Raw genomic sequence first — 71,867 nt, 5'->3', positions numbered from 1 at the left:
AGCCTTATCATCATGATTTGAGGATATGCTATCCTGGGATATTCGGGCTTTCAGGAGGCTTCCTGGCTCCTGGCAGCTTGCCTTGACCACAGTCTCTCATGGCCCCACCTTGACAGTCCACTTGCCACCTGCCAGATGTGCTCGGCCCCTGTCCTGTGCCCTTGCTCACCATACCACCCCTTCCGATGTGCCCTCTTCATGACTAAATGATCACACCAGGTACTGAAGCCTCCAGAAGATTTCCTGGACCAGCCGGAAGCATCACAGTCTTCTCTTGCTATAGGATTGTCTATAGTCCTAGCTACTGCTTCCATCCATTCATCAGTACTTTTGCTTCTGGCCTTGTAGACTTGCTGCACTTTCTGTGTAATAAATGTTGCTGTATGCATTTAGCCTGTTTTTTTAAAAGCAGAATTTCTGGACTCTTCATAAAACAGCTACAACAGACTTCTGCTCCTCAGGTGAAACTGTAAAACTAATCCAGCACACATCAGTAATGGACAGCTATCCAAGAATGCACGAGCTCACTGTTATAAACTGAAGCTGCAAAGATCACTGTTTCCAACGTTCATCAAACTGATGAGCATTCTGTTCCCTACAACTTCTACATTCTAAGATTTGCTTAGACAAGGCTTTGAAGTGCACCATCGCATAGGATGGGGAAGGGGTGTCTGCTCTTTTTTACTCGCAAAAATAGGGGTGTCTGTCCTCTTTTTTACTTCACTCTTGTAAGTGGCTTAATTTGTTGCCCTTTTTTTTCAGGTTTAATTCCAACAGGTGAATTGATGTTCTCTATAGAAAGCAGGTTGAAAAGGGGGAGTGGATAAAATGCATGAACTTCCATTGAAACCCAGTAGACAAGATTGTTAAATTTGAGGATTTTCTTTCAGTTATTTGCCTGCTCTGAAGGAAAGCTGTGTTGGACCATTGCCAGGAAACAGTGGGAAAGACCCAGGCTCATTCTTCTTGGGGACAGGCTGGAAAGCATTTCTATCATTGCATGTATGTATGGGAAAACAAATCATCACTCTTGCCTCACACTATATCCAAAAATTAACTGGAAATAGATTGTAGACTTAAATGTAAAGGCTAAAACCATAAAACTTTCAAAAGAAAATGCAGGGGGAAATCTTCATATTCTTGGGGTAAGCATGGCTGGATCGGGCCAGGTACACTATTCCCTGGGCACCATTTTTCAATTCAGGGCACAGGAAAATTCAAGACTATTTTGGTCTTGAATCTAAACCATGCTGACTCATCTATCACTCAATACCTATCACATTTGATTGAACTTGGTTCTTATCTGTTGTCAGTCTAGATTAGAACCCAGAAGGATGATTCATTGACACCTTCCCTCATCTCTAAGAGCACAGACTCTAATATTCTTCAGTTTTCCCAGACTTGGGAAGAAGTGCCTTGCGGGGACATTGCAAAAAGGTGGATGAGAGGTTGTCTACAAAACACCCAGGTCTCTAGGAGGAAGATACCTCAGATTCACAAGGGTCCACTAGCATAACCCTTTTTCCCAAGAATATGTTCTGACCTGTTTCCAAGAACCTGTCTTTGATCTGTCTCAGGATGTCTGTGTTTAAACGCACAGAGTTAATGATTGGGTTGGTGGTTGACATGAGGGGATGCTCACTGAACAAAGGCACCCCACCTATCCTCTGCTCTCTTACTTCTTCCATCTTCTCCAGGTCCCCTATAGCATGTGACAAGCAGAATTCGCTCACATAAAGCTATCAAAGAATTATCTCATTAACTTAGATCCCAGGTGTCAAAAGAAACAGCTTAAGTCCCTGAAAACATGAAATGAAGATGTGTCCCCACCTTAACGATGTAACACCCCCCTTCCCTCACATGCTGCTGCCACACCATTAGGGATCTAGTTGCTGAACATATATCCAAGGAATAGAACATAAGTGAAGAAAGATAATTATGTTTAACAAATGAATTAAAACAATTATACAACCACCCACTGAGTACAGAGAGCTTTGAGCTCTGCTTCAAATAGGATATGAAAAGAATCAGCTGAGAAATCATGTTGCAATCAAAACTGGTCAGCACTTTCAGAGAACTTTTTTCTGCAGGATTAGAATGCAGACATTATTGGTTAGAGAAATCTAAAAGGTGCTCTCTTATCAGATATCTTGGGAACCTACAGTAAATGATTCCCAGTAACATTAAAACCCAATAATAACTGTTTCAAGACATTAAAACCCCACTTCTGATGGTCAGTGGTATTGTTTGTCATGTTTGTTGTAATTTGCAACAGTCAGCATGCTTTGGACACTCTTCCTACCTCTGAGGAATTTTCCCATGTTGACTTTCTACCTGAAGAGAAGCCAGAAATTACTTTGCAAATGATACAAGGTCTGCCCATCAAATGCAGCCACATGAGTCTCTGATGGGAGAAGAAGAAGCAAGCACCAAGAAGGTAGGATCTGTTTCTAAGGATGGATGCAAAAGACTGGAGTTCTCTGAGCAGCCATGCCCATGGTTCCATCCAGGGACAACTGTTGGGGTATCACTGCACTATCTCTCCTGGGCAGTCCTGCGGTGGTACAGCCCCAGAACCTGGCATTGACCCTCCGGGCATACTTCAAGGTTCTTGATAATGTTCAATAAAGTTCTTTTCTGTTCAAACTAATTACATCATTGACTGATACACATTTTGCTTTTCAGAAGTAAAGAATAGGGGAAGAACTCATAAGTGCTTTGAAAACTGTAAAAGACTGTACCGATCTACGGTAGCAACTACAGTGCTTGGCTTTTAAAGGCAAGAAGCAGCAACCTAAGCTTGCAAATAAATAGACCACTCACAAGCTTGTTGAATGTTTAGAATTCTACAAAGTAAAACATGGGTCATGGGATTAATGTTGTAGATGTCCCCTCATAGCCAGATGGATGATGAGTTGGGTTTTCAGAAGTTTCCAAAGCTACTCTTAGTGTAGGAACTAACTGAGGCTATTTCTGTCCCCATGCTCTGACCCTGGACACTTGTCCTTTGGGGGGCAGATAGGAGGAAACCCCAAGTTGGTGGGACGATGCAGGTTTTCAGTCTGGGCCTGGCTTAGGCCCCAGCCAAGAGCCAGCATGGCCCACCAGGGACATCACCCACACTCCTTCCTTTGTTAAGATGAATAATCTTCTATTGTAATTTATTTATTTATTGCATTGCAATTTTATTTATTTATTTATTGCATTTCATTTTGATATAATAATATAACATTGTGATAATATTTCATATATTATATGTAGTATATCATATCATTGGCTCTCCTCCTGTCTCTTCCCATAAGGGCACTAATCTCATTGTTAGGGCCCTACCTCCATGACCTAATAGTCTCCTAAAGGCCTTATCTGTAAATGTCATTACACTTGGATTAGGGTTCCAACATATGACTTTTTTTTAAGATTTTATTTATTTATTTGACAGACAGAGATCACAAGTAGGCAGAGAGGCAGGCAGAGAAAGGGAGGGAAGCAGACTCCCTACTGAGCAAAAAGCCCAATGCAGAGCTCGATCCCAGGACCCTGGGATCATGACCTGAGCCAAAGCCAGAGGCTTAGCCCACTGAGCCACCCAGGCGTCCCTCCAACATATGACTTTTGAGAGGGACAAAAATATTCGGACTATAGAAGAGCTATATTTTTTTAAATTATTTTTTAAGAAACAGGAAAAATTAACTAAAAACCATTAATGTAAAAAAAATGATAAAAGTACATTGTATTACTGTAGATTTATTTTGTAACTGCTAATATTCACTTAATATAATCAATCACCTGGGATGATTAAAAAATGTGGACTCAACAGCCCTGGCTGACAATTTGAGTCGGCATCTAAACTGTATCTGTGTTTTATTTTGTGTGTACGTATATGTTGTGTCTTGAGAAAAATCTGTTTACAGAGATAAGTAACTGTAGATAAAGGCTGACTCGTGACAATTTGCCTTAAAATCTCGGAGCACCTCTTAATTTAACCCAGAGTCTTGAAGAAAAGATGAAAAAAAAGTCTTTGCTAATCAAATAAGTGTTCAGATTCCTAAACAGAAAACATGCACAGGGGCTTGGGTGGCTCACTAAGAAGGTCAAATACGTGTTCAGATTCCTAAACAGAAAACATGCACATTTTATTATGGCAGCAGAAATTTACACAGCGATGGGTTAGTCCCTCACTTGCTATTGTATAACACTATCAGGTCCCGGAGGAAATCCCAGGGAGGAACATGAATCGAGCTACACCCATTGGGGCAATATAGTGCACATTCAGCATCTTCGCCTGACGTTTTAAGGGTTATCAGAAGGAGACACTTTGGGCTAAAAACCAACCTGTGCTTTGCTCCCCAAGCAGTCTCCACAGCACACAGCTGCAACCATGCAAAGGAAGGTGCTTCTTTTCCTAATCCACACCCAGGCACCATACAAAGATAATAAGGCACCATACATTCAGCAGTGGGAGGGGTCCTTGTGTAATCAGGCATATTGTTTTGATTTTTGATGCACGGATATTTACAAGCCTGAATTTCTTAAAAGAGCAGTCAGAGTTTAAATTTTCCTGGTTAATTGTGTATTTTTGAAGGTCGAAGATAGGCACAATAATGCAGAGGAAAAAAAACGTATTCAATAATCAGTATGAGGATGAATGAACAATGATTCTATAAGTGAATGTGATGGTGGAAATTCAGGATATATAGCACACCTCGAGTTTTGTTGTCATCATTTTAATAAAAAAATATGAATAAAAATATTTTTAAGACACGTGAGTAAAGACTAGAAGTGCAGTCTTACAGGCTACCCACATCAAATGAGGTCACACATCCATTACATCGAAATTAAAAAATGGCTTCAAGTTCTCACCCTATTCCGTCAAAGGAATCTGAAGATTGAACATTGCTATGCTGTCACTTGGGATGCCATTGTTGGCGCTGTCATCTTGCAAGGACAGAAAATATGCACTGGTTATTATGGGATCAGAAGGAAGGGTCACAGAAACCTGATTTAGGGGAAGAGGATGAAAAAAAAAATATCGGGGAAGAATAATTGAACTCTGCATTAGAAACTATTGATACACTTTACGTTAACTAATTGAATTTAAATAAAAGAAGTTTAAAAAGAAAAAAAAAGGGGAAGACGAGTAACCGTCCTTTATTTTCCATATTTTGATACTTTGACCATCATGAGTGCTTGCTGAAGCTGGAAGGACTGCCCCTCCAGGATTGGTCAGCTCCTAGAGAGAGTTACCCCTCAGCTGGGAGTGAGGTTTTTAAATGCAAAGCAATGAATCTAGAGTCTCAAATCCTGACCACCTTCTCTGTGGAACTGTTACTCAGCGTCCGAATCACCCCAGGGCCAAGTACCAGACAACCAGGGACAGCCGTTATACCCCAGCTCCTGCTGAAAGTGTCCAAATCAGCCAGTCCCAACCTACCATCCCTACTTCCCCCATTTTTCTTACAGAAACCACAATAAAGGCTCTTATCCTCAGTCCCATCCTGACGGAACTCGGGTGCTCCCCTTTGTCCTCCCCCCCCCCCCTCCCTGGTGGCTCCGCCAGCCCCCTCCTTCTGGGATCTGTGAGTAACCAATTGTCTTTTCAATGGCAGTGATCTCCTGGTCTGTTGGCCTTACTATCCCTAAATGACAATAAAACCCCTAAGTCCAAACAAAGACTTCCTGGAGGAGATGATGTATGAGGTGTACGATGTGTGAAGAATGTCTGGAAGTATTATCTTTGTATAACAAGCCAGAAAATAGGGTTTTAGGCACAGAGAGCAGCAGGTGTGGCCAGATGCAGGTAAGAGAAAGCCAAAGCCATCCACGAATTCACAGGGGGTTCACTGTGGTTCAAGCATAGAACCTGCGGAAGGAGCAGGGCAAAGTGGAATCGAAGAGATCATGTAAATGGTGGAAACTGTGGGCTATGTGTTGTGCCCGACTGCTGTACTTTCTCATCTTCCTCTTTCTGGGTACACAACGCCGTTCACTCTGGATAATTTCCCCTGTGCTTCACAGTATGAAGGTTCCTCAAAGAGGAAAATAGAGTTACCCTAGGACCCAGCAATCCCACTACTGGGTATTTAAACCTAAAGATACAAATGTAGTGATCCAAAGGGGCATGTGAACCTGAATGTTTACAGCAGCAATGTCCACACATAGCCAAACTATGGAAAGAACCTAGATGTTCATCAACAGAGGAATGGATAAAGAATATGTAATAAACACACACACACACACACACACACACACACACACAGGAATACTATGCAGCGATCAAAAATGAAAACTTGCCATTTGTAATGACTTGGATGGAACTAGAGGGTATTATGCTAAGTGAAGTAAGTCAATCAGAGAAAGGCAATTATCATATGATCTCTCTGATATGAGGAATTTGAAAGGCAGGGTAGGGGGTCATGGGGGTCATGGGAGGTAGGGAGGGAAAAAATGAAACAAGATGGGATGGGGAGAGAGAGACAAACCATAACAGACTTAATCTCACAAAACAAACTGAGGTTTGCAGGGATGGAGGGGGTATGGAGAGGGTGGCGGGGTTATGAACATTGGGGAGGGTATGTGATATGGTGAGTTCTGTGAAATGTGTAACACAGATGAATCACAGACCTGCACCCTTGGGGCAAATAATACATTATATGTTAATTTTTAAAAATTTCACCTGTGCTTTATGCAGTCTGGGGGAGGATGGGCACACATATAAACCCATATAGTGATTGGTCCACCTGACACCAATAGGACCAATCAGAGTCTCCCTGGGATTGATATATAAATGACAGAAAGACAAGGTTCTCTCTTTAGGCGAGTGACTGGCCTTGCTGGATGGGATTCAAAAGCTGGCAATGGCCATCTTCCTGGACACTTGAAGAGTCTGACCAGAGAAGAAAGCAGCCATATGGCGACGAGTAAACATGAGACATGGACAAAGAGAAAAGTGTTTTGCCGGTTTCCAGGCCCTAGTTCTTGATTCTGAAATTTTAGTTCTGCAGCTCTTCTTTTGATTTTTTAAAAAGATTTTTTCTTTATTTATCTGACAGAGATCACAAGTAGGCAGAGAGGCAGGCAGAGAGAGAGGAGGAAGCTGGCTCCCTGCAGAGCAGAAAGCCCAATGTGGGGCTCGATCCCAGGACCCTGGGATCATGACCTGAGCTGAAGGCAGAGGCTTAACCCACTGAGCCACCCAAGTGCCCCTTCTTCTTTTGGATTTTGCTAGGCTTTTAGCACACTTACTTTGGGATCCAATCTTCAAAAATATTTAAATATCTCTGGTGGTGACAACACCATCGTCTTTCCAGTGATTAAGAACTCTGAAATCTTAATCTGGCCTGGGCTGTAGAATGTCAGCTGTGGCTTGAACACAACGAAAAGCCGTTGAAGGGTTTTACACTGGTGGGTGGAGGGTGGTCATGGGATTCCTTTTGCATTTTTAAAATGCGATTTTTGGCTGCTGTGTAAAGAATGGATAGAGAAAAGTCAAAAATAGAAACAAATAATTCTCCAATATTTACGGAACATCTACTATGTGTCAGGTACTGTTCTAAACCCTAAAGACAGAATAGTTAACAAGAAACAAAATGAATTTGATGTCCTCCTGGAGTTTTCATTTTAGTTGTTGAGTGAAAAATGAAGCAAATAAATATACATACATATCAGGGGTTGATGTGGGGTAGGAAGGAAACTAAGCTGAGTGAGTGGGCATGGGGTGTGGGGGTTTAGGGGAGCAGGTTGGTATTTTCTATGGGACTGTGTCAGGGAATTCTCCGTCATTTGAGGAAAGACCTGGAGGAAATTAAGGAACGAGCAGTTGTTCTGTATGGAGAAGAGCATCCCACACAAAGCAAACAGTAAGCCCAAGGTGGGAGCACATCTGGTGTGTTAAAAGAATGACACGGCGACCAATAATGCTGGGCAAAAAATGAGCAAGACGGCAAGTGGTAGGAGGTAGGTAAGGAAGGTAGTGGGGTCAGATCACATAAAGTCTTGAAGGCCATTGTAAAGATTTGCCTTTAACTTTGTGCCAGATGAGAAGAGCTTGGATGGTTTTGAAGAGGCTTGACTTGATTTAGATTAGAAAAGGATAAGGGCGCCTGGGTGGCTCAGTGGGTTAAGCCTCTGCCTTCAGCTCAGGTCATGGTCTCGGGGTCCTGGCATCAAGCCCCGCATTGGGCTCTCTGCTCATCAGGGAGCCTGATTCTCCCTTTCCCACTGCCTGCCTCTCTGCCTACATGGATCTCTCTCTCGCTCTGTCAAATAAATAAATAAAATCTTCAAGAGAAAAGAAAAGAATCACTCAGGCTGCTGTGTGCAGAACAGACTTTTGGGGTTGTGGGGTGAGGATGCTACTTGCATTAATGTAGACTGAGATTTCTATACTGCTGGCATTTGGGGCCACATTAATTTTTGCTATGGGGAGCTGTCCTGTGCACTGACCACCAGATCGCAGGAGCGCCCTTTCCCACTCCCAAGTTGTGACAACGAAAAGTGTGTCCAGACCCTGTCAAAATCCCCTGGGGGGGAGCAGGTGCACAAAACTCTCCTGGTTGAGGACCACTGATCTGGGTGAGAGGGGGTATTGGCCCAGACCAGAGCAGTAGATGCAGGGGTAGGGAGAAGGGGGGAGATTCTGGGTGTATATTGAAGACAAAACACGCAGGATTTGTAAATATATTAAGTGTGGAGTGTGCGGAAAAGACAAGAGTTGGGATGATTTTACAATTTTGGGGGCCCGAGGCCCTGGAACAGTGACGTTACCACTTGCTAAGATGGGAAAGACGACGGGAGAAGCAATTTTGATGGGCAACAGGTGTTAGGTTCTGGAGATGGTGGCTGAATCCACATGGGGATGCCCAACCAGCAGCTGAACACACGAGTCTGGCATTCATGGGTGAGGTCCAGGCTGGAGGCACAAATATGAGCACCGTTAGGACATAGGGTTCAAGCTCTGAGAAGAAGTGGGCTTACCTTAGCAGTGAGTATGGACAGAGGTGTGTTTGGCAACCTGATAAGGCAGCTTCATGATATCTGTCCCCTGGTATTTGTCCTGTGAGTATGGATGGGAGTGTGTATGGGACTTAGAACTTGCTTTTAACCAGTAGAATTTGGCAAGGTAAGAAGATGTCACTATTATGATCTCATTATATTAAATCAGACTGTTTTACTGATTGGAGTGAGAGGCTGTCCTGTACTTGAAGAAGCAAAGAGCCAAGTTCAGAATCACCTGTGGAGAGAGTTATATGGCAGGAAACCGCAAGCAGCCTCTGGGGGCTGAGGATGGTTTCCAGTTAACAGCCTGGGGAATCTCCCTGGCCCGCCCCAGCATGGGCTGCCCCCCAAATCACACAGCTACAAGGAAATGAGTTCTGCCAACAACCCGAGTGAGTTTGGAAGCAGAGCCTTCCCTAGTGGAACCTGCAGGTGAGAACACAGCTTGGTGGGCGCCTTCTCTCCTCCTTTGAGTGAGACCCAGAGCCGAGGACCCTGGTTAAGCTGTGTCTGGCCTCCTGACAGCTAGAGATGGTAGGATAGTAAACTGAGCTGTTTAAAGTTACTAAACTTGTTATTATTTGTTATGAAGTAACTATTAAAAACAAAACAAGAGGCCCAAAATGGAGTTGCTTATGCTAAGCCCCATGTCCCCTAAACCAGACTTAATTATGATTTCAGCTGTCCCAGAAATGGAATCTGAGCCCAGGCAAGCAGACACTACCTGATCCCCACTCCCTTGGACCCCTGCCATCCCCAGAAGCCAAGTCACCTGGCCATAACCAACCTGCCTTGTTTGCCTGACATGATTTCCTTGCTCCTCCTCTCTTCTGCCTATAAAAGTCTTTCATTTTGTACTGCTCCTCTGAGCTCCTTTCAGTCTGCAAGCAGGATGTTGCCCATTTCGTGAATCATTGAATAAAACCAATAGGTTCTTTAAAATGTACTCAGCTGAATTTTTTTTTTTAACACAACAGAAAACTCAAGCAGAAGGTCTGAGTCCCAGAGCACAGGACTGATGTCTAAAGGTCAGGAAACTCAAAAAAACCCAGCCAGGAAAGGAGCCATCATCACTGACCAGTGTGGAAGAGGAAGGGAGAGCCAACATCATGATGAAAAAAATAGAATATTTCCAGAGAAGTGAAGGGACTTCTATGTCTATAGGACTGACAGGTTGAGTCATTTGGATCTGAGGGTTAATTATTGGATTTGGCAACTTGGCGGTGATTAGCGATCTTGTAAAATATCTGTGTAGGTGTAGTCATGGGACCAATTACTGTTAACAGTGTCTGAAGTGCAAAAAAATTTTCAGGGTTTGGATTCAAATGGGAGCAGTGGATATAAAGAGCAGTGAGCAAGTCTGACTTCTGTTTTGGAGGTCAAATCAGTTGGTTTTGCTGATGGATTAGATACGAGAAAAGGGAAAGGAGGAATTTATCCCAGGGGCTGAGGCTTTAGGGGAGACTGGGACAGGAGCAGGTTGAGGAGGGAGCAGGATAGAAATCATGGTGAAAATAAGACTCCTGTTACATATTCATGGAGAAATATGCTGCAGGCAGCTGGCCATGTAATTCTCAGCTCCAAGGGCGGGTTAGGATTAAAGACGTTAACTTCAGAGCCTTCAGCTTCTACAAAGAACTTAAATCAATGATGCTGAATGGAATCGGCTAAAGCAGTGGTTTTTAAACTGGGGCTGGGAGGCAAGGAGTTTTGCTCCCAGGGCCGATTGAACAATATCTGGCGACATTTTTGGTGGTCACCACTTGGCGGGGGGTGGGTGCTGCTGGCATCTAGTGGCTAGAGACCAGAGATGCTGCTAACTGTCCTGCAGGGCACAGGACAGCCCCACAGCAGAGAATAACCCACCAGGTATCAATAGTGCTTGGTTGCGAAAGCCTGATCGAGGGAGAGAGAGAGAGTGAGAGAGCGAACACATAGCTACAGAAGACCCAGAATCAAGCTCTTCAAAGGGGCGGAGATGAAATAGAGAAGCAAATTGAGAATACAGGTCCAGGATGGTAGGAAGAGAAACCATGTGATTAAGAGGGCACTAAGGAAGCGGGAACCTAGAGATACCGAGTACATCCACGTTTGCTAGTGATAGGCGTGTATGGTGCATGGTCCGCTTATGAGAATTCACACACCTTGCACATTTTTAAGTGGGCATCTGAAACTTTTTAATCCTAAACTTTTCATCACAATATATGTATATTTTATTAACTAGGTGTTGAAAATATTAAACATTTAAAAAATGAGATAGAGGGCACCTGGGTGGCTCAGTCACTAAGCAGCTGCCTTTGGCTCAGGTCATGATCCCAGGGGCCTGGGATAAAGGCCCACATTCCTGATCAGCAGGAAGCCTGCTTCTCCCTCCCTGGCTCTCCCTACTTGTGTTCTCTCTCTGTGTGTGTGTGTGTGTGTGTGTGTGTGTGTGTCTACCAAATAAATAAATCTTTAAGAAGAAAATGAGGTAGGAAAGGATCAACTTCATTGGAATAATATTTGCCTGCTACAAGTTGATTTTTTTTTTTAAAGCAGAACAGTCTCATTTTCTGTTATTTTATTTCCCAAACCACACTGGAATGGAATGAAACCATTAAAACCCTCACTTGTGCTTTTTCCTATTATGTCCCTAAAAATATGTAGTTTAATTTAAATATGAAGGAATGAGTGTCACTAAGCAAAACTGATTGTTATTCTGATGTCAGAGCCCTTCCAACATCTGCCCAAATCCCCTTTCCAATGTTAACTTTAACCCTAATAAGGAGAGGAAGCCCTAAAGGCGGAGCCCCAGGACTGCCCACAGAAGGGCATTATTTGAAACAAAACTGGTATTTCAACTTTGGTATCAGCCAAAGTCCTACACTCTAATAAGGTCTGAGAGGAGTGTCTTGATCTTCCAGGAAGGAGAGGAGTATCCTGATATCAGACCCAAGAATGGGCATATCACCTATACTACAGAGCACACATGGAGTTTGGATCTGGAAATGGACTCTCTTAAAATGATCTGCACATAAGGATTCTTTATAGAGATTTTTCAACTACCCTTGGGGACATGGTATCCTACACCCACAGGTGTAGACAAATATTTTACAAGCTATGCTGGGAATGAGGTGGGGAGAGAAATATGGAGGTTGTTATAGGAAGATAGAAGGTTAAAGGAAGTCTTTGTTTTGGGTTTTTTTCCTTTTGTTTTTAAGAAAAAGGTCATTTGTCTTCTGACTGGAAGGATCCATTGGAACGAGAACTTGATATTGACCCTGGGAGTGGAGTCCTGGAGAGGGCTGGAGGGAACAAATCCCAGGCACAAGGAAGAACAAAACCCAGCTGGGGATGTCTGCTCTTCTCAATAAACCTGCTCTGTCTTCATACAAATGTAGGTATAGATTTGATTGGGTGGTGGTAAGATAAGGGAATTCCTGCACAAGGGGCTTTTATTTTCTTGAAGTGTGACACTAGTGATGAAGTTTTGGAACAGAGGTGAGGTTTGGTGGGGTGAGGTTCAGAGCCGATGACCAAGAAAGGATTCTTGAGACGTCCGTCTTAGGTGCAAATGGTGGTTTTATTAAAACACAGGGACAGGACCCAGGGGCAGAAAGAGCTGCTCAGACAGAGGCATGGTTGACTGGGAGCTGAGGAAGGTGAGGACAAATGGGGTGTCCAGAAGGACTGTCATATGCTAAAGAAGAATTTCAGGATAAGGGAGACCTGGTTATTGTCAAGTCAAGGCTGTTTTTGCCTCTAATGAGGGAAAGCATGAAGACAGTCGGGAGTTTCCTGGAGATATGTTACATTCCTCCTATCACACATCCTTGTCAGTGGGCTTTGGGCTTAGAAGAAATTCAGTTTTATTACACTTCCCTCCCCCTTAGCCTCCCTCAATTTTATGGAGGGGAGGGTGATGTTAGGGCTTCCGTAAACTGAGGTATGGGTCTTTGGAAGTCAGGCTTCTTCCTTCCTTGTAAGTCGCTAGGACATTTGTAGATGGAGGGAGACTCCTGTCCTGCAGGACTGGGATCTCTATCAGTTAAGCATCGTTTTTCGTTTAGGGCAGCCAGGAGTGCATGAGGAATGTTACACATATGGCATGGGGAGAGGGTGTAGGGTGCCAGTTTCTGCTTTGTCCTCAGCTTGCCTTCTGCTCCCTCATCCCTAGGACAAGAGCTGGGAGTGAGGTGACATAGTTCAGAAGAGGTGGGGGTAGGGATTGTTGAGGCAAGTCTTGAAGGTGTGAAACGGTCATCCATTAGAGGGAAAGCAAACTCACTGGAGAGACAAGGGAGTTTGAAGCCAGGGTTGAGTATCCACTGGAGAATTGTGGTCAGGTGTTTTAAAGTACAGCAGGTTAGCTCAGCTGTATGATTCCTTCCTGGTTTCTGGTGCATGCCGCTGGCATTGGTAGAATCATTTCTAAAGAAACAAAACAAAAGAGGATAAGCCATTCTTTCAGAAAGGATGATGAATCAAGTTTTGAACATGCTGGGTTTTGAGGCACAGGTGGGACATCAGTGAAATAGCATGAGTAGGTAGTCAGTTACACAGGCCTGGTGGGTAGGAAAGAAACAGATGGTCGTGTATCAGTGGCAGAGATGTTGGCTAGGGAATGGGAGCTGAAACCAAGGGCACAGTTGATATCACTACAAGAGAGGGTAGCTTGGAAGAGAAAGGTTAACTGAACCCCTGGGGAAACCCTGATGGGAAAGTCACATGCATTTCTCAGGCATGCCAATGTTGACACAGATTACTGTAACTCCTGGGGGCCAGAAGCCATGTCTTTGAGATTCATTCATTCTCTGCCTCTGGCATAGCGTGGACCACATTGAAGGTAATTCTAAAATTCATTCCGATTTGATTTCATTGCACTTTTCATTTACCAGAATCTTGTCATGGTTTGCTAGTGTATCATTTTCTCGAAAAGATTAAATAAGGACCATTTTACAAATATGAGATGAATGCCTGAAGGGATTTTGTTTAATTCATTCATTAGCTCGGGAACCACTAAGATGTTACCACCACTTCAAGCAAGAATCTCAAGGCAGACACATATACAATCAGTAATACTTAAACGAATTTGCTTTGATAGATGCAAATAGATATGCAAATAGAATGCAAATGGATGCAAAACTGCCTTCTACCAAAGGAAAGGGGGTCAACTGTACTTCCAGTGGACAAGATTCATTTACATATAGCTAGACAAGATCATCTGCATCCACATCAATTATGTACAATCTATAGAGTTGCAAAATAGCTCAAAGACAAGAAAGGCACAGAATATCCCATAGAATTGGTCAGCCCAGAAGGGTACATGAGACAACACCTGTTTTCCCTTGGAAGACACTATAATCTTTTAGGTTCATTTCAATGTCTTTCATGATTTTGCCTATGCTTTAAAAAAAAAAAAGTTACCCTTATCATTCTTATTAGTTTGAAAAAAAAACTAATAAAATACTAGTCTGTTATAAAATACACATGGAAGAATGTTCTGGCACTATCATACCCAATTTGGGGTACTAACTGATTAGGAAGATGAGGCAGAATTTGGGAGCCCCTAGGATGAGTCTGTTTCCGGTTGGAATGGGAAACATTTAAGAATCAAACTAAATGATCTCAAATCCACTCTGGAATGAAACAGGTTATAAGGAAAATACAGAAGATGTTGAAATGGACCTGTTGGCTCATTGTGAGCTTTCCTGGTCGAATGGAGACCTCTACCATGATGCTTGTCCTCCATGTCCCACCCATCCCATACCTGGTATCCTGGCACCAAGGGCCACCAGACTTTAGGCTCAGTCTGTAGTTCCAAATGGAAACCCTCTGTTCCCACAGTAGTGGACAGGATGACTGGTTGCTGGTGGAAGCGTCAGCTGCTTTAGTCCAACAGTTCATGAGAGGATCAGAAGAGCAAAAGGATGATATTGGAAAAAAATGCTCAGACGAATTTCCAGAACACAATATTTCTCTTTGCAATTTTTGAGTGTTCTGTAGCCAACCTGCCCCCAAAATGTGAAAACTATAAATAGAGAGGAGTGGGAAGGAGAAATGAGGACCTGTCACAGTGCCAGCAAAAATAGGGAACTGAGAATTTTCCAGAGTTTCAGAGTCAAAGGGGGTTAATATTTACTTAGAAAAGAAGTAGTGGGCACAAGCTCTAGGATGAAATGAAGGTAAGAGAGGCAAGTTAGGGAATCGAAAGAGAGAGAGAGAGACTTGAAGATAAAAAAAAAAAGTCAACTTAAAGTCTCATTCTTCATTAAGGAAAGTACAGATCAGAGAAGAGGGGAGAGACTGGGATATAGTTGATCGCCGATTGTGTCTGGCTCTGATTAGAAGCTATGTATCCACTTTTTAATTTCATCTTCCAGCCTGTTTCCTGGATTCCAGCTTCTATTTCCTATGATATAGGTACCATCACCAAAGACGAGAGTCAAACATGTAACAGTAGTCAAATCTTTAACAGCGCGGACAACTAACTAACCAAAAGCTGGCCCGGGGACCCCTGCAGAGTCAAGTGTTACATGCCCAGTGCCGGGATCGCGAGGCCATGGTAGGGATCTTGGGAAGGGTTCAGGGTAGGGAGACACACAGCAGGTTCTGGCCAGAGGCTAGTCACCAAACTTTGTGTGGCTGAAGGGGTGTGTACCAGCTGAATGTCAGCTCCCAGATGAAACTGAGGGAAATGTCCTTTGGGAAGTTTTCTGCTGACTCTCTGCCTTTCCTTCGTCCTCCCCAGGGTGTTCCATTAGCATTTGGGCTCTGGGGTCTTGCCTGTTGCTCCTGGCTTTGGTGGGCCATGCCACTGCCACAGCCAGGGCTCCAAGTGGCAGTGCACTGTATGGGGTCTTGACTATTCCCTCCTGACTCTCGGAAGGAGAACAGGCAGTAGGGATTTTCATTCTTTGTTGGCACCTACTCTCTTCAGCAACCCCAAGATCAGTACCCCAGGCTGCACAAGCTCAGGTTCATGTCTTTACCAAAGGCTGGCAATAATTTCAGAAAGGAATGACATGAAGGTAAAAAACAGTTCAACTACTCGCTCATCTGGACTTCTAGGGCAGCTGGGGTTCCCAGACAACTTTGTTCCGTCAGTCTGGCACCCTTGCCTCCCCCTCTCGGTGCCTTGGTGATGAGTGTGGGCCTTGCTGTTTGCGCTGCCTGAATTTGCCCTTGTCGCTTATTAGCACTGTGGCCCTGGGCTAAAAGTCATGCCTCTCAGAGCCAATCGGAATAGCTTATTAGACCTATTGATTCTGGCATAGTTGGCCTGTGCGGAAATCTCTCTTCTTCATCCCTCCTCCTTCTCAGTCTTCCCCTCTTCCACCTCTTCCTCCTCCTTCTTTGATGTGTAAACCAAGGTATTTGGGGAGCAGGGAATGATGTGATGTTTGGGATTTACTTTAAGATATATTCCAGACCTCCCCCCTCCCCAAAAAACAAAAATACAGGCACTTTGGGGGCAGTAGAAGGAGGAGGGCCTATGAAACAGTTGGGGAAGCAGAGTGATAAGTACTCGGAAGGGCCGGGATCCTTCTGCTCTACACACTTTGGTGTATGCTTGAGAATTTTCATAAGAGTAAACAAACAAAGACCAAATAATGAGGCTTTCATTCCCTATATCCAAATGACCACAACAGGGCATAGAATTCACTTTCATAGTTGCTCCCCTGGCAATTTATTCTGATTCTCCAAATAAGATTACAGCTCTCATCCTACCTGTCATGGTCTCTGAATATTGACTGGGAACATTTTCCTCAACAAGGCCTTGCCAGGCCCACTGCTTTCAGATTCTGTACTCACGTTTTAAAGATTTTTTTAAATTCATTTATCAGAGAGGGGGGGGAGAGAGTGAGCACAGGCAGACAGAATGGCAGGCAGAGGCAGAGGGAGAAACAGGCTCCCTGCTGAGCAAGGAGCCCGATGTGGGACTCGATCTGAGGACGTTGGTATCATGACCTGAACCAAAGGCAGCTGCTTAACCAAGTGAGCCACCCAGGCGTCCCTGTACTCACCTTTTTTTTTTTTAAGTGACCAGTTTCCCGTTTGGAGTGACTCGAATGCAACTCACTGTAAGCCATTGTCTTGCTGTGTCCCATCCCTTTCTAAGGACTGTTCCTGCTATCTCTGGGAGATCACAGCATTGTGAGGGGCAGCCCAGGCCTGGGCTATTACAGCAAAGCTGCAGCCTGAAGGGCGCGCGTGAGGTCTGTGGTTTGAGCTGTCAGAGTCTCACGGAGAAAAAAAAGAGAAATGAATCATCATTTGACCATGACATTCCCACTAAAGGGGAGGACAGTGGGAGAAAGAGCAAGGGAAGAGGAAAGAAAAATCTCAAAATAAATGTGGGGTGGATAGCAGGAGGAGGAGGGGGTCTCGGAAATTGGGGGCAGGTGTAGCGATCGAACCAATGCTAGCCACAAACACACAATTCCGCCCATTCTAGAGCTGACTGGACATAAACATGCTCGCACATCTACTTGTCGGCTGGGTTTTGTCGGCCGGCCAGTTGCGAGGTGATTCTTTAAGAACTCTGAGAACCCAAACTTGTGGCCGCCCCGCAGCTGAGCCTAAGTGGAGCTGGGAACTGCCCACACGACCCGAGGCTGCCAGCTGACCACCTTCCTCCCTAAAGATCGCTGGAGCCAAGCTCGGCGGGGGAGAAGCCACGCTCGCGGGTGGGTGCCAGGGCTAAGGGCGGAAGCCGGGTTTCCACAGAGGCCTCCGCGCCCAAGCGGCTGCAGCGGCGGCGCACGGGGACCAGAGGCCTGACACCGGGACGCGCCCCCCACTCTGGACAACCGGCCACAGAAGTAAAGGGCCAGCATCCCGCCACGGCTATGCTTCCCGCGGGACAATCTCGGGAGAATGTCCTGGAAGAGGCTCGCAGGCCGATTTTCCGAGGGAAAGGGCGAGGTGGGGAGGGAGCGCCCCTGACCCTCCCTGCCCTCCCCTTTCCCGCTCACCGGGCATCACCAGCGGAGGGGCTGCCCCGCAGAAACGTAGGCGAGGTTGTAGTGTCGCCCTCCGCGGCAGGGAGGCAGCATCACCTGCTGGCTTCGCGGCAGCAGTCCGCGCGCCTCTCTTGGCCGAGGCAGGCGGAGGCGGGCCTGCGGCGTCCTCTTTCATTGCCAGCGGCGCAGGCGCTGCCATGTTGGGGGAAGCGGTGCCTTCTGTGAGGTGGAAAGGCCATGGCTTCACCCGTAGCGTCGGGGAGCGCAGCCTCCTACCTTTCCTCCTCGCTGGAGTGTCGGTGCTGAGAGGCGGCTGCCGGCGGGATGGAGAGAAGTAGGATGAACCTGCCCAAGGGGCCGGACACGCTCTGCTTCCACAAGGACGAGTTCATGAAGGTGCTCGCCTGGGCTCTGCTCCCCGGAGCCAGGCCGTGGGTGGCCTGCCCTCCTCGGCCCTCCGGGGCCTCTCCTCGGGCTTCTCCTGCGGGCTTCCTGGTCCATCCCCGCCCCAGACGGTTCCTCGGCGGGGACCTCACTGCACTTTGCAGTGAGTCTCTTGGCCTCGGGTGGGCTAGGTGCAGCCTGGAGAAAGCAGTCCTGTGAAATCGTGCACATTGAATGAAAAGGCCTGAAAGTTCAGGGCAAGTGGTTTTGAGCTAAACGTAAAAGCCCCGGACCCATAGGACCCGCCTCTGGTACCATGCGGCACAGTCAGACCGCCACTCCCCTGGCCTGACAGAAGCCTCCCAGTGCCTTGTGCCTAGAAGCTGAGCGACTGTGCGTTGAACACATCTCTGAACGCATGTACTTACCAGGAATCGGGTCATAAAGGCACTTAACCTAACGTTTATGCCTGACTTTCGTCTTAAGCTCCCGGAATGAGAAATCTGAAAGACTGTACTGTCCTTACTGGTTCTGGTCCAGTACTACAAAGCATACGAAGCTCCTTTTCTAAAGTTGGCCTACCTCTCTTGGTGAGGTCAGCCTGAAGCTGGCAGCAGATAACTGTAGGACATAAACTTACAGAATAGAAAATTAAACTGAAAAGACTTTACTGACAGACATAGCCTTGAAAATGTCCCAAGGTTTGAATCAGAGCCAGGAGGAGCTTTATCTGTTTTCTGTATCCCCCTGGGTCTGTACTTAAACTATCAAAACGTATATGTTTAATTTCTAAGGATTGGGATTTAGTAGCTGGTTTCAGTGTTAAAAAGTTTTGGCTCTGTAGGTACCTAAAATTCTGAAAAGAGTTTGAATTTCTTACTTTTTTATGGCTTCAAGTCTAATGTTTTTTTCTTTTTTGGGTTAACCAGCTAGTTTCTCTTTGATACTTGCATTCAGATCACATCTCCCAAACTCTGGCTTTAAAAGTGCTTATGTCTGGATCCTCTGCGGTGGGCCATATCATTTTTAATATGTAGGGATGTCTAGACGAAGGTATATTGTACTCTTGTTCTTGTATGGTGATGTTAAGCCACTGTAATAAAAGGTGTAAATTGAATGGAGTGTCTGAAGGAGAGCACAGAGTGAATTCTCTGATCCAGAAACCTTTTGTTAACGAAGGACACGTGATGAGGAGAGAGGTCATTGGAAGAAGAAAAGGCACACACACAGACTTAAAGAATCTCAAAGCACAGAAGTCTCTTTAGCTTGACTGTCTTTGGACTTCGTCAGGCTTTCTTTGGGCCTAACACTAGCATTTTCTCACACTTCCTCGCCCCGCCATCTTTCTCACTCTGTGCTGACAGAATGCCTTTGGTCAAAGCAGCTTCGGAAAATAGAAATCTCAGAATAGCAGTTTTAAAGTAGGACTTGACTTATAGGTAGGAAGAGAGCAAACTGGGAAAGTGGCTAGAATGCCAGCAATTCCATATTCTTTCAAGGCTCTGAAATTTCTGAATATAATGTACAATTTGTAGTGTTAATGAATGTGACCCCTTCATACATAGAAGGAAAATACATGGAACAGCTGTTCTGTGTAAAGTGGTATTGATCTTCTATGTGGGAGCTGGAGATAAAGGTTATTTGCAATTTGTGTTTCCGTCAGAGAGATGTTTTGTTAAGTTACAGTTCCGAGGCAGAAATGAGTGGAGAGCTTGCTGTCGGGGTTGTATTTCTACATAGGTGTCTTGTTTGGCACATTTTGGAATGAGACTGGGATGATAGAAAGGGAGATGGGGTGGGGCTGCGGGTTGCACCTTGGACACTGCATACATTGAGGGGTCCACATTGATGCAGTTTTCATGGTAGAGCTGCAGTCAGGTTTACAGCAGGAAGTTGCATGGTCATATCTGTTGAGTTCGAGCTGACTGGTGGCAGGAGACTACTTAAAAAGTCATGTTTATGAGATCTAATGAGAAATAGAAGGGGAAAGGTATGCAAAAGAGGTAGGTGATCAAAGTGCAGGAATGGCAGATGGGGAAGGGTCACCTGGGGCACAGGCACTGGCAACATCATACTTTGTCAGCTTAGAAATACGAAAATCCTTTGGGTTGACAGCCAACTAATAGATGAGCAGGACATAAGGTATTGGTAGTAGGGGGAGAGAGTGGCATAACAGATAAATTAGACCATTTACATGGGTGTGCTATTGACATCACATGTAGCCTTCCTCTTCCATCTCAACATATGACTTCATCTCCAGTCGTACAGAAAAATTAGCAGCCATCCCACGGGACCTACTCCATCCTGCTGATCATGATCCCATTCTTGTATTTGTCACCTTCTCCTCCTCGCCTGGTATGGGGAGGGGCTCTCCTTCCTCCTCAGGTTCAGTCTCCACTCTGGCTCGGAGTCTATGCCCTCCCGCCCTTCCAGGAGCCTGTGAGGATCCTCTCCCCTGCACTCCTTCCCATCACACGCTCCTGTTTGATCCTCTCCCACTTGACTGCCCCACCTCTAGGTATTGCCCTGTCACTGTTGCACATCACAGCCAGTGCTCAGGGGTTGACTTGACTTTCCCACCTTCCACCCTTCAGGCCCTGTCATTCCACTAAAGAGTTCTTACCAAACTGTTTCTAAGTCAGCGCACCTGACCTTTGTCTGTCTCCTTACTCGACATCGCAGTAGACCAAATGCTCTGCATTGCTTCCTGTCTTTCTTCTACCTCTCTGATGTGTCTCCTGTGCAAAGTCATGCTCCTGGTAGCCACTGAATGCTGATTATGGGCTCAGCCCCGTGTTCCTTTCTTTCCCTAGATGACGTTTTGTGCAGCTTCATGACCACCTATCAGCCGGTAAGGCAGATTCCTGTCTCTGGCCCACACACCTCCTGAGCACCAGTTCTGTATATCGGGCTTGCTGACCTTTCTTCTCGGATGTGTCTGTGGCCCCTCAGACTCATCAGGTTCAAGACGGAATTCATGAGCACCTCCTCCACTGAAAACTACCTTTCTTATTCTGTTGCCTCTCTCAGTAAACACTTCATCCGTTTAGCCTCGAGTTGGGAAACCAGAAGTCAACTCCTACTCTGTCACCTTTCCAAAATCTAGTCTGTCACACCAAGTCCTGTGGATTTCGCTTCCTAAACCTCTTGAGTCCATTTACTTCTTTCCATCTCTTCTCGTACCTTTGCAGTGCGCCCTTGCCATCACACCGTAGAAGCTTCTCACCCAGTCTCCATGTGCCTTCCTTGTCTTTCTGGCCCCTGTTCTACACTGCAGGCAAGACACTCTTGTCAGAATGCGGACGTGATCTTGTATGTACCAGGTGATTGTTCAGTCCACCAGCTCTTGAAAAACCATTTTCCCATGCACTCGAACGTATTTCAAAGAGAATCAGTCCCGCATGGGGTAGTTTTCCTTGGTAGACAGTTTGTTTCTGCGCTGAGCCATCTGCCTCCTTCGAACTTCTCTGTGTCAGTTCCTCTCTGGAACCTGTGGCTTCGTTGGCACCCCGGGTAGGCACATGATGACCTTTTCCATGAGAAGTGAAGGCAGGAGTCCTCTGGACTGTGAATGTATGTACCCTCATGTTCCATAGGTAAAAGAACCGTGTGTGTGGGTGGGGTGGTAAGTCCTTGAGGCTCCTCCCTGTTCTAATTGGGTGAACTGGGAATTTTGAGACAGGAAGCAGGTCCTGTGTGTCCTTGTTTGCAGGGAGCATGCATTCTGATGGACAAAACAGAAAAGGGGAAGAATGAGCAGCTGCTCAGATCTGCTTGTACTGTGCTGGCTGATTAGCTGTGACCTGCAGATGTGGGTTCCACCCTCGGCTCTGCTCTCTGCCTGCTTATGTCTAACTTGGGGCAAATCACTGGCCTCCGGCCTTCTGTTTGCTTGTTAGTATAAGTATGAGGTGGTGCTTATCTATGTGATCTTTGCCAGCTCCTCTGAAAAGACTCCAGTCCATCCTGGCTTGCAGATAAGGAAACTGAGGCCTGAGGTGTGATGACTTTCTTTAAAGCCACACAGCTAGTTGGGGCCAATCACAGGCCAGATCTCCTGACCCCCCACGCATCAGTCCTTGGAAATCCTACTGTTATATGTTACTTTCCAGAGGCCACAGGTGGGAACTGAGGGAAGTGGGACAATCAGAACATTAAGAATAGCGCAGGAGATGGCACAATGTCCGCATGCCTTGGCACCTGCATTTCACCAATAGGGCCACCTCTTACCTTAGAAGAAGTTCCCACAGGGCTGGTGATCTGGATGCCTGTCCTGGAGCTTAGCTATGGTAAACGGGACCAGAGGGAATTAATGGTTGTTTGAGGTGGATTTTGTTGACGTCGGCTGGAGATAGCAGCTGACAGAGGAGGAAGAGGGAAGAGTGACAGATGGCAGATAGCCGCAGGCCCTCAGGTCAGCCACTGTTGCTCAGGGTCGCCCATCCCCAGGAGCCGTCTTAGTATCACAGGAGCTGAGTGCTTACCCTGTGGGTTCTTAGTTTGATGTCACATCTTGGTGACAAGATTCCATTCTCTTCCGCATCAGTTTGAGACAGACATCGTAATGAAATTCTAATTAGCCAAATATGGAATGTAAGCCTGGAACTCATTTTATAGCGAAATTTTCTCATGTGAACTACTTTCCCTGATGATAGAGGAGTTGTGACGATGTAATATCAGATAAAGTTTATCTGATTGGCACTTGTAAGAAGGGTTCCCGGCAAAAAAGAACTGTTTTGTTGTTGTTGTTGTCCTCCCTTTTGATCTTTCCTTTCCATTCCTTTTTTTTTTTTTTTTTGTCTTGTGAGCGGTCATCTGATTTGCAAAAAGATGCAACAAAAAGTAAAATGGTACAAGATAATCAGTTTCAAAACATAAAAAAGTGAGTATCTTTAGCCATAGCTCAGAACAGAGGAACTGGGTAAGGAGAATTGCTTGTATGGACTGGCAACAGAAAAAGTTGGTAAAGGAGAGCTGAGGAACTCTATTAAGACATAGGAGTGAGGGGCTCTGTCATCATCTGGCATTCGCTCAGTGTCGTCTATATGGTTAGAGATGTCCATGATGGGAACTCCAGCAATCTTCTGGGTCTGGGTCAGCTGATGCCACAGTGTAACATTCTGAATTACTTCCGTACTGAGCAGTCATCTGCATAGTTTGTCTTGTGTGTACGTGGTAATCGTTTGAATCTTGGCTCTTTCGCAATCCTTAGAGCCTCTTGATACTTTCACCCCGGTTTCTCAGTTTCAGCCATTACACAGTCAGTTGTACAACTGGTACACTTGGCACACAGCCCGTCCATCATTGACCGGTCAAGTTTGGCCTAAATAGAAAAGTTGATAAAGTCGGTACCAACCAGGATGTGGTAAGTCGGCCCAGCTGTGTGTTTATATTGGAAAAAGCAGGAGGGATGTTGGGGGACTTCTCTTTCCTTGAGTGCATGGGATCCTTCTTTTCTTTCTTTTTAGGTTTTAATCTGTCCTTCTCTCAGAGAAGGATCACAGAGCTAAGCATTTGCTTCCTGGTGACATACTTGCTTGCTTTCTCTTGCTTCCCCATGTTCACACCATGCCCATTTCTCCTTGCTTTTGATTTTCTAATTCACTCTTTGTAGTACTATAAAACTTATTTAAATAAAATTTTGGCCTACTAAGTTATTGATTATTAGTAAGTTCTTTGTTCAAAATTTGAGAGCAAGAAGTATTATGTAAATATATCTTTTTGTTATTTAACTAGTCTTACAACATTTAGCATCAAATTTCTTGAAACATTTAAACAAATTAATCACAAACTGGGGCTTGGGCTCTTTCTTTTTTTTTTTTTTTAAAGTAATCTCTATACCCAACATGTGACTTGAACTCACAACCCTGAGATCAAGACCTGCACGCTCCAGTGACTGAACGAGCCAGGTGCCCTTTGGGCTTTTTGTTTTTAAGTTCCTCAGGTGAGGGGGTGCCTTAGTGGCTCAGAGGGTTAAGCTTCTGCCTTCAGCTCAGGTCATGGTCTCAGGTTCCTGGGATCGAGCCCTGCATGGGACACTCTGCTCAGCATGGAGCATGATTCCCTCCCTCTCTGGTACTTGTGATCTCTCTCTCTGTGTCAAATAAATAAATAAAATCTTTTTAAAAAAAAAGTTCCTTAAGTGATTCTAATGTGTGACCAGTGTTGAGAACTCTAGCACTGGATAATTCCTTTAAATAGCTCAAGAAATTAATTTTGAAAAGCAAACTAAAAGCCTACATAGATTATGATTGGTGATAAATTGAGGGGAAAAAAGAGATAAAGAGAAGTCAGCTGGAACAGAGTGTAATTAGGTACTCAAATATTTGTTAGATGGATAAATACATTTATGGAATGTACAGGTTTTTTTTTTTTGTCTCTTCATAAATATGTCAAATGGGTATATAAATTCAACAAAGGAGTTTGATATAAAATTGATTAAAATGTTAGAACAGAAGTTTTTTAGAATTTCAGTGTTACTATTTCATGATGCTTTTAAGATGATCTCTCTGTAGATGGTAGGAAGACCTTGTTAGCATATGTTTTTAATTTGTCAAGCTTGAATAATTTAGTCACCGAACAAAGATTTAGAATGAGTTTTGGGAGACACAAGTCCTAGATTATGTCCCCACCTACCTGGGTCAGAGATTTGAGAGCAGGGGCTGGAGGGAAGAGCTCCAAGGACATTTTTGTATACATGCTGATACCTTGGGCGGGAACACTCTTTCCACACTTCCTGTGGCTAGCTCCTTTGTGTCATTTGGATCTCAACTCATTGTTCTATATTTCCTGGTTCATCCAAGTTAAAATACATCCCATTTGTCACTCAGACCTTTACTGTGTCCTGTTTTCTTTTTAGCTGTGATCACTATTCATTAATCACTATTTGATCACTGTTCATTAATATAATGTTTGTTTACATATTTATTTTCTCATTTCTGCATTAGAATATCTGCTCCTTAAAAGCAGAGACCTTGTCTTTTCTTTTCATGACTGTGTCCCCAGGTCTTAGAGCAGAGCTGGAGTTGCATGATAAATATTTGAGGAATATTTATGGGATATACAGGGACATTTATTCATCTCTGTTGTCCATTGTTTTCAAGAATGGTTGGAAACACACACATACGTGAGCTCACACAAACTTTCTATGTCTTTCAACCCCTATGCAGTGTGCAGATTAGTGCTTAACTATTTTGGTTTTTTGTCTCGATGAAATGGGACATGTTTCAGGGCAGAGCTCATAAATTTCATATGCCCTCTTAGTACTTCTCATCATTACAGAGTGATGGTTCTGGGGGATTCTGCTTCTCGTGGAGATAGTATATAGTGATTTTATAAGTCCATGTATCCGGGAAGGAGTGTTTTACTTCTTGGCAGCTTAGAGAACTTCAATCTTTCCAAATTCCATGTAATTTTCATAGCATTAAAGCTACTAATTTCAGATTATTGGTAAGTTTTAAATGATTAATTCCCAGGTTACTTTGAATTAGTCTTTGCTTGCCATCCCTGATTGCAGCAAGTTAGTAAAGTAGCTAAACTGTTAAACTCTACTTGGGTTTAATTTTGAGCGATGTCACTGCTTCTCTCATGGTTAATGGTTCTTAATTACCTGCAGCTTGTCTGGTTTGCTCATTTATTTTCCTGTGTTCCAACACCTCTTGTGATCTCCCAACTTCTGGCTTTTTGGGGGATTTGTACTTTAACTGGTACAAAGAGAAGATATTTTTCTTCTAACTTACAACTGATGAACCAGCATTGATACAGTATTAATTAAAATGCATGGTTTACATTAGGGTTCACTCCTCTTTCTATAGTTCTGTGGTTTTTGACAAATGTATAATGTTATTTACCTACTGTTGGTATCTTACAGCCTAGTTTCATTGCCTTGAAAACCCCTGTACCTCATCTATTTGTTTCTTCTCCTCTCTCTGCACCCTCCTCGCTCACCCCTCAGCCCGGGATCTTTTTACTGTCTAGAGTTTTACCTTTTCAGAGGCACCTGGCTGTCTTAGTTGCTAGGGCATCTGACTCTTGATCTCGGGGTTGTGAGTTCTAGCCACCACATTGGGTATAGAGATGACCTAAAAAATAAATAAAAATAAAAATGTTGGTTAATTTTTACCTTTTCCAGAATGCCGTAGAGTTGGAATCATATACTATTTAGCCTTTGAGACTGGTCTTTCACTTAGCAGTATGCATTTAAGGTTCTTCGAAGTCTTGTGGCTTAATAATTCATCTTTTAATTGTCGAATAATCTATTGTGTGGGTGTGGCACAGTGTACCTGTTCACCTACTGAAGGAGATTTGGATTGCTTCCAAGTTTTGACACTTCAGAGAATAAACATCCATGTGCAGGTTTTTGTGTGGACACTAGTTTTAAGCTCTTTTGGGTAAATACAAAGGAGCACAATTACTGATCTTATAGCGAGAATGTGTTTAGTTCTGTGAGAAACTGCCAAGCTGTATCATACAGTGCCTCCCATTTTGCATTCTGACCAAACAGTGAATGAGAGTTCAGTTGTCCCACATCCTTGCTAGCATTTGGTATTACTAGTGCTTTGGATTTTTTATATTCTACGTGATATGTAAGAGTACCTTGTTTAAATTTGCAATTTCTTAATGACATACAAAGTTGAGCATCTTTTCAGATCCTTTTCTTTTTCTTTTTTAAAGATTCTATTTATTTATTAACAGCACAAGCACACGGAGAGGTAGTAGCAGGAGATGGAAAAAAGCAGGCTCCTCGCTGAGCCGGGGGCCCAGTGTGGGGTTCAGTCCCAGGACCTGAGGTAAAGGCAGATGCTTAACTGACTAGGTTTCCCAGCCACCGCTCTTTTCATATTTTTAAATTAGGTTTGATTTCTTGTTGCTACTAAGACATCTTTATATTATATTTCTTATTTTAAGTCCTTTACTATGGATGTGTTTTGCAGATATTTTCTCTACTCTGTGACTGGTCTTTTCATTCTCTCTCTCTCTTTTTTTTTAAGATTTTATTTATTTATTTATCAGAGAGAGAGCGAGCGAGAGCGAGCACAGGCAGACAGAGTGGAGGGCAGAGTCAGAGGGAGAAGCAGGCTCCCTGCGGAGCAAGGATCCCGATGTGGGACTTGATCCCAGGACGCTGGGATCATGACCTGAGCCGAAGGCAGCTGCTTAACCAACTGAGCCACCCAGGCATCCCGTCTTTTCATTCTCTTAACAGTGTCTTTTACAGAGAACTTTAATTTTAACAAAGTCCCTCTCATCAATTTTTTTCTTTCATAGATCATGCTTTTGGTTTTATATCTGAAAAGTCATTGCCAAATCCAAGGATCCCTACATTTTTTCTTATGTCATCTTTAAGAATTTTTGCATTTTGTGTTTAGGTTTTGTGAAAGGTGTGAAAAGTTTGTTTTTATTCTTTTCATTTGTTTGTTTTTTCTTATCAATGTCCCATTGTTCGGTTCCATTTGTTGAAGACTGTCCTTGCCATTGAGTTGCCTTTGCCTGTGTGTGTGGATGTTTTTCTGGGCTCTCCATTCTGTTCCAAGCACCTGTCTCTTTTGCCAGGCACCTTCTGTCTTAGTCACTATAGCTTTAATAGTAAGTCTTGAGATTGGATGGTGGCAATCCTCAATTTCCTTTTTTTCCCCACTCTTTAATATTTTGTTGACTACTCTGGGACTCTTGGTTTTCCAGTTTTCCATCCAAATTTTAGAGTCAACAGGTTGGTATCCACAGAATAACTTCTTGGCATTTTGATTGGGATTGCATTGAGTCTGTCGATCATTTTGGGAAGGACTGACCTCTTAACAGTATTGAGTGTTCTTACCCAAGATTATGGACTTTCTTTCCACTTCACATATGACCTTGCTTGTTATCTTTCATCAGAATTTTATACTTTTTCTCACATAGATCTTGTGCATAATTTGTTAGATTTGCACCTAAGTATTAATTTTTTTTGGTATGCTAATGTAAATGGTGTTGTGTTTTTAACTTCAAATTCCACTTGTACATTGCTGGTATATACAAAAGCAATGGACTTTTTAAATTTTTTAATTAAAATTCAATCTCGTTAACATATAGTGTACTTTTAGTTTCATGGTTAGAATTTCATGATTGATTGGTTGCATACAACACCCAGAGCTCATCCCAACAAGTGCCCTCCTTAATACCCCTCACCCAGTTACCCCAACTTTCCCCTCTCCAGTAACCCTCAGTTTGTTTCCTGTAGTTAAGTCTCTTGTGATTTGCCTCCCTGTCTGTTTCTATTTTTCCTTCCCTTCTCCTATATTCATCTGTTGTTTCTTAAGTTCCACATGTGACTGAAAGTATATGGTATTTGTCTTCCTCTGGTTCCATCCATTCCCTTGCAAATGGCAAGATTTTGTTCTTTTTGATGGCTGAGTAATGTGTGTGTGTGTGTGTGTGCATGTGTGTGTACCACATCTTCTTTATCCATTCATTTGTTGATGGACATCTGGGCTCTTTCAATAGTTTGACTATAAATATTGGGGTGCTTTTGCCCCTTCAAATCACTTTGTGTACTTTGGATAAACATCTAATAGGGCAATTGCTAAGTCGTTGGGTTGTTACATTTTTAACTTTTTGAGGAGCCTCTATACTGTTTTCCAGAGTTGCATTCCCACCAACAGTGTAGGAGGATTCCCCTTTCTCCACATCCTCGCCAACATCTGTTGTTTGCTGACTTGTTAATTTTAGCCATTTTGACTGATGTAAGGTGGTGTCTCATTGTGGTTTTGATTTGTATTTCCCTGATGCTGAGTGATGTGGAGCCCATTTGGATGTCTTCTTTGGTCTGTTCATGTCTTCTGTCCATTTCCGGACTGGATTTTTTTGTTTTTTGGATGTTGAGTTTGATAAATTCTTTATAAATTTTGAATACTGGCCCTTTGATACATCATTGGAAAGCAATTGACTTCTGTATTTTAGCTGTGTATCATGCAGTCTTGCTGTAATCACTTGACTAGTTTCAGGAGGGTGTGGGTGTGGGTGTGGGGTGTGAAATCTTTGTATTTTCTGTAGACTGTCATGTCATCTGTGAACAAAGTTTTATTCTTTCCCAGGTTGTATACCTTTTGTTTCCTTTTCTTACCTTATTTCATTAGTTTGGCCTTCCAGTATAGTATTGAATAGTAGTAGTAGGAGGGACATCCTTGCCTTGATTTTCTGTCTTCTATTTTCTCAGTATTAATATCATGTTAGCTGTGGATTTTTGGAGACATTCTTTATCAAGTTGAGGAAGTCCTCCTATTCCTAGTTTCCTGAGGGTTAATAATGAAGAGGTGTGGGTTTTGTTAAATGTTTTTTTTCCTCCCTTCATTGATATGATCATGTGATTTTTTTTCTGTTGATATGATGGATCACATTGATTTTCTAATGTTGCATACCTGGAATAAATCCTACATGATCCTGGTGTACAATTTTTTAATATAATGTTTGCTTTTATTTGCTAATTTTTGTTGAAGATTTTGTGTATGTGTTCATGAGAGATACTAGTTTGTAGTTTCTTTTCTTGTAGTATTGGTTTTGGTGTCAGGGTAATAATGATCTCCTAGAATGATTTAGGAAGTATTCCTTCTAGTTCTACTTTCTGGAAGAGATTTTAGAGAATTGTGTAGTATTCCATAAATGTTTGGTTGAATTTACAGTGATTGGGATTGTTAGCAGTAGCCCTCCCTTCTTTCATCTGATATTAGTAATTTATGTCTTCTACCTTTTTTTCTTTGTTTGCCTGGCTAAGGGTGTATCTGTTTTATTGATGTTTTCAAAGAAACAGACTTGGAGTTTATTGATTTAAAAAAAGAAATTCCTGGTTTTAATTACATTGATTTCTGCTCTAATTTTTATTTTTTTCTACTTCCTTTAGGGTTTTTTTTTTTTATGATTTTATTTGACACAGAGAGAGTCCGTGAGAGAGGGAATACAGGCAGGAGGAATGGGAGAGGGAGAAGCAGCCTCCCTGAGCAGGAAGCTCTGATGCAGGGCTCTGTCCCATGATCCTAGGACCATGTCCTGAGCCAAAGGCAGATGATTAACCAACTGAACCACCCAGGAGCCCCTCCTTACTTTAGATTTGATTTTGTTGTTGTTGCCTAAAATGGAAGCTTAGATTATTGACTTGAATCTTTTTTTTCTAATATTTGCATTCAGTACTGTATTTTCCCTTTAAGCAGCATTCCACATATTTTGCTACATTGTATTTTGTTGAGACTGGTCTCCTGTCATTTAGAAGTGTGTCATTTAATCTCCATGTATTTTGGACTTCTTCAGCTATCTTCTGTTTGTTACTGATTTTTAATTCCATTGCGGTCTGAGAACATACTTGGTATAATTTTTATTTTTAAAAATTTGTTGTGTTTTGTGGCCCAGAATTATTCTGTCTTGATGAGTGTTCCATATGAGCTTAAGAAGAATGTGTGTTGCACTATTACTGGGCGAAATTCTCTGTGTACGTCTGTTGTACGGTAATTGATGGTGGTGTTGAGTGTGCCATGTCTGGACTGAATGTCCACATCTGTCAGATCCTTGTTGCCCTACTGCTGGATCAGCCCATTACTGATGGAGAAGTGTTGAAGTCACCAGCTGTGATAATGGAATTGTTTATTTCTCCCTGCAGTTCTGTTAGGTTATATCTCACCTGTGTTGATCAGGCACACATATGTTAAGGATAATTGTGTCTTCTTGGTCAGTCGATTTATTTATCATTATGTAATGCTGCTCTTTATGCCTGATAATTTTCCTTCTCTGAAATCTGCTTTGTCTGAAATTCATGTAGCTACTCCATTGCTCCTGTGATTAGTGTTACTTTGGATTTTTTTAATGTATCCTAGCATTTAACTTGTTGATATTTAAGTTGTTTCATTTTTCATCAAAATATAATTCACAAAGCATAATAGTTGCCATTTTAAAGTGTACTCTTCTCTGGTTTTTAGTATATTTACTATGTATATGGTACATACGTCACTTCTGTCTAATTCCAGAATGCTTCCATCACCCGAAAAATAAACCTCTTAGTTCCAATTCTCCCCTCCCCTTATTTCCTGGCAATCATGAATCTACTTTCTGTGTTTATGGATTTGCCTTTTCTGGAACATCTCATATCAGTGGAATTGTATAACACGTGACCTTTTGTGTCTGGCTTCCTTTAACCTGAGAGTAGAATGTTTTCAGACTTCACTCGTGTTGTAGCATGTAACAGTTTAATCCTTTTTATGGTTGTGTAAGAGGCTCTTCCACATTTTATGTATCCATTCATCAGTTGATGGACGTTGGGTATATACTCTTTTGGCTGTTATGAGCAGCGCTGCTGTGCACATTCATGTACAGGTTGTGGCAGGAATATCTGTTGTCAGTTCTGTCGGTGTCATACCCCTAGACGTAGAACTGCTGGTTAATTGTACGTGTGTAACTTCTTGAGGAGCTACCGAGCTGTTTTCTGCCTTAGCCACACTATTTTACATTCTCACCGACAATACAAGAGGGTTCCAGCTTCTCCGAATTCTTGCCAGCACTTTTCTTCTTCTTTTTTTTTTCTTTTTCTTTTTCTTATTTTACCATAGTTGTCCTAGTGGGTGTGACGTGGCATCTGAATGTGCTTTTGATTCGCATTTCCCCAATGACTAAGGATGTCGAACATCCCGACATGTGCTCTTGACCGTCTGTGTATCATCTTTGGAGAAATGTCTATTCAAAAGTCTTTGGCTTGTTTTTAAATTAGGTTATTTGTCTTTTTGTTGTTGAGTTCTAAGAGTACATTTGCATATTCTGGTTATTAGGTCCTTGTCAGACAAATGATTTGCAGATACTCTCTCCCATTCTGTGGGTTGTCTTTTCACGTTCTCCGTAGTGCCCTTTGACACACAAAAGTTTTTATTTTGATCAAGTTCAGCTTATCTAATATTTCTTATTGCTTTGTGTATCATGTCTAAGAAAGCTTTGCCCGATCCAAAGTCCTACAGATTTTCACCTGTTTTCTCTGGGTGTTACAGTTTTTACTCTTACATTTAAATCTTTGATCCATTTTGAGTTATATTTTTGTGTATGTGTGACGTTGCTGTTCCAAGTTCATTCTTTTGCATGTAGATATTCACTTGTCCTGGTAGTAGGCACTCGAAAAGACTGTTTTTCCCCCCATTAAATGGTCTTGGCATCCTTGTGAAAAATCAGTTGACTGTAGATGTATGGGTTGTAAATACTTTCTTTTTGAATACTTGGGAAATCTACACTATAAAGTAAAACCATTCCTAAAGTAGTAAAACCATTCTTGGTTAAGTGAAATGGGTCTCTATTATGGCACTGTGAGTTTGGGTATGCTTTTCACAGCAAACGCTGCCTAACCCAGTATTCACAGATGTTCCAAGTTATTTAGTCATGTGTTATGCAACTTTTGTTTATCTGAGAACAAATGCATAAATGTTAAGTTGAGTACTAATATTACCTAATAGCATTTGTTCACTGAGGCTAAGTTATATGATTCATTTATTTATTTTAGATTTTATTTGAGAGTGAGAGAGTGCGGGAGCAGGAGGAAGGGACAGAGGGAGAAGCAGGCTCCTTGCTCAGCAGAGTGCCTGATGTGGATCTCAAACCCAAGAGACTGGGATCATGACCTGAGCCAAAGGCAGATGCTTAACCAACTGAGCCACATAGGCACCCCAGTTATACAATTTAGAATGCCATCATGAAGTTAAAGAAGTTCAACAATGTGTAACTGAGGCAGGGAAAGTGATTGACCTAAAGGTATACAGTTGGTGAGTAGGATGGCCAGGATTATGAACCGAGACCCCCTCCCGTGATATACTACATAACTATGATGTAAGATCTGAGATGGTCTCAGGAGAGAAAGGTCCAGGCTAATTTGGTCACCAGTGTAAGAAGCAGGTGGCTTTCTGTAGATGACTGTGAAATTACGGTTTGGTATGAAGTCCTTGTGTCCGACACTAGCAGGGTCAGTCTTTGGTTGATTAACTAAGAAAGTCAGTTTAAACAAGTACTCTTAGGGAATGGTACATACAGTTTTTAGCATTTTATTTGGAAAAAATATATGTACATTTATTCTCCATTGAAACAGTGCCAGGTCTTTTCTCTGGAAACTGGCCTGCAGATTAGATTTCTGAGTTATCACAGCACTTGGGTCGCTCAATAGGTTAGGCATCTACCTTCGGTTCAGGTCATGACCTCGGGGTCCTGGGATGGAGTCCCACATTGGGCACCCTGTTCAGAAGGGAATCTCCTTCTCCCATTGCCCCTTTCCCTGCTCATACTGTCTGTCTGTGTCTCAAATAAATAAAAAGAATCTTTTTTAAAAAAGCTTTCTATGTTGTCTTTTTTTGCATTCAGTTTCAGTTTCTTTAACTGAATTGAGTGAGAATCCTGTGATCACTCCCTCCCTGCCTGGTACGTGGTCATCTCACCCATACCTAACTTAGCAAAAATTTTTTTATTGATTTCTTTGTATCAAATCTTTCCAAAGTAGCTGTGTTAGTTTTCAAAAGAACAGTGATTTTTTTTGCAGTCATATTTTGTTGGTTTACATAGTGTTTAATGAAGCTATATAATTACGAAGTAAGTGTAGGTGTCCTTAACTAGTTTGGGAATCATCACATTTGATTCTTGCTGACTAAACAGGTCATGGAGTAGCAGAGTCACAGGGCAAGTAGATAGTAATTTATTGCCTCTAAGCATATAAGCCTACCGGGGTATCACAGTATTATAAAGGGGAAACACAGGATCGCTAATCCTGTGAGACCAATACTTGGAAATAGGTTATGAAAGATTTGGAACATCTGTTCAATGGGACACTCAGCATGCACAAAAAATATTAATAGAAATGTATGTGTTTTACGTAGACATTCAAGTTATATTTTTAGATGGGAAATTTTTTTAATAGAATGGGTTTTTATTTTTTATTTTTTTATTATTTTATTAAGATTTTATTTATTTATTTGACAGAGAGAGAGAGAGAGGTCACAAGGAGGCAGAGAGACAGGCAGAAAGAGGGGGGAAAGTAGGCTCCTGGCTGAGCAGAGAGCCTGATGTGAGGCTTAACCTCAGGACCCTGAGATATGACCTGAGCCAAAGGCAGAGTCTTAACCCACTGAGCCACCCAGGTGCCCCTAGATGGGAAATAGATTAGAAGAGCATGAATATTTGTGTGTGTGTGTGTGTGTGTGTGTGTACACATATGTGTGTGTACACACATACATAGAGAAGGTCTGGGGTTTCCATTCAAGATGGTGGCATAGGAGGATCTTGAACTCATCTCTTCTATGAAATAACACACTGAATCTATAGCTCCATATGGAAAAATTTCCTGTGGAAAAAACCCTACAACTAGCTGAGTGACTCCTACACATTAGGTGAGTAAGGAAAAAAACATATTTTGAAGTACTCACCAGCACTCACCATAGTACATACCTTCCCCAATGTCCACAACCTCACCCCCCTCTCCCTACACCCCTCCCCCCAGCAACCCTCAGTTTGTTTTGTGAGATTAAGAGTCTCTTATGGTTTGTCTCCCTCCCTCCCAATCCAATCTTTTTTTTTTAAAGATTTTATTTATTTATTGGACAGACAGAGATCACAAGTAGGCAGAGAGGCAGGCAGAGAGAGAGGAGGAAGCAGGCTCCCCGCTGAGCAGAGAGGCCGATGTGGGGCTCGATCCCAGGACCCTGGGATCATGACCTTAGCCGAAGGCAGAGGCTTTAACCCACTGAGCCACCCAGGTGCCCCCCTCCGAATCCAATCTTGTTTCATTATTTTTCCTTCCCTACCCCCACACCCCCCACTTTGCCTCTCAAATTTCTCGTATCAGGGAGATTGTATGATAATTGTAATTCTCTGATTATTTCACTCAGCATACTCTCTAGTTCCATCCACATCATTGCACATGGCAAGATTTCCTTTGTTTTGATGGCTGCATAGTATATTATGTATAGATATATATAGATATATATAGATCTATATTTTAAGATTTTATTTATTTATTTGACAGAAATCACAAGTAGGAAGAGAGGCAGGCAGAGAGAGAGGAGGAAACAGGCTCCCTGCTGAGGAGAGAGCCTGATGTGGGGCTCGATCCCAGGACCCTGGAATCTTGACCTGAGCCGAAGGCAGAGGCCTTAACTCACTGAGCTACCCAGGTGCCCTATATTATTATATATTTAAAGTTGCTAAAGCTTAAGAGTTCTTAGCACAAGAAAAAAATGTGTATGTTTGGTGATGGATGTTAACTAGTTTTAGGGCGATCATTTCACAACAGATAAAAATATGGAATTTTTATGTTGTACGCCTGAAACTAACATGTGTCCATTATATGTCAGTTTCTTTAAAAAGTAATTGATATTTTATTTTTTAAAAAATTATTTATTTATTTGACAGACAGAGATCTCAAGTAGGCAGAGAGGCAGGCAGAGAGAGAGACAGGGAAGCAGGCTCCCTGCTGAGCAGAAAGCCCAATGCGGGGCTTGAACCCATAACCCTGGGATCATGACCTGAGCTAAAGACAGAGGCCTTAACCCACTGAACCAGCCAGGCACCCCAAAAGTAATTTATATTTTAAAGAGAAAGACTAGGGCACCTGGGTGGCTCAGTCAGTTAAGCGTCTGCCTTCGGTTGAGGTCTTGATTTCAGGGCCTTGGAATGAACCCTGGGATCAGGCTCCCAGCTCAGCAGAGAGCTGGCTTCTCCCTCCGCCCCTCCTCCCACTTCTTCTCTCCGTCTCTCTCTCTCAAATAAATAAAATCTTAAAAAAAAAAAAGTAAAGAGAAAGACCAAAACAAAGTCTGGAAGGATGTGAATCGCTGTGTTAAATAGTGAAGAAAAATAAACAGTAACAGTGCTTAACTGCAGAGCATTAGAGAGTGGGTGATTTTTTTTCTCTCTTATATAAGTATTTCTTGGTTGGTTGAAAGTTTGACAGTGAACATTTGTTACTTTTAAAATTAAGAAGAAAAAGCTGTTTCTATTTTGAGAAGAGCCTCTTTGAAATGTATAATTAAAAGAAATAAAATGCCTGTAGAGTTAGGCAACAGGAGAGAATGGTCTTGGTGTAGGGACCCCTTTCCCATAATCTTAGGAAGTGAGCATACCCCCTGATGTCCCTGTGTGTGTTCCCCTGCAGTAATATGGCCTCTTATTCTTTCTCTGATCTTATTTTTCTATGTAAAATGTGGTATCAGTACAATCATTTTTTCTTTCTGGTTTGATTTTCAGGAAGATTTCGACATCGATCACTTTGTGTCTGACTGTAGGAAGTGTGTCCAGCTGGAGGAACTAAGAGGAGATCTGGAACTCTACTATAAACTTCTTAAAATAGCCATGGTCAAGCTCATCAACAAGGATCATGCAGATTTTGTCAACCTTTCCACAAACTTGGTAAACCTGAAATTCACAAGTTCTAAACACACACACACACACACACACACACACACACACTTTCTCTCTCCTTCATATTTATTAAAAGGGCAGAGTTTTTAGAAACCTTTCAGTTGATTACCCCACCAACCCCACCATAAACTTGAAGAAATTACCAATTTCATTAATAAAAGAACTAAACTTTTTGGAATACATCTTTTGTTTGTTTTAGTTTTTATTCATTTAAGGGTGCTTTAGTTTGATTATGTTTCAAATTCATTAGTCAACAGTGAAAAGTAAAGGATAATAATACCCAAGGGGTTGTTTTATTAGTTGCGAAGTGATTACCCTGAAGTGTTCCTTGATTTAGACTAATTTGTAGGAACAAATGTCCACCACTCTTACAATGTTTAATTTACTCCCAGGTATATCTTTTAGCCAGAGCTAGGTTGAGGGAACATTGGCCAATATTGATATTTAAAAAGTTTGGTTTTATAAAAATATAAGAATGATTTGCAGTGAGCTTATCAATTGTTTGTAAAAGCCGTTTAGAAATGTTGAATTTTGTTACTTGGCAGAAAAGTCTCCTTGTTGATGCTTCATTTTGTTTTAAATCTGTTTGTCTAGAGAAGCACAGAAAGTTGCAGCTCCGTGGGAATTTGAAGAAGCATTAAAATTAATGATGCACTTTTGCTTTTGGGAAATATACCACTAAGATAAATATCCCAATAGGATTAAAAACCTAGAAAATTTTACTTCTGTTTAATTTCTATTTTTCTCGAGGCTTATAATAATGTTTAAGAGAGACGTAGCCCATCAGACTTTCACATCAGCTGGCTGAGTATCATCAATTACAAACAGAGAACTGTTCACCTTCTGTGAAAATTTTTCACATTCATTTAAAATGTCATCTAAAGGCAAATTGTTCTTAAGGAAACTTTCGTTTCTCATGACTTCCCTTATTTTTATAGTTTCATGTATTTCAACAGATTTTTTTCATATTCTATGAACAACATTAATGGCCAAATAACACTTCTGTTGTTTAGCTAGTTATGTAGCAAAATACGGTTGTGCCAAAAAAATAACTTAAATCTGGTACTGCTTTGATCGTTAAATAGATACATCACTATTACTCCTTATCGTGATGTGTTTGTGCCAACCTGGTTTTGCCTTTAGGTTGGCATGGACAAAGCCCTCAATCAACTTTCTGTGCCTTTGGGACAGTTACGAGAAATTCTGGTAAGTCCCCAATTAATGAAAACAGTCTACTGTGACGCCCGTTGTCCTCATCGGCTTTTCTCTAAGAATTCTTTTCATCTGTTAGTTGGGTGGTACTGGTGGTTATATTTTAGCGGTTCATGATTATAATATTCACCTTCAGAAGAGTTGTAAATGATTTTGTTTTTGCATATGCTAAAAACCTCAAAAAACATGTTCAATTTGAAGAAGACATATTCTCAGAGTAGACAACCTTAAGATGTCAGGGGAGAGGAAGCATATTTCCAAATTCAACTTATTAATGCCACTTTGGTCATATGTAAGTGGTTTCTAATTTATGAATGACTTGTATTTTAACAGTTTGTAATCTTGTAAATACCCCCCCCCACGTAATCTACGTGTGATTAGGTTCCTGGGCTGATCTACAAAAACTGTGTAATCCCTAATGGAACTGAAGGATAATATAAATAAAATGTAATACTTAATAAATGTTACATTTGCATGTTCTCTCAGAAAAATCTCTGTTGTGAGAATGGGACTCCCCACCTCTAAGCCATTGGGAATAGGAACTCCACCTGGGTGAACAGTGGAGGGGGAATTGTGGCATCACTTCTAACAGAAAACTGTGCTGCCCTGTCTCCCCCCACCCCGTCTGTGTCTGGTGCCCTGACTTCTGGCCTCTGTCCGTTCTGATGCCCTGTCGTAAACTTGTCATAAACGGCACCATCCTTCCTTGTGTGTCTCCTCTAGCTTGAATGGCCTCGTGCATCCCTCCCCTTAGACAGTGCCTGCATCCTAGAGAGAATATAAGGAGAACATAATTTAAGGGAAGACACAGTACATGGTTAGAACCAAGAAAAATGCAGAGTAACGGAAATATCAGTGCTGAGAAGCCTAGGGGAGGGGCAGGCAGGAAAGAGTTCATGAAATAGGTAAAAATCTTGAGTTGTGCCTTGAGGTAGCCAATACTTTCCATGGTTTATATCTCATTTGAATTTTACAAAATCTTGTTAAAGGTACTTTTCCTTGGAATGGAAGGGATTTTCGTGGTCCACTGTTGGATTCCACACCAGCCACTGTTGGGCTCTCCCACTGCCTCCTTGGTGTGCCTCTTCCTCCGGGGGCCTTATAGTGGTGTTGTTTCCCAAGCCTAGCCTTCCTTTGGCCTCCCACTCTTCTCTAGAACCCCCTCCCTGGAGGCAGATTTGCTCTACTCACACAGGCTCCCGTCCCGCCTCACCCCCTGCCATCACCGAATCCCCTCCCTTTTCCATGGCCTGTCTTTATGGCCACTTTGGTCCTGCTCAGCCACAGGCCTGACCTGCCTTTCTGGTCCCAACTCTGAAGCTGTTCTGTGAGATTCTCAGACCACTGAGGGATCCGACTATATCTGTCTTCATTGTATCCCTGTGGGCTGCCACAATACTGACGTCCAGGAGGTGTTTCATAATGTTGATGGAGTGAATTAATTCACCTTCCTGTGGAATTTTTGTGATATGCCTACTTCATTCTAGTTGTTTCTGTTAACCTTTGTTTTGGCCCTACTTCCTAATTATCTCTTTATTCATTAGCTTCTGGGCATGTTTCTCCACCTCTGCGCTCTGCCTTTTTCTGGTCTTCTGTTCTTCATTCTAGATTCCTGGTATTTCCATACCCACATTTCATCATCATGCATCAGTGCTTTGACATTCTCTCATTCTCTAAAATAGGCAGAATCTGAAGACCTCATCTCAGTGAAGTTGGCCCTCCATTCCTATTTCTGCTTCTCTCCAGAAGGAAGCCTGAAGTGCACATGGCTGTGTGCCTGTCTGACCCTGCCCCTGAGTGTGTCTGCACTAACATCTGTTTCCCATCCCCTCCCTACCTCGGCAGCTGTGTACACATGGCTTTCAGAGTCCGATTCGAGCCCCGTCGCATTTCCAGACTCTCCTGTACTTTGCTTCATATTATCTGTTCTCCATTCTAAGTCCCCTCATCCCCCTAACTTTCACTGTATATGTGTCATTCTTCTTCTGGCCATGCGACCCTGCCTTCGTGTCATTATGCCCCCAGATCATGAGTCCCCTCAACAGTAACTGTGTCTGGTATATCATTTTTTTTTTTTTGGACAATATCTGCATAGTACTGGTGCACAGGTATTAAGTTCTGTGGAATTGAATGAGATGTAGGAACTTGATAATGTGACAAAACAATGTCTGTAATATGTTTTTTTTATTATTCTTTTAAAGAGTCTCAGGTCATCTGTCAGTGAAGGAATTCGGGCAGTAGATGAACGAATGTGTAAACAAGAGGACATAAGGAAGAAAAAGGTACCCTCCAGTAGATTTCTTATGCTGCCTGCCAGTTGAAGCCCTCTCCTCTTGTCTCTGAGAGCTTGTCAGCACTATTCAGGTTTTTTTCAAAGCTCTCACGCATGTGCATTTTATGCATTATGTCACGTTATCTACCTGAAATAATAAGACAGAATTTTAGAGGTACCCACACGATCTCAAGATCACCCACTTTTTCCAGAACAAGAAACAGTGATAACTGTTGTCGGTGCAGCACTTGACAGTTAACGACTGTATAAATTGTCAGCGGCCCTGTAAAGAAAATAGGCCTATATTAGAGACTAGGGGAGAAGTTGGCTTTCCAAAGCAAACTCAGGATTCTGCCATAGGTTTGTTGTTATTTTCTGATCCTGTGTTCTTTATGTTCTGGTGTTCACTTTAATTTTTTTGATTCCCAGTAGTTAGCATGTGGTGTTGGCTTAGTTTCAGGTGTGTGAGACAGGCAACGGCTCTGTACATCTGAGGGCTCACCCCGGGTGTGTGCCCCTTAGTGCTATCTCCAGTTTCAAGTGTCCCCAATGTCATTCATGATCATAACGATGTAGGGGCACAACGGGCATTGGGAGTCTGGGCTTCTGACTCTCTCCTGCTGCTCTGTACAATGTTTTCTATGTGTATTATTAGCATATTTGTTAAAGTCTCAGTGGGGAGAGAACCTGTTTGAGGGACCTTCTGTTTAATTCGCCTCTGGATCTCCTCACAGCTTTTATCCAAAGAATGCTTGTCATGCGCTTCCAGACAAAACAGTAAGCTTTATGAGAGCAGGGTGTATTTCTTGCTTTATTTTCTCGTGTCCCCCTCCTCCCCCACCCCCCGTCGGAATGAATGTCGAGCTCCCAGGGGTGTTCAGTAACTATTTATTGAATGGATGACTTTGTATTTTTTTGTTCTTTAAGGATGAGAGTTTTCATAATGTTCCTTAACCTCTTTGATAATATTTGTAGTGTAAAAGGTCTTTAATGATTTGGTGCTTGGCCATATAGGTATATGCACATGTAAACTGAGAGGGTCAGTACGATCAGAAGCCAAGGTTAAAACATGAATAAAGGGCCATAAGAAAACAAATGGAGGGGCGCCTGGTGGCTCAGTTGGTTAAACGTCTGACTCTTGATTTTGGCTCAGGTCATGATCTCAGGGTCATGAGATTGAGCCCCGCATTGAGCTCTGTGCTTAGCAGGATGTCTGCTCGAGATTCTCTCTCTCCCTCTACCCCTCCCCTGCACGCGCACATGCAGTCTCTCTCTCTGTCAAATAAACAAATCTTTTTAAAAAAATAGGAAAGAAATGCCCATAGAAAGATTCAGGATGGGGAAAAGAAGAAATAGGAGTATAGAATATGAGAAAGCAAAGTCTAGGTTTTTTTTTTTTCTTTATAAACTTGCAATAGAATATGGAAGTATGCTTATTCTAGAACTAAGATTTGAATTCTTGAGAATTCTGTGTTTCATAGAAATATTCAAAATATAGCATGCCCTATATATTTGAAGTTAACTTTTGGTCTTATATTTTCCTGCATTTAGCATGGGAAATAAAGATGATTAAGAGTAAAGATGGTGACGTTTTTTGTTTGCTTAATTTTTATTTTTATAGATGTGTGTGTTGAGGCTTATACAAGTTATTTGATCAGTTGAAAAGATTGAAAAAATCTTAAATTCACAAAGTTCTAAAGAAACCTCTGCACTAGAAGCAAGCAGGTAAGCATTTTTTTTAACTAAGTAGCACATAAATTATTACTTCACATCCAGTCTAATTAGGCGGGGACGGCTTAGTTAGAATTCATTTCTGAACAAGAAGAAAATCCAGGTTTGTGGCTAGAATGTAGCTCCAGGAGAGTGGAGAGCATGAAATGGTGAAATCTATAACACGTTCCTATAAACCTTTTGGTTATAGACCACAGTTCCAACACGTCATTATGCTTGCAGTGGAAAAGTATATTTGGAATCACCTTCCCTGAGGAGTAGCAAAGTCCTCTTGATCTTTAAGGCATACCTACCATTCATCTTGGTTTTTCTCCATCTCATTTTCTTTTCCTAGACATGCCCAGAGTATTACCATTGATGTATTTTGCACCAGCATTATATTATTATGAAAGAGTATAGGACACATCCAGTTGACATTTACAAACAGGAAAGAAAAAGCTTATGAAATAGGAAAAAGATGATGGCTCTCTTTGTTATACTGTGATTGTCTTGTTCCCTTCCTGGTGTGAATTTTCAATCAGCCAGGGTAGATGAGTGACTCAGAAAATGAGTAGTTAGGTCCTGTCAGCACCGTGAGACGCACAGTGGTGCAGTGGGAGTAGCCCAGGCTGGTCCTGCACATACCAGCTGGGCTGCCTGCGTCAAGGTCACCTGGTGCCCTGCATGCTCTGTTGTGTGAGGCTAACAGTCCCTCCCCCTGCAGGCGGAATTAGGTTTCTAAATTTTAGGAATTAAGGTTTTAGATTTGGAAGGAACTTGAGAGACCATATGCTCCACATGTCTCATGATGGAGATTAAGAACGGACACATCCCAAAGGAAGCGATTCTCTGGTCCTAGGTCTCTGCCCCCTTTCACATCAAGGCATTCAACTAAATTGTCAGCCTCCACTGTGCTTGTGTGTCTAGCCCGTAGCACTCATGCTTCTGCCCCCGTTCGTCCACACTTAGCAGACAGTCTGTATGCGGCCCTTCTGCAGCCCGTGTGTCTCCAGCGGCTCTGCTTCACTTCGGCCCTTGGCAGCGCCTGTAGCCACTCCAGCCATGTCCACGTTCGGCCCCTGGGGAGCTGGCCCTCCAGTGTTTTTCTCCTCTTTGCTGTTGCTGCTGTGCTCCTCGGATAGAAACACCTCAGTGAGCTCTGTGTCTACAATCCTGTCCCTTTGCAACACTGTCCTCGATAAACAGACATTGTGCGCTTTCTTGCTCAGAATTACCTTGGAGGACTTTTTTCTCCAGAAGAGCAGCTCTGAGCTCTGGAGTCAGGAAAGCCAGAGCAGCGTCAGCGCACGGTAAATCCATCATGCTCTGCCAGGCCCAGAAATGCCGAGATAAGGATAAATAGGAAATGCACGTGGGATCAATCAGTAGAGGTTGGGATTAGGCTTCGGTGTTGGTCATGTGGAGCGCTTGCCTTCCCTCCACACCAGTTCTGATGCTCTGGGACGGGGCACATCGTGGCAGGTCTCCAGACATTTTGGGTTTCCTTACAGTGTGTTTCCTCACTACCTGACTGCCCATCCTCAGATGTGGGATGCCTCATAGAGCCCAGCAGGGGCTTTGGGGCCTTTGTTGTGTTTTGTTTTGTTTTTTTTTTTCTTTCACTGTTCAGCTTCCTTTTGAATGGGGTTGACGCTTTCTAATGTGGGGGGCAAGAGGGAAGTGTATCCAGTCCACTTGATGGCAGATGCACTGTGAGTGATTTCTCACCAGCTCCCGGAGCACCGAGCTTGCTCTTTCTGCCGTTGGGTAAATGTAAACTTGGAGTCCGCTGCTCTGAGCGATTTCCCAGGTTGCTGCTAGGTGGTCAGTTTTAGCTGATTGAGGAGACAGCAGTAGTTGGTACTGGGGAGGTACTTGGGAGGGAGAATGAGGCAGGCGGAGAAGAAGAGGGGGATTCGGGTATGAACGGTAGGACAGGGCAAGAGAGAGGAGGGGGTTAGAGAATGGGAAAAGAAGGGAGAAGAAGGGCACGAATGGGAGAGCCTGAGGAACGTGGTGGAAACATGCAGTTGTACCCTCACTGACCTAAAATAGCTCCATCCCCTTGCCTGGGCCCTGTGGCTTCTACGACCTCCCCGCTCCTCACCCCTCGCACCTGGGGCCTGCTGCACAGACAGTTTGTCCTGAAAATTGATGGCATGCAGGTGCAGGTGCCTGAGCGCTGTAAGGCATGGGGGGGGGCGGTGGGGTGTGGCAGGTTTTAACTTTGGGAATTACACTTCTCTAATTGTCTCTACTAGCCCTCTCTGGACTAGAGAGATTTTGGAGAGAATTGCCACAGAATTTAACCAGTTACAGTTTCATGCTGTTCAGAGCAAAGGTCTGCCTCTTCTGGACAAAGTAAGACCAGTAAGTGTTGGTTTCGATTTTCAATTTGCTGTTTGCGAATTTCCTGGATGATTTTGGTTTGACCTAGCATTGCCCCCTGATAATTGCTACTCTACAGGATTTTGAAGCTAGCTTTGAATTTTTTTTTTTTCAGTGTATCTCCTGCTTGGGACCCTGCTTCCATTATGTCACGCTAGATAGATTTTGTGTAAAGACACAAGCGTAGTCTCCAAACTGTGCAAGTAAAATTAATTCTGAATTTCATGTAACTTGACACATCATATGATGTAGTCAGAGTTCATTTATCCAAAGCCTTTGACTGGGTTTAAATGCACGTTTGTCAGATTTACTCCGTAGCTTAAGAGGCAAATAACTTTTTGTCGTTCAGTAATTGTCTAAACTTCACTTTGATGAAGCCGACTTACTTTCAAAGAAATCATAGGGAGGGGACGCCTCAGTGGCTCAGTCAGTTAAGCCACTGCCTCTGGCTTAGGTCATGATCCCAGGGTCCTGGGATTGAGTCCCACCTTGGGCTCCTTGCTTGGCAGGAAGCCTGCTTCTCTTTCTGCCTGTGCCTCCTTGTGTGCTTGTGCTCTCTCTCGACAAATAAATAAATAAATACCTTAAACAAAAAAAAGAAAGAAAGAAAGCAAGCAAGCAAGCAAGCATGGGGAGAAGAGATTGATTCTTATTCTCTAGGAAATGTTGGGATTTTAATCTTACATATATTCTGGTAGAATTAGAGGCTCGCTTTATATGTATAACACATATGTATATAAATTATACACATATATTTGAGCTTTTAGAAACTGTTGTGCCTGGACCTTCTTTCCTGGTCTCTCTGTTCTTGCAGCGTATAGCCCACATTACGGCCATGCTGCAGCAGTCCCTGGGAGGCCTGCTGCTAGAAGGGCTTCAGACTTCCAATGTGGACATCATATGGCACTGCCTCCGGACTTACGCTACAATTGACAAGACACGGGATGCAGAGGCGTTAGTCGGTCAAGTACTGGTGAAACCGTACATGGATGAGGTTTGTGCCCCCATGCACCTCATTCCGCAAACACAGAGCATCTAATCTGGCTTCGTTTCTTGACTGGGTGCGAGAGAGCTCAGGGCTCTTCCTTGAAGATGCTCCTAGTTCCTGCTCTTCTGGTTGTAAGAAAAGGTTGGTCCCGCTTGGTGCCCATCAGCATGCCAGGAATCAGGCATGCGCTCTGGTCTCTTCCAGTGATGCCATAGCTCAGGGATCATCTTAATTTAGTAGGGGTGAGGGACTTGCCTAGGAAGAAGGTACGGATCAGAACATTTTCAGGTCAATTTCCATTTCCCTAAGTTATACGTTAATGAAGTTGCCGAAAAGCGTGACCCCACCAAGGCGCCCGTGCCCACTGGAGGAGGTGGAAGACAGCTCTGTGCTCAGGGAAAGTCCGTGAGGGGAGGCATCTTCGCAGAATTGATGTGGCCTAAGTCTTGAAGACCATGGGGGAGTTTGCCAGGCTAGGAAGGTGGGAGGGAGGGAATATTCAAAGATAAAGGGCTTTTAAGGGCGATTTAGCGGGCTAGTACCTTAAGTCCGGAACTTGGTTACCCAGTGTTCTTGACCTATGAGGATACAGTTAAATACAGGGAGTCAGTGTATCCTGCCTCTGAGCAGCCGGAGTATGGGCTGCACCGTGTGAGGCCGCCAGCAATCAGCAGCTTCCCATTTAGAGAGCATTGGTTTCATCTAGTTCAGGCTGACAGAAGTCATGAAGCCAGTCTCAGCGTTTGAGGGCTTTCTTCCAGTCACCTGCCAGTGCGAGTTTTCTTTCTGTCCGGTAAGTATAAAGCTACCCACCATGACTTCAGGATGAAAGGCTTCCAGTTTTAAAACGGGACAGTATCCCAGTGATAGAAGTGAAATTGAAGGATTAATTTCAGTAATCTTCTCAGCTTCATTAGGACTACTAAAAGTAAATGATCTGTCAGTTCTTTGTATGTATCCTATTATATAGTTCATAGCTCTCTCTGTGGGGGTGAAAAAGATCACATTATTCTTTGTCACTAAATGAAAATATTTTAGTTATTTAATTTATGCCCTTTTCATTGAACTGAATCTAATATGCTAAATTAGGGAAGTACTTTACGTTTCCGTGTCGTTAAATGAACTGTGGCCACGTTTGTATTTTAAGTTTGTATGCTTGTCATTCACCTCCTGCAACTCAGCCTCACCAAAAAAAAAAAAAATACTAAAGCAAAATAAGATGTGTTTTCTTCCATCACTTTCCATCTCAGCCCTTTCCCTGTTCTGGAGACGGTAGAGGATAAGGCCAGGGTGAAGATGGTACAGAGCTGTTGTCTGCAGATACAGTATTTCGCTTTTAAGCTCAGAAGGGAAGCAGATGAGTGTGTGTGATGTTTTAGCTTCAGGCCAGTCTCTGTCCCTCAGCCTCTGTGTCCCCCAGGGTTGGAGCAGTATTCCCAAATCCCTGGACCTAGATTTTTGTGCCGTTGTTACTTACCTCCTGTTTAGAAAGCATACTGAGTGGGGAGGAGGAAGAACGAAGTGCATTTTTAAGGTTTACTCGATTCTTTTCTCTGTAGTGTATAGTTCATACTTCTCTTTTAGGTGCTTTAAAAACAAACAAAAACACAAACAAACAAACAAACAAATAAATAAATAAAAATAAAACGCTCTTCCTTCTGCTAGGTGATTGTAGAGCAGATCGTTGAGTCTCATCCGGACGGCCTGAAGATCATGTATGCTAATAAGCTCCTGGAGTTTGTTCCTCACCACTGCCGCCTTCTTCGAGAGGTCACAGGAGGAACCATCTCAAGGTGACGTAAAATGCTGTGTATGCACCTGAGCTCAGTTTAGTGACCACTTGTCACCTCCTCATGTGCCGCTGATCCCTGGCTGTCCTGTCTGACCCGGGAACGTGTGCTCTTCCCTATTTGTTACCAGTGCTGTGAGGCAGGTGTCGCTTGCCTGGGTTTACAGGGAAGGGAATGAAGAGTGGGGACGAATCTCAACGGTGACATTTGTGTGACTCCAGAGCCTCTGCTTTTCTCTTGTCTATACTTTCTCCTTAACCAGGTTCAAAATCAAAATTGGTTTCCTTCCATTATTGTGATGTCATCATTGGTCTAGAAATACCAATTCATTTTAATTCAACATGTTTTATACTGATGGCAATTAAAGTCATGTTCGGTTTTCCCTCCCTCTCTTATTTCATTTCCATGGCTTTCCAGTTCTGTTTCATGAATATCCCATTACCTTCCACCATCTCCGTCATCCCAGTCCAGACCTTTGTCGCCTTTTGTTCGAGGGTAGCGGCCTCTCCCCACCTGGTCTCCCAGCTCCACCTGTCCCTCTTCATTGCAGCCCTCAGCTGTCCCACCTGCCCAGAGCTCTGCAGCCTTCCTGAGTCGCTCGTGGCTTCTCATCGCCCACAGTCTTCCTGGCGCAACCTGTGACCCTTGGTGCTTGAGTCCTAGTGGTTCTCCGCTGTAGAACTTTCTACTGTGGAACTTTCCCCCATACCACTATGGTTCCTAGCCAGACAGGAGCACTTGACCTTCCCTAACACACCTGGTACAGAAGATCCCTGACTTCACCTTGGTTCAGTTTATGGTTTTTTGACTTTTTATAATAGTGCAGAAGTGATATGCATTTAGTTTGGATCTTTTCCCAGGCTGGCGATCTACAGTAGGGTCCTCTTTTGTAATGCTGGGCAGGGGCAGCGAGCACAGCCCCCAGGCAAACCACGTGATTACGAGGGTCAGCAACCAACACACTTGAACCATCCTGTTCTGGCTTTCAGTGCAGTGTTCAGTAAGTTACATGAGATACCAGACACTTTATTGTGAAATAGGCTTTTTGTTAGAGGATTTTTGCCCAACTGTGCAATACTGTAAGTGTTCTCAACACATTTAAGGTTGGCGGGGCTAAGCTCTGATGTTCAGTCGCTTAGGTGTTTTCCATGCATTTTCAACTAAAGAGATTTCCAGCTGAACACTTGGTTTATTAGAAGCCGAGGCCGTCATAAGCCGAGGAACATCTGTCTGTACTGTGCACCTCTGTGTTTTCCTTCATTGCTTCCTGTCTCCTATCCCTTTGTCTTTCTGTTGATCTGTCACTCCACATGAAGCTCCAGTCAAATACAACTTCTTTTTTTTTTTTAGGTTATTTATTTATTTACTTATTAGAAAAATCATAAGCAGAAGAGGAGGCAAAGAGTGAAGCAGGCTCCCCACTGAGCAGGGAGCCCGATGTGGGACTCGATCCCAGGACCCTGAGATCATGACCTGAGCCACCCAAGCGCCCTCAGGCTATGGTTATTTCAAGGAAAAGTCCTATTTGTGAATTCTTCATCTAGTGAAGATGAATTAAAATCAGAAAGTCAACTCTGCCACCTTTAAAAACCCCGGAACAGAAAAAAATTCCACGAGCATGTATAACCCTATCCACAATAAATCACTTTCAATCCAGTCCTGAAAACTAATACAGAGTAAGAAGAAAGCATTACAGAAAAATTTTGTTTTTATTAATCAAGCTGGAAAATAATGGACCTTACACGAATGCCCTTTAGGAAGACAGTTCTTATAGTTTTATGTTAATGGAAACTAACATTACATTCGAAATGCATGTTAAAACCATGACTGTAGACTAACTACCACTTTCAGTCATCAGAAGATGAAAAACGGTCAAGAGTCACCCAAACTGAATCCTGGTTCCTCCTGGAAAATGTGTTCCTAAATATTTTCCCCCTGAACTACTGTGCTCTTTCTGTATCTTACACAGCAGACACTGCGATGCACAAACACATCCAGAAGGCCTTTGAGGGCTGACAGCCTGCTGGAACAAGGAGGAATTCACCCGGGTTTCTGCCTTTCTGCCAGGCCCAGAAACTTCTGGGTAACCCAGGTGACGTGTCATGAGAATACAAGTGTGCCTCACACCGTACGTATCATCTCCTCAGGGTAGACACCAAAATCCATGTTTGTATATGAAAATCCGAGATGCGTACAGAAATCAAGAGTGATTCTGTCATCTTGAAAGAAAAACACACTGTTGCGCTGCCACATGCCTCGTTTCTCCTCGAGTGACTGCAGGAAGTAGCGATTGCAGTCAGAAATCTCAGAAAGAAAAAAATTAGAGTAAGGGCAACACCTGAAGTTTACTCCTGAAAATACTTGGAGAACGACTGTGACCAATAAACCAGGGCTTAGTTCATGAGACTATGTCAATGAGCTTATACCATCCCATGTCCTGGTCAAACCCTCATGTCTGGGAGATGGAGGGACGGACGTCTTCATCTTCCAGAGCTACTATTAGGGAAAAAGGTGGAGACAATACTGACTGAGTCCCTACTTCAGCAGGAGAGCCAAAAAACACCTTGCCCCTCCATAATCCCAAATGAAAATAAACATCTCGGGGCGCCTGGGTGGGTTAAGCTTCTGCCTTTGGCTGGGATCATCTCAGCCCCACATCAGGCCCTCTTCGGGCTCTTTGCTCAGCGGGGAGCCCACTTCCCTCCTTCTCTCTCTGCCTGCCTCTCTGCCTACTTGTGATCTCTGTCTGTCAAATAAATAAAATAAATAAAATCTTTAAAAAAGAAAAAAAAGAAAAGAAAAGAAACATCTCATTTTACTAGTGTGCAGCAGTGACTATGCAGGAGAAATTATTATTATATTATTATTAGATGATATATTATACTATTATTATTATTGTACTATATTGTTAACCTTTTGAATTCGGACACCTAAAATTTTTAATAAAATATGAAGGCCTTTTTTTTTTTAAGATTTTATTTATTTGAAAGACAGAGATCACAAGTAGGCAGAGAGGCAGGCAGAGAGAGGGGGAAGCAGGCTCCCCACTGAACAGAGAACCCGATGCGGGGCTTGATCCCAGGACCCTGGGATCATGACCTGGGCTGAAGGCAAGAGGCTTTAGCCCACTGAGCCACACAGGCGCCCCCCATGAAGGCTTTTTTTTTTTTTTAAGATTTTATATATTTATTTGACAGAGAGATCACAAGTAGGCAGAGAGGCAGGCAGAGAGAGAAAGGAGGAAGCAGGCTCCCTGCTGAGCAGAGAGCCCGATGCGGGACTCGATCCCAGGACCCTGAGATCATGACCTGAGCCACTTAACCCACTGAGCCACCCAGGCGCCCCCATGAAGGCTTTTTTTAAAGAACAAGAACTTCAGACTATATCTTTATCCTAGAAGTTCCCACTACAACTGGCTTCTGTCTTGGCCAACATTTAGCCATTCAGATAAAGTCCGTATTTAGTGCTTCATGTGTATGCTTGTGTAAAATAAGAGGACAGTCATAAATCTTTAAGATTGTGTATAATAACCGTGAAATAAGGATTCTTGATACACAAGGTCTCGTCTGGGGAAAACAGCTGGAGAACAGTATGCAGTTTTCAAATGACGGAGGGGAAATACACATTTGGTTATGAGAAAGGGAAGGAGAACAAGACCAAATATTAATAAAAGGGAAAAAAAAAAGCTTTTTCTGCCATCTTTCCGTGCCGCAGTAAACAGTGTGAACAAATGTCCCACAGATGCCCTCAAGAACATTAACACTGCTGAAAGGGGGGGCGAAGGCCAGGTTCTTAGGAGGCCCTGCACCAAAGTCATCGTCCCGTTTCCTCACTGTGATGACGAAGCATGAGTACATTGGCAAATTTGAAATTATTGATGACCACAGAGCTGGGAAAACTGCTGTGAACCTCACGGGCAAGTTAAACAAGTGTGGCATGACCAGCCCTAGACTTGTATAACTGAAAGATCTAGAAAAGTGGCAGAATATTTCCATCCCCTCAGTTTGGTTTCACTGCATGGAAAAATTCTTCTGGCATCATGCACCATGAAGAAGGAAGACTCCATGCAGGAGGGAAAATCCTGGATTCCTTTTTCCTAGAAATATAATATACATGGCACATGAAATACCTCAATGGGGAAAAAAAAAAAAAAAATTCAAAAATAAATTACAGTCAACTAATGTTTGACAAGGGTGCCAAACAATTCAATGGGGGTAAGAACAGTATTTTACTCCCAAGCAGCCACATGCAAATAATGAAACGGGAGTCCTGCCTCACACCATACAGAGAACATAACCCAAAATGCATCAAAGACATAAATGTAAGCATTAAAATGATAAAGTTCAGGATGCCTGGGTAGCTCAGTTGGTTGGACGGCTGCCTTCTGCTTAGGTCATGATCCCAGAGTTCCCGGATCGAGTCCTGCATCAGGCTCCCAGCTCCACAGGGAGTCTGTTTCTCCCTCTGATCTTCTCCTCGCTCATGCTCTCTCTCATTGTCTCTTTCTCAAATAAATAAATAAAATCTTTTTAAAAATAAAAATAAAATAAAATGATAAAGTTTTCAGAAGAAAACACAAAGGTAAATGTTAGTGGTCTTGAATCTAACAACGGCTCCTCAGCCATAACACTAAAGTACAAGCAACTTAAAAAAAACAATAAACAAATAAATGGGACTCAACCAAAATATCCCAGTTTTGTGTTTCCAAGGACCCCATTGACAAAGTCAAAAGACAAGCCACTAAATGGGAGAAAATATTTGCAGGTCATATATAAGGAACATCCATTCAGACTGTGTGAAAAATTCTTACAACTCAAATAAAAAGACAACCCAGTTAAGAAATGAGCAAAGAGGGGCGCCTGGATGGCTCAGCGGGTTAAGCTGCTGCCTTCGGCGCAGGTCATGAACTCGGAGTCCTGGGATCGAGCCCCGCATCGGGCTCTCTGCTCAGCAGGGAGCCTGCTTCTTCCTCTCTCTCTGCCTGCCTCTCTGCCTGCTTGTGATCTCTCTCAATAAATCTCTCTCAAATAAATAAATAAAATCTTTAAAAAAATGAGCAAAGAACTTGAATACACATTTCTCCAATATTCAAATGTATACATTAATATATAAATGTATATATAAATATATTTTACATTATCATATATTTATATAAAATTAATATTTGTATGTAAATATATTTACATTCATATTAAATATGTATTTAAATATAAATAAAATATGAAATATATAATATATATTTAAAGATACATATAAGGTATATAGTATATATAAAATATATGGGACAATAAGCACGTGAAAATATGCTCAACATCACTAATCATTCGGGAAATGCAAATCAAAAACCATGGTGAGATACCACCTCCCACCCACGTGGATGGCTACTATCAAAAAACCCAAAAGCAGGTGTTGGAAGGATGTGAAGAGCTGGAACCTGTAAATTGCTGGTGGGCTTGGAAAATGGCGCAGCCACATTAGAAATGGTTTAGTAGCTCCTCAAAATGCAGAACACAGAGTTGCCATATGACACACCAATATCACTCCTGTGTATAGAGCCAAGAAAAAAAACTATATGCCCACACAAAAAAACTTGTGCATGAAGGTTTAGGGTTTATTCGTAATAGCGAAAAGGTGAGAACAACCCAGATGTTCATCAACTGATGAAGAGATAAATAAAATGTGATCCATCCAGCCAGTGGAATATTATTCAGCCTTGAAAAGGAATAGAATTTTGATATGTGCCACGACACAGAGGAGCCTTGAAAACATTCTGCTGATTGAGAGAAGTCAGTCACAGAAGACCACATATTGCATAATTTGATTTATATGGAATTTCCAGAATAGCTAAATCTACAGAGACCGAAAGTAGATTAGCGGTTGCCTAAGACTGGTGGTGATGGCTAAAGTTTTCTTTTGAGGATGATGAAAATGTGTAGGTAGTTCAGTATAGTATAGTTAACTATAGTGAAAGCCATTAAATTGTCCACATTAGATGGTGAGTGGTATGGCCTGTGAATTATATCTCAATTAAGCTGTCATCGAAAAATGCAAAGAACTTCTATATTTATCAAGTAGAAAAAGAATGAACTTGATTAAAAACATCAAAAATGGGGAAAATAAAAACAAACAAAATAAGATGGGAGGAATAAAATCATGACTGTTTATCATTAATTTAAATGTGTACAGACTGACTTTTTCTATTAAAGCACCTATCAGGGGGTTACAGATCCACGCTGTTCAAGAAACATACTTAAAATGCAAAAGGGATTGAGAATGTATCAGGTGAGGAGATACCATGCAAAAGAGAAAGCCGGAATGGCAAAATTCATCGCAGACAAGTTGGGTCTAAAGTTATAGGTACTAAGATGAAGAGGGACATTTTTAAAGGCAGAGTTTGGAAAGAAGATGTAAAAGGTATAAGCAGGTATACATCTAACAACATAATACCTAAAGACTCTAAAAATGCAATAACAAGGTAAAATTTTAGCTTTTCAAATGGGAGTATCTACTAGAAGGAGGGAAAAACAAGGACACACACAGAAAATAGACATCCTGGGGCGCCTGGGTGGCTCAGTGGGTTAAAGCCTCTGCCTTCGGCTCAGGTCATGATCCCAGGGTCCTAGGATCGAGCCCCACATCGGGCTCTCTGCTCCGCGGGGAGCCTGCTTCCTCCTCTCTCTCACTCTCTGCCTGCCTCTCTGCCTACTTGTGATCTCTGTCTGTCAAATAAATAAATAAAATCTTTAAAAAAAAAAAAAAAATAGACATCCTTATTTCCCTCGGAAAACATTTCTTTCTTACACCTAAGGAAAGCCATATTTGTAAAGATTAATTGCATACTAGGCAACAAAGGAAACCTTTACAAGCCTTCCAAATTAAAGATTTAAAGAACAGTTCTTTGATCACAATCCAGTAGAATCAGAATTAGATAACCTGGTAACAAAAAATTGAAACTACATACAAGTTAAGAAATACAGTCTTCAGTCAAAGAAGAAATCATAAGACGACTGAAGAAAAAAATCTTGAAAGCAATGGAAAGGAGACTATTTCATACCAAAACTTACAGAAGACACCAGAAGAGTTATACTCTAAGGAGACTTTAGTGTCAAATGTCTTCAATTTCAAACATTTTTTTTGAATAAAAGAAACTACTCATTTAAACCCATCAGAAAAGGGCAGCTCAATCAAAAGAAAGGAAGTAATTATAATAAAGATAAATTTTTAAACTAATAAAAAATATGAGGGGCAAATAAACTCAAAGTTGTTTTAATAAAAAATATGAAAGACTAATGAAATAATAAAAAAAAAAAACTTCACATGTCCTATTAAGGATAAGAGAGGGGGAAGATGGGGTGTGGGAGGAGGTGGGGAGAGAGGGAAGGGGGATGGGGAAAGGGGGGTTTCAGGGAGGAGGGGACAGAGACAGGGAGAGAGAGAGTTGCAAAACAGATAAGGATTGGGAACAGAGATATAAAAGCAAATGCATAATATAAAAGAATCACTAAACTGCAAGGCACTTTATACTAATCAATTTGATAACCTAGAAGAAACGATGATTTCCTAGGAAAACAAAATCATCCAAATGATTCAAGAATGGAAAATTCAGAAGATGAGTTCCAAGATCAGACAGGTTTGCAGCTGGATAACTGTCATTCTACTGTTAAATGGCAACAGGCAATTAAACAATAATAAGTCAATTCACTTGATGAAGCTGAGCACAATTTTAATACCCAAACCTGAGAGGGAGGAACGGGGAAGCTATTAACAAATCTGGCTTAGGACAGATTAGTTAACAGAAACTGAACTAATGTTAGCAAATAACAGAAGTCAGGCATCTATCAAAGGACTATATCCTGAGACCAACTTGGATTCATTCCAGGAAAATAAAGGGAGCTCAAGACCAGAAAAATCAATAAGATTTACCTCATCACTAAATTAACTGTGAAAAAACTCTTAAGACCATAGCAATAAATGCATTTGATAAAAAAAATAAAGGCACCTGATAAAAGGTGAGCAGCCATTATTTATAAAAATGAAGATAAAAACAGAAGGACGTTATGCAGGAGGGATTCTTAACCGGGAAGCACTAGATCAAGAGGTAGATAAAATGAGCCCATATTTGTCAAACAGTGACAGAGCCCCATGCGTGCGTGGATAGAGGCGAATGAGCTCATGGATGAGCACCAGGCTGTCAACAGGTATTATAGGGACAAAGGCAGCGGTGAGGAGAGGAGAGTCTTAACAACAGGGAAGAAGGTAAAAGGAGGATTGCAGTTAAAAATTGTGCATGATACAAACACATGCAAATAAGACCGGATATTTTCCCGTGTATAGTTTTTTAAAACCCTGCACACATTACTGGAACTACCAACTCTTGCTTTCAGCTCCGCAGCCCTCGCGTGCTTTCCCAGTACCAGGATGCAGGGGTAGATCCTCCGTTGGTGACATCCTATGTCATTGTACTCCTAAAGGGACAGGTGAAACAGCGCAGGGGCTGGAGGTCGGAACTCAGGCATCGCTGCGCCCACCCCAGCTCCCTGCTCGCCCAGCCCCCACTCTGAAGCGGCGGGCACTTGGAGCTGTTAAGAAGCAGGGATCTGAGCAGTTCTCTGGTTCCCCCTGGAGCCATCTGCATCCATCATGTTTCCCACAGCTCTCCCCGAGTGTTGGTGCTGGCTCCCCCCGAGTGTTCCCTTAGCTCCTAGCACACCCTTCTTATGAGAGCACCTAGTACTCCCCGTCACAGTGCTCTGTCTGTCACATGCGTCCATTGATCCACTTTGTGCTGGTTGAGGGCTGGAGCCCCCTCCTGTTAACTTCTCAAGTCCGTTTCTAATGCAGCAGCACCTGGCACTTAAGCACCCTGTCAGTACCTGCCAAATGAATGAAATGTACTCAAAACATAGTATGAAGTCTGCGTTTTGAAACTCCTTTTTGGAGCCGTTTGCTATCATTTTCCCAGGCAATTTAAAAAATTTCCAGCCTTGCTGCCAATAACCTGAAGGGGTAAAGGAATGCCGGCGTGCCCCATGGGACATGTCACTCTGGATGGTCCTTTGGCAGCAGGGACTTTGATAGCGCTCTTTCAAACCCAGCAGGATGGTGGAAGGGGTACGTGGCTGAGTGCCTCCCGGGTCTGACCCTGTGTGACGCCACCCGGTGCCTGCAGCTGCCCTCTGGAAGGTGTTGCTTTAGCGGCAGAGCCGGAGGGCACCAAGCGTGTGTCTGTCTCCAAAGTCCTGGGCACCACATCACAATGCCTTCCTGAGAAGCAGAATCAAGGACAGTTGCTGATCTTCATTCCTTCCCACCAAAGGTATCTCATACACCATCTTTGGAAGTTGGAGCCAGGGGGCGCCTGGGTGGCTCAGTCGGTTAAGTGTCTGCCTTCAGCTCAGGTCATGATCCCAGGGTCCTGGGATCGAGTCCCACACATTTGCCTCCCTGCTCAGCGGGGAGCCTGCTTCTCCTTCTCCCTCTGCCATTCCCCCCACTTGTGCTTTCTGGCTCTCTGTGTGTCAAATAAATGAATAAAATCTTTTTAAAAAGTTTGGGCCATACTCTTTCGCCATTCTACTTTCCCTGGGGTAATTTGCCACCTCCCTGAATTTACCTGCATCTTTCCCAAAATCTACTTATCTTCCAGCCTTCTTGACCATAATGAGTCTATAAATTTTCAATAGACAGTGTGAACTTACACTTGCTAATATTTGCATAACATGCACCTCTTTCGATCTCAAAGAAAAGCTTCGCACCGCAATGGTCTCTAATCTCCAATTAGGTTCTGTTCCGGGATCCCACTGGAATTCTACGCGCCTGTCCCCTAAGATGCCATAAATTGTGGTCCAGTTTCCCAGCCAGCCAAGGAAAGCACATGGGAAATCTTGCTGAAGTATGAGTAAGAGCCAACGAAAGGGAACATATTTATCTGCCTCGAATGCTGGGACCTGAGGAAAGCAAGTTTCATTACAGACAAATCAGGAAGGAGGTGCAGATTGCTTTTTATGTCACTCTGGAGTGGAGGTCTGCCATTGATCATTAAGGCCATTTCCTGCAATGCACTCACCAAAGTGATACTCACTTCGGAGTGGACAAAACTTAGGAAATGGCCAAGGGGAGCTCTGCTTACACTTTACACTCTCAGCATTTATTTGTATTAATTTCTTTATAGAGCAGTATAGAGACATGAGGCCACATTGAAAAAGCAAAGCTTGTCATCCTATGGCCTTGGGTGAAGAATAGAGGTAGTGCTGCTCATGTCAGTTTCAACCTCCAGTGGCCAAGGGTTTGATCTGATGCTCTTTCAAGTTTTCACCATAGCCTTTCTCAAGCTCAATGGCCAATAATCCCACAGGAGGAGATTTTAGGTCCCTCTCAAACTTCTGTTTTGCTATCTCTCCCCAGCCTGCTTCCTCTGCAAAAGTCACCACTTTGCCTGTGCATCTACCACCTCTTAGAGCCTTTGGAATCAGCCACGAATTGCAGTGCTGATTCCTTCCATGACCACATATTGTTTACAGGAAAACTCTTCTTCGTTATGCCTTGCCAGTCAGAGTGACGGTTTCATCCGCAACCTGGACCAGGTTCGGGAATGTTCTACACATAAATGTGAGCAAATGTCTTTTGTATTGAGAGACATGTACATTCTGTAAATGGACTCTATTGAACAACGAATACATAGGGTACACTTATGTCCTGACCCAGCTGGAAGGAGGCACTTCATTTCCATCTTTCAGAAAATTGGTGTAACACATTGATTTTCATAACAAAGAAAGCAGTTTTGTGTCCTCTACCAAAAGACTGTCATAGTAAGCAATAAATTGCCTCTTTGGAGTGAACAAATTAATAAGATATTTTCTAAATTTCAAAATAACAAAGACAGAACGATGTCTGTAATGCTAAGTGCATCCCCTTAGTTGCAGGACATTGTGTCATGGACCACCTGAGCAATGACACATGGCGGCCGGTAGTCTGATTTGTACATCAATTCACCTGGCAACCTGTTAAAAGAAAGTCTTGCACATGACAAGCTTTCAATAAGACACTGACAAGATGGCCAGGAAGCCCCCTTAGCTGGCTTTTTCAGGTGTCCAGACATCTAGTCAACCTACCTCACCAACTCATCACCATGCTTACTGGAGTAAACCCAATCTCTTCCTTCCCCCCTGGAGATGGGAGAAGAGCCACTCACACGTTTGTATGGAATTCTCATTCCCCCTCGCTCTGTCCCCACATGGCGCTGTCCGTGTAATAAATAAACAAATCTTTATGTCACCCGGAAGTTCCTGGGTCAAATTACACAACTCGGACAATTTTGGGTCACTACAGCCTTTTGTTTTTCTCTCCACCTTAAGCCTTCTGGGTGACCAACAGCTATCTAAAACTCATGTTGCTGCCATATGCTGTTGTTCTGCTTCATCTTCCCAGTAAAGTTCAGTATTTTTCCCTAAAGTTTGGTTTATCAGTATCTCCAGCGTCTATCTCCAGCTCGGGTCACGATCCCAGGTCCTGGGATCAAGTCCCACTCTGGACTTCCTGCTCTGCGGGAAACCTGCTTCTGCTCTGCCTCCCATCTCTTATGAATAAATAAAGAAAATCTTTAAAAATTAAAAAAAAAACATTTCTATCTTCCCACTTTTAAAGATTAATTCTAGGAATTATTGCTATAAATCCAAGTGTCCTATCTCTTTCTTAAAAAGTCTTCTCCAGGGAACCTGGGTGTCTCAGTTGATTAAATGTCTGACTCAAGATTTTGGCTCAAGTCATGATCTCAGGGTCATGGGATTGAGCCCTAGTGAGGCCTCTGCGCTCAATGGGGAGTCTGCTTCTCTCCTTTTCCCTTTGCCCCACCCCCCTACTCACATGTGCACACACGTGTTGTCTCTCTCTCTCTCTCTCAATGAATAAATAAACAAATCTTTAAAAAGTCTTCTCCAAAGGGAGTTTGAGAAATAGTCCAGTAAGGGGCTGGAAGAAAATATTATAAGTTTTATTCATATTTCATGTCATCCATTTAACTGTTTAGCTTTTGCATGTCATTTATAATGTGCATAATAATTTAGTAGAGTAGTAGAGTCTATAATTTATCAAAAATTTGCTTAAATTGGTGGTATGTCTGCAAATATTTTTGTATGTATGTATGTATGTATGTATGTATGTATTTATTTATTTTTGTGAAAGAGAGGTGCACAGTAATAAAAGGAGATCACTGCTCCAGGGACCCAGATATTTCCCCAAGTCCTGTTTCCTTCCATTCCCTCTGGGCTTCATTAGACCCCCTTAACACCAATATTGTCCCTAAAACATGCCCTCTGCAGCACCAAGTTCGAATGCTTAACTCGGGCCATCACTGCAGGCTGTACCAGGATGACCTTAGGGAAAAGGGTGGTGGGTCTCACGGGTTTGCTGTGTCACCCCCATGAACAGTCCTTTGTTCTGAACAGCTAGTGCAGCCCACGTTTGCAATCACAGGCTCTGGCACCAGAGTGGGCGTAGATCCCAGCTGGCCCCTCAGTAGCAATATGGCTTTGGGAAAGTTGTGTCATTTCTGGCCCAGACTTAAGGCTCATCCATAACGTGGAGGAGAAGACAGTGTGACCCTCAGTGGGCTGTTGAAAGGATCACGAGATGGTTCGACTCAGGTGCTCCGAGGTACCCAGCACACAGTAGGCCCACAGTAGAACAAAAAGTTGTTCTATTGATCTTATAGTTACTATTACTCATACTAACAAAACTGATCATTTGAGATGATTTTCAAGCGAAGTGTCTTCGCCTGGATTTCTAAGATTAACCTGCTTCAAAATGAATTCTGCTCTACAGTGAAAAACGAGCTAACCAGCAGGTTTCTTCTGCGTCTTTTCTGAACTTTTTAGGATCCTCTCTAGAGAAAGGTTGTAAAGGAAGGCAAAGTGCAGAAATACTCTTGCTTCAAAGGATGTGTAGGAAATGATTAATTTTGCCAAAAAACAGTGCCTTGAACATAAAAGATGTTTGACGAAGCTCACTGTAGACAGTGTATCCCTCCAGCATTCATAAGTTGAAAACTCAATGTCCAAAGGGACATAACTAGGAGATGGGGTCCTTGGGAGATGTTTAGGTCATGAGGGTGGAGTCCTCATGGGCGAGATTAGTGTCTCCATGAGAGAGACCCCACAGAGATCCCTCGCCTCCTCCACCTCATCTGTGACCCAGGAAGTGGGCACTTGAACAGACATGGAATCTTCCAGGGTCTTGATCGTAGACTTCACAGCTTCCAGAACTGAGAGAAATAAGTATGTCTTTAAATCACCTAGTTTATGGTGCTCTTGTTACATCAGCCCAAACTAAGATAAAGCTTGTCTCTTATGCTGAGAAATAACACAAATGTTAACAACAATTTTAAAAAGGAACATTGTGGCCAATGACATATAATGAACATCATCTCTCCTCTACAGAGCCAAGAGCTTAATTAGTTTCGGGCAACTCAGTAGAGTATGATTAAACCAAAGAGCAGCAAGATGTCTAAATGCTGCCTCCTACTTTTCTGCCAAAACAAAAGAAAAGCCCTAGGCTGGTTTTGGTTGCCACCAAGCACAAAACAGCCAAATTCCAAATTAGAAAGCTCTGGGGTTTAATTGTGGATGTATGGAATTACATAGAAGCTCTCTTTGATCATTCCAAAGGATGTTTCCCTCAAAGGTTACAAATACATCTCAGCCTACCAACCATCTCAGGCCTACCACAAAAATTATATATATACACTTTTACCATCTTAAAATGTGTCTAAATTTCAGTTTCGGATCCAGTTTTGACTATTGTTATGGGCTTAGTTGGATGCCCCCAGATTCCTACGTTGACGTCCTAACACCCAACATCTCAGAATGTGGCAGTATTCAGAGACAGGATTTTTAAAGAGGTGATAAAGGGAAAACGAGCTCACTGGGGGTGGGCACCAAGCCAACAGGACTGGTGTGCTTACAGGAAGAGGAGATTAGGACACAGACAAAACAGACTGAAGGACAATCGTTTGAAGACAGAGTGGAGAACACAGCTATCTGCAAGCCAAGGAGAGACCTTTGAAGAATCGAAACCTACTGCCACCTTGATCTTGGACTTCCAGCGCCCAGAACCATGAGAAAATAAATTGTATGTTGCCTAAGCCATCCGGCTGTTGATATTTTGTTTACGACAGCCCATGACTCAGAAATTTGAGGACCTCCCCCCTAGACTTTATCCTGAAGTTCTGTTTCAGCTTCAGGGGCTTGTGTAATACTACTGTATCAAGGAGGGAGGCTCCTGCCATTCCCCGCACTGGGTCATTGAGACACTGCACAGCTGTCCCCAGGGCTGGCTACATAATTTACAAGCCCCATGCAAAATGAAGATATAGGGCCCTTTGGGCAAAAACAGGGAGGAAGTGTTTGTTAAAGGTACTAAAATAGAAAGCTCATTTCCTCCATGGTCTGTCTTCTGAAGGGGCATGGCTGCTGTTTTCTATTTGCATTTAATGTCATTCCAAGCAAATAAAAATTTTAAAATGTGATTATGGGCATGATTTTTGCCATTCATCTTCGCAGGGTGCAATGTCAGTGTTAAATAATTCACGCAGGGATTCCACAGCTGGGGCACACCCACGTGCCCTCTTCTTATCGGAACCGTGGAAATCCTACACAAGACCAGCTCTGCCATCTTTACCTCACCTGGGGACTCACACCTGTTCCACCGACCCTGCCGCCCTCGGCTTCCTGATGAGTAAGGAACTTGACAGGATCAGGAGCCGGGGGCTGCCTTTCTTTCCCTTCCCTCCTAAGTCACCACTTCCAAGGCTTGGCTAACACAGGGAGGTGACATGAGTGAGAAAGGACAAGACAGGGTTCTGGGCTGCTCACAAGAGGCCACCGCCTCCTGCCGGTGCTCAGAGCAAGCTCTGGTCTGTAGGGAAGGCGAGCTCCGGTTGACTCGGTCATAGACGTCACGTGGTCAGCGAGTCTCGTTGACCACCACTCACGAGGTGTCCATTTCCATGCTGTGCTCACCGGGCAGGGCGAACAGTACATGCAAATGAGGAGGCAAGGAATGGTGGATACCCACAGTGGGCTGTCCCCTCCACTATGTACGTGCTCCACTGTCCCACCTGTTATGCCCCAATAATGGGTCCATGATTAAAAGAGCGAGACTGATACAAAGAGAAGGTCAAACAAAGCTTTATTTCGCACCAAGCATCAAGAATCAAACTGACCAGCCAGGGCCGCTTCTCTTACAGAGAAGTCGACCGCTCTCTCCTTTACGGACTAGCTTTTAAGGGCAAAGGCCATGCGGTTGGGCCTGGCCATGCACAGGTGGCCAATGAAATTGTAACACACAGAGAGAGCTGCACAGTGATGCTAGGTGACCAATTGAATTACAACTTACCTTTTAGTAGACATTTGACCTAGCCTATCACCTTGGTTAGGATTGGCGCCCAAAAGACTCACAAAGGGCGGGACCCATACTCCTTGGTAGCTAGGGAGACAGTATGCAACCCTCCACTGATCAGATGTCTTCACCTGGCCTGACCCACCCTTGTATTTGGGCTTTGTTACCTGAGGTTGATTTCCGGGACTTGTTTTTAAGTAAGTCCCCTGGGAGAAGGGGAGCAGGGACAGCTTAAGGGTTAAACAACAAGGTTATTGTGTAACCTCAATGGAAGCCTATGGCTAAAATATAAAAATATAAAATAGGTCCTTACACCACCCGCTTCGCTCAAAAAACACAAAGTCAAAAATAAAACAGTAATTCCTACACAGTGAGAGAGAAGCACACTGACTTCACCTTAGAACCCTTCTGAGGGTGGTGCTTGGTGGGGGTAGGGGTGTGTGGGGAGGTTGGAGGTGGATAATGGGACCTCTGAGGGTGTGGCCCAAAGGGCAGGGCCATTTGGGAAGGGGCTTTCTGGGGGAGGGGCCCTTCTGGGAACAAAGCCCTGGGTGGGGGCGTTCCCTCTGGGGGCAGGGCTGGGAGCAACCCCAGAAACCTGGCCCACAGAGAAGCTGGTCCTGTCTCTCCCTCTGCCCCTTTTCCCCAGGGACCCCTAGGCTTTGGAGACTAAAGTCAAAATTAAAGCCATATGTCTAAATGGTTCATACTGTGGTTGGGTAGTGTTTTTAACATATTAATTGACTGGTTTTTCTCAGTATTTGTCAAACCTTTCCCAACTCAAGGCTTTCTCTTAAGCAGCAGCGCAAGGCTGGCCCTTCAGTTGGGTCAAGCTGTTTGGTGATTCTCTGTAAAAACCCACCCTCTTGCGCTGCTCAGGAGGGCAGTGTTGCGTCCTAGGATAAACATAAATATATATCAAATGTGTTTACAAATTATATTTATATGTATACATTCAATTCTATGTTTACATATATATGTATAAAATAAAAATAAAAATATTGTTTAAAAGGCTGTTTTGCGGGGCGCCTGGGTGGCTCAGTGGGTTAAAGCCTCTGCCTTCAGCTCAGGTCATGATCCCAGGGTCCTGGGATCGAGCCCCGCATCGGGCTCTCTGCTCAGCGGGGAGCCAGCTTCTCCCTCTCTCTCTGCCTGCTTCTCTGCCTACTTGTGATCTCTGTCTGTCAAATTAATAAATAAAATCTTTTTAAAAAAATGCTGTTTTGCGGGGAACCTGGGTGGCTCAGTCCTTAAGTGTCTTCCTTCCACTCAGGTCATGATCTTAGGGTCTTGGGATTGAGGCCCACATTGGGCTCCCTGCTCAGCAGGAAGCCTGCTTCTCCCTCTCCCACTCCCCCTGCTTGTATTCCTGCTCTGTCTCTGTGTCAAATAAATATTTTTGAAATACTTTGTCTCTCTAAGTAAAATGCTATCTTTTTAAAGATTTTTTTTTATTTACAGAGAGAGAGAGAGGGATGACAAGTAGGCAGAGAGGCAGGCAGAGAGACAGAGGGGAAAGCAGGCTCCCTGCTTCCGAGCAGAGAGCCTAATGCGGGACTTGATCCCAGGACCCTGAGATCATGACCTGATATGAAGGCAGAGGCTTAACCCACTGAGCCACTCAGGCGTCCCAGTAAAATGCTATTTTTCCCTCTATCCTGGTAAGATGGAACACATTCCTAACAAGAGATCTTCCTTGACTCCGTGATAAAAATTTAACATTGTCTTAATGAATCCTCACAACATCCGCCCCCCCAACCCTTCTCAGATGTTACAATTAAGGTTCAGTGAAGTCCAAACACTGGGCCTGAGGTAATATACCCAGTATGTGGCCTCTTGCCATAGTCTAGCAGCCCAAATTGGGGGCGAGGGTGTTTGAGTGTCGTTGGCCAGGATGAAAAAGCTGAAAGATGAAAAGAAGGGTAGTCTTGCTTTTTGGCCCAAAAAAAGAGGATTTAGAAAGAAAGAGACCTGTCGCCCAAAGGAGGAGGCTCCCCACTGATCCCGGCTGGGCAGGAGTCAGAGCAGAAGGGAAACTCCCATCACCAAGGAGAATGGGCTTCTCCTTCATACAAAAGCATAGGATCCCTCTCACCTGATATGTTTCTGTCCCATAGTCATCCCCCTGTGCCTGCCCCATAATAGCATTCTCAGGAAATGGCTGAGAGATACATTCAACTTGCAGAATTATAGCAAATAAAGTAATCTTTGACCCATCCTGGGAGCTTCTGATTACTGGGAGGGGCCAAGCCATCCTAGGGCAAGTGCAGGAATCAGTGAAATGACTCCAAGAGTGCACTCAGGGCTAGTGATCAAGGTCCAGTAAATGACTCCAAGAGTATTTATATTTATTTATATGACAGAGATCACAAGGCTAGTGATCATGACTGCGGGGCTCCCCAGAACCCTGGGATCATGACTGGGAAGTCCCTTTGGGAAACATCCCTCCCATCATTTCTTCTCATCTCCAAGGGAATGGTACTTAGGTATTCTGAAAGAAATATGCATGACTAGTAAACAGTGTGTGACCCCTGCCGCCTAATTCATCCCTCACCAGCAATTAACACTGATGGTTTGAAGGATGGCTACTCCCCTGGCAGGGCAAGAGCTGAAGCAGAATGTATGGGGCGAGGTGGCTCTTCCCCCTGGATATAAATAATTAAACCCAGTAGCCACCCTTCCTGCCTGGCCACTGTCATTTAGGTATGGCTGATTATCCCTAAATGGGAATGAGATGGGGGCGGGGGTGGGGGAGGGAAGCAGGTGGCGGTCAAAAAAACTACAGTAGCTGCCACTGAGGGTCCAACCTCGCATTAGACTTAGCTCAAGTCCTGATTCCATCATATACGAGCTGTATGAATTTGGAAAACTGAGTTCAACTCTCGAAGCATCTGCTTTGCCCCCCCTTGGAGTGAGAATAGTCAGTAGTATTGACTTCACAGGACTTGTTAGGAGGATTAAATTAGATACTGTTCATTTAGCACAGTTCCTGGCCTATAGAAGCCACACATAAAAGTTGATTATCGTTTTCATGGACCTCCAAATTTAAGCCTTCTACAAAGAACCAAATGATATCTCTGAAAAATACCAACTGCCTACAAGGTTGTAGGGAAAGTGGTATCTATGTTGACCTGATTAGAAAAAAGTGGAATCTCTCTTGTTTAAGCCTTGTTGAAAATTTTCTAAACTCTGTCCACTCTTCTACTTTAGTAATTAGAACAAACGTTGGAGACTCGTGGTTTTCTGATAATTGAGTTGCTCGTTGTAACTCAGGGCAATTCGACATTAGTGTTTATTTAAAAAATTACTGCAAATGAAGATAAATGGTGAGACGTGCACTAAATTTGATGAAAACCCTGACGTGAGTGTTTCTTCTTGGGATTCTCTCTCTCTTTCTTTTTTCTCCTATGATCTGAGAGCGGATTACATTCTACTTGGGTGATGGCTCAGGTCAAATGTGTGGTTTTGCAGGTGCCTAGCCTTTCACAGACAATCTTGGAAGCACCATCATTGTCTCTGTAAGAAAACGGAGGGAAAGATGTGATTTTAACACTCAGCCTACAACAGTTCAACAATCTACCAATGTGAATTTAGAAACACTGAGCAGGTCCCTCTTCTAGTAAGGAATGTCTCTCCCACTTTCTTATAATACCTGAGTTTCTACAACTGAGCAATCTACTCTTTTGTGTAAAACCGCTTCCCAGGATTGTTTCTCCTTTAAACGCAAGTGAACTTTGGGGATGGCACTCAGATCCCTTTCTTTTACTGGACAACTGTGGAGCAGGGGTTGGGTGTGTTTCAAGAGGGAAAATATCCACAAGGGGACAGAAAAAGGACATAAATGTACAAAATCCCATTTCCCAAGAATGTAAAAAGCTAACTTCCAGGGGATCCTGGGTAGCTCAATTGTTAAGCATCTGCCCTTTGGCTCAGGTCATGATCCCAGGGGCCTGAGAACCCAGCCCCTCGTTGGGCTCCCTTCTCAGCGGAAAAACCTGCTTCTCTCTCTCCCACACCTTCTGCTTGTATTCCCTATCTCATTGTGTCTCTGTCAAATAAATAAATAAAATCTTAAAAAAAAAAAACGAACTTCCAATATGTATTTTTTTCCTTTGCTCTAAATATCTCAATGTTCACTTGTTGAAAGCAATTGATTGAAGCCCTGGGAAGAAATGGTAGATTGAAGCACTCATCAGAGTTGTTTGTGCTGCTTTGCAGGGGTCTGGCTGCACTAAATTATTTCAAGAAGTATTAATTATCTAAGTCACTCAGAAAAAGCCATTTAAGTATTTCATTTTCTTTTTTTTTTTGAAGAGAATCTTTTTTTTTTTTTAAAGATTTTATTTATTTGTCAGAGAGAGAGAGGGAGCGAGAGTGAGCACAGGCAGACAGAGTGGCAGGCAGAGATAGAGGGAGAAGCAGGCTCCCTGCTGAGCAAGGATCCCGATGTGGGACTTGATCCCAGGACGCTGGGATCATGACCTGAGCTGAAGGCAGCTGCTTAACCAACTGAGCCACCCAGGCGTCCCCCTATTTCATTTTCTGTGGTTCTTGATCCTTCCCCCAAATTCTCACAGGCCTCTGCAGCTGGCACAGAGTCCGCTCCCATAACTATAATCCCTGTCCCATACTCTCACCTCCACCATATATCATACATACCTGATACAACCCCACCTTGGTAAAAACCCAACCCTCTGTCCATCCTCATCTGCCCCTGGCAGCTGAAGGTGGTTGGTGAGAAAAGCAAAGATGCTGGAAGCTTTCACATTAAATTCTTTTTTTTTAAAGATTTTATTTTTTAATTTGACAGAGAGAGATCACAGTAGGAGAGAGGAAGGGAAGAGATCACAGAGAGAGGAAGGGAAGCAGGCCCCCTGCTGAGCAGAGAGCCCGATGTGGGACTCGATCCCATGACCCTGAGATCATGACCTGAGCTGAAGGCAGCGGATTAACCCACTGAGCCACCCAGGCGCCCCTTTCACATTATATTCTCAGCCACAAATCCAAGTATGTTTCTCTGACCGACAGAATCTCCACTCTTCTCGTAAAATATTTTGACTATTTCACATCTTCTTTCCTCCAACCTTAAGCCAGGACTTCTCAACACTGGCCACACTTTTGAATCACCTGGAAGACTTTAAAACACAGGAGTGCCCACCTCCAGAAGATCTGGTCTAATTGGTGTAGAACCAATTAGATTAATATCCAATTAGGGTCTGGGTATAAGTGTGTTTTTAAAATTCTCCCAGTGAGGGCGCCTGGGTGGCTCAGTGGGTTAAGCTGCTGCCTTCAGCTCAGGTCATGATCTCAAGGTCCTGAGATTGAGTCCCACGTCAGCCTCTCTGCTCAGCGGGGAGCCTGCTTCCTCCTCTCTCTGCCTGCCTCTCTGCCTACTTGTGATCTCTCTGTCAAATAAATAAATAAATAAAATTCTCCCAGTGATTCTAATGTACAGCCATTTTGTTCAGAGTGAGAACTGAACACCTTCCATCAGATACAGCTGATGACCGACCATTCTGATGACTTCACTGAGAAAAGTAAATTGGGGGCACCTGGGTGGCTTCAGCTCAGGTCATGGTATCAGGGTATTGGGCTCTCTGCTCAGCAGGGAACCTGCTTCTCCCTCTCCCTCTGCCTGCCTCTCTGCCTACTTGTGATCTCTCTCTCTCTCTTTCTCTCTGTGTCAAATAAATAAATGAATAAAATATTTTAAAAAAAGAAAGAAAAAGAATTTGGGTGGGTGTCTAGGTGGCTAAGTGGTTAAGCGTGTGAATCTTCGCTCAGGTCATGAGCTCAGGGTTATGGAATCAAGCCCCACGTCAGGCTCCATGCTCAGCAGGGAATCTGATTGAGATTCTCTCCCTCTCTTTCTGTCTCTTCCCCCTGCATGTGTGTGCTCCTTCTCTCTCTCTCTCTCTCTCTCTCTCAAATAAATCTTGAAAAGAAAATCAAATCAGTAAGGAAAGAAGACCCACAGAAACCCACTAAGTTTTCCTGGGTTGAACCCTTACTCCAATCCCTTCTGAGTGAGGACAAGCCCCTCTACTTGGGGTTTCTTCTCATTTCCCTGATCTCTGAGTATGAATGTGCTCCAGGACCCAACCTCAGACTTCTCCTCTGTCTACACTGAGTCCTTGGTGACTGTTCCTCTTCTACCATCTATCTCCTGATGACTCCACATCTCCACCTTCAGTCCAGACCTGGATTTTGAAATTTTTTCCACTGCCTGCTTTCCAGATCTACCTAGAATAGTTAAACCCAACATGTTCAAAACCAAGCTCTTATTCTTCTCGAGCTCTGCTGGTCTTGCAATAGCTCAAACAGGAAACTGTAGAGTCATTCTTGATTCATCTCTTTCTTTAACTGCCCACGTTTAATTCTTTGGTAGAAGCTGTGGATTCTATCTTCAAAATATATTCTAAATCTGACCAGTTCTCCACACTTCAGTTACTCCCACTGTGGTCCAAAACACCGTCTTCTATGAGTTATTGTAATAGTCTCCTATCTGGTCTTCTGGATTCCATCTTTGCTCTGTTCTAGTTTATTTTACACTCAGCAGTTAAAGCAATCCGTTTAAGACAAAAGTCAGACCCTGTTATTTCTCAGCTCTAAGAACTCCAATGGCTCCCCACTTCACTCAATACAAAATTCAGTCTTACAAAATTTAACACTCAACTTCCTTCTCAATTCATCTCCTACTTCTTCACTCAGCTGTCTCTGCCTCCGCTCACCAGCCTCCTTAGTGTTTAACAGAGTACAGCAAGTGCATGCCTCCCTTGGGGGGTTGCACTTGTTTCCTCTTCTTAAATGTACCCGTCTTGTTCTCTGAATCCACTCAAGGATCTGCCAATGTCTTCTTATCAGAGTAATCTCCCCTAACTGCAAACACAGCCAGCACCAGCACCATCACAATCAACATAATTTCTGTCCCTCTCTATTTTTGACTTCTTATCAACAGCTGACATATTATATATTTATTTATTTACTGTCTGTTCTCTCTCTTCTATTTGAATGCATGTGCTATAAAAATGGTATTTGTGGGGTTTCTTTTCCTGATTTATTCTGTGTTCAGAAGAGGATTTGATACATAATACTCAGTACATAATTGTTGAATGAATGAATGAATGAATCAATGGAAATATCAGGTTATCTCAATCATAAGAGAGATTTCTCTCAAGCATTTTCTATAGTATTGCCCTATTTCATTCTGTGCATCTCTGGGTTGATTAGTAGATAAAATCATCATGTAAAATCAGTTTGAGCAAGGTTGGATCCTTAAGCTTCTATGTCACCTAGGACTCCAAATGTCATGGTGTACCATGCACATTTGCCTCCAGCCTTCTCACCCATATTTTGGTCATGGTTCAGCAGCTGTGGCATCGTTCAGCTTTCTTTTCCCCTCCCCTGTCTCAGTTCCAGGAGGTCCTCCTTGGCTTTGGGCCCCCTCCTTGTGGGTGATGAAGGCAATGTAGGGAGAGGCAGCAGCTGCCCTGACTCACCCCTGCTTTCTCCATTCATACTGATCCATTAACGCATAGCCTGTGCAGTACAGGGCTGGCCAGGTCAGTCTCTGCCACCTTAGGACCTCATTTTTGTTCCCTGAGGCAGCTTGGCCATTTGCAAAATCAGAAATTGTAAAAGTACAAACAGGAGACAATATGCAATATTTTATGGATTTTAAGATGCCCCTCCCCTCCCATTTCCTTTCACATCTCCAATGTCAGGAATTGTCTTATAGTTGGAGCTGAGCAGGTGGAAGTCCCTATAAAGTAACCACAGCTTGACCCTGTGCCATGTGGTTACTGCTCCTAGGGCACAACTGATCATCTACATCCCTTGGCATGCCAAGCCACAGGCCTTTTGAGGACCATTTAAAGAAAGAAAATAAACTGGTTATTATATGAAAATCTCAGATAAGGAAAAAAAAAGGAAAAAAAAAGAGAGAAGCCCCACCAGCATCAAACCAAGCAGAATGGAGGGGTGGCAATTTGGATGACCTCAGAATACTTTTATAAGAAGTGCAGCATGCAAAACAATCTTGAGAAAGGAGAACAAAGCTGGAGGTATCAGTTTCTTGGATTTCAAGATATACTACAAAGTTATAGTAATCAAAACAGTAGGGTACTGGGAGAAAATATATGCATAAATCAATGGAAACAGGATAGAGAGCCCAGAAATAAATCCACAATTATATGGTCAATTAATATTTGACAAAGGAGGCAAGAATGTGTAACAGAAGGAAGTCTCCTCAAAAACAGTGTTGGGCAAACTAGAGAGCCATATGCAAAAGAATGAAAGTAGACCACATTCTTTTACCATACACGTAAAGAAACTCAAAACGGATCAAAGATCTAAATGTGAAATCTGAGGTGTGCCTGCCTGGCTCAGCCTGTACAGCATGTGACTCTTATTCTTGAGGCTGTGAGTTTAGGTCCCACATTCAGTGTAAAGCTTACTTAAAAAAAATTAAATGAATAAATGAGAGACCTGAAACCATAAAACTCCTAAAAGGCAATAAGCAGTAATCACTTGAAGATTGGTTTTAGCAACATTATTTGTGGATATGTCTGCTTAGGCAAGGGAAACAAGAACAAAAATAAATTATTAAGACTACAACAAAATAAAAAGCTTTTGCACAGTAAGGGAAACCCGAAACAAAACCAAAAGGGAACCTACAGAATGGGAGAAGATAGTGGTGAATGATAAATATAATAAAGGATTAATAACCAAAATATGTAAAGAACACACACACACACACACACACAAACCCAAAAACCCAAACCCCAACATATAATCCAATTGAAAAATGGGCAGAGGACTTAATAGACATTTTTCCAAAAAATACATACAGACATCCAATAGACATGTGAAAAGATGCTCAATATCACTCATCATCAGGAAAATAAAATCAAAACCACAGGGAGATCTATCACCTTATACTTGTCAGAATGGCTAGTATTAAAAAGACAAGAAAGAACAAATGTTGGCCAGGATGTGGAGAAAAAGAAACCTCTGTACATTTTTAGTGGGAATGTAAATTGGTGCAACAACTGTGGAAAACAGAATGGAGGTTCCTCAAAAAATTAAAAATAGATTTACCATATGCTTCAGTAATTCTAGTACTTGATATTTACTCTAAGGAAATAAAAGCACTTGATTCAAAAATATATGCCCTTCTAGGTTTTCTGCACCACTATTTATAATAGCCAGGATATGGAAGCAGTCCAGGTGTTCATCAGTAGATGAATGGGTAAAGATATGGTGTATATAGATATATAATGGAATAATATCCAGCTATAAAAAAGAATGAGATCTTGCCATTTGTGACAACATGGCTGGATCTAGAGGGTATTAGGTTAAGAGAAATAAGTCAGATCAAGAAAGGCAAATACCATATG

At 43.0% G+C, this 71,867-nt stretch overlaps 1 protein-coding gene and 1 pseudogene across 5 annotated transcripts; one reads left to right on the top strand and one right to left on the bottom strand.

Moving 5' to 3' along the window:
* The first annotated feature begins 18,177 nt into the window (after positions 1–18,177).
* LOC123388095 (conserved oligomeric Golgi complex subunit 2-like) lies at positions 18,178–61,597 on the top strand. 5 transcript variants are annotated; one of them, XM_045067116.1, is made up of 8 exons: positions 18,178–18,335; positions 36,543–36,704; positions 37,860–37,922; positions 40,130–40,210; positions 45,113–45,292; positions 46,952–47,079; positions 57,597–57,684; positions 60,849–61,597. In XM_045067116.1, exons 1-8 carry the CDS (start codon positions 18,264–18,266, stop codon positions 60,864–60,866), a joined length of 792 nt encoding a protein of 263 aa, XP_044923051.1. In that variant the 5' UTR covers positions 18,178–18,263; the 3' UTR covers positions 60,867–61,597. The 5 variants fall into 5 exon arrangements, with proteins under 5 accessions (XP_044923051.1, XP_044923050.1, XP_044923053.1 ...); XM_045067115.1 differs by lacking the exon at positions 60,849–61,597 and having other exon boundaries at positions 57,597–58,867; XM_045067118.1 differs by lacking the exons at positions 57,597–57,684; positions 60,849–61,597 and adding an exon at positions 47,627–47,694.
* LOC123388096 lies at positions 23,216–23,882 on the bottom strand (annotated as a pseudogene).
* Positions 61,598–71,867: the final 10,270 nt, after the last annotated feature.

This window comes from Mustela putorius, unplaced genomic scaffold (genome assembly GCF_011764305.1).
Source record: "Mustela putorius furo isolate JIRA1106 unplaced genomic scaffold, ASM1176430v1.1 tig00003874_pilon_pilon_pilon, whole genome shotgun sequence".
In the NCBI taxonomy this organism is placed as follows: Eukaryota; Metazoa; Chordata; class Mammalia; order Carnivora; family Mustelidae; genus Mustela; species Mustela putorius.
The sequence above is the reverse complement of the archived record's forward strand: the minus strand, read 5'-3'. Positions and strand labels throughout refer to the sequence as shown.

Excerpts from the sequence above, each read along its gene's own strand:
- LOC123388095 (XM_045067115.1), top strand. The coding sequence starts at position 18,264 with ATGGAGAGAAGTAGGATGAACCTGCCCAAGGGGCCGGACACGCTCTGC. Across the intron at positions 18,336-36,542 it reads ACAAGGACGAGTTCATGAAG|GAAGATTTCGACATCGATCA; the intron begins GTGCTCGCCTGG and ends TTTGATTTTCAG. Across the intron at positions 45,293-46,951 it reads TGAAACCGTACATGGATGAG|GTGATTGTAGAGCAGATCGT; the intron begins GTTTGTGCCCCC and ends TCCTTCTGCTAG.